Source organism: Eucyclogobius newberryi, unplaced genomic scaffold (genome assembly GCF_026437365.1).
Source record: "Eucyclogobius newberryi isolate DKJ021-1_F unplaced genomic scaffold, fEucNew1.0.hap1 SCAF_15, whole genome shotgun sequence".
Lineage (NCBI taxonomy): Eukaryota > Metazoa > Chordata > Actinopteri > Gobiiformes > Gobiidae > Eucyclogobius > Eucyclogobius newberryi.
This window is the reverse complement of record NW_027315779.1, coordinates 16,257,381-16,329,469: the sequence shown is the minus strand read 5'-3', so window position 1 is coordinate 16,329,469 and position 72,089 is coordinate 16,257,381. Positions and strand designations below refer to the sequence as shown.

General features: G+C 41.4%; 2 protein-coding genes across 4 annotated transcripts; one reads left to right on the top strand and one right to left on the bottom strand.

Moving 5' to 3' along the window:
• Positions 1 to 24,022: 24,022 nt before the first annotated feature.
• Positions 24,023 to 29,465, bottom strand: LOC140360871 (carotenoid-cleaving dioxygenase, mitochondrial-like). Of its 2 annotated transcripts, none has more exons than XM_072446318.1 (12): positions 29,407 to 29,465; positions 27,580 to 27,757; positions 27,297 to 27,508; positions 26,885 to 27,000; positions 26,710 to 26,812; positions 26,503 to 26,631; positions 26,264 to 26,424; positions 26,018 to 26,185; positions 25,411 to 25,548; positions 24,910 to 25,092; positions 24,338 to 24,448; positions 24,023 to 24,244 (listed from the first exon to the last, which is right to left on the bottom strand). In XM_072446318.1, the coding sequence occupies exons 1-12, from the start codon at positions 29,420 to 29,422 to the stop codon at positions 24,128 to 24,130; spliced, it is 1,632 nt and encodes a 543-aa protein (XP_072302419.1). In that variant the 5' UTR covers positions 29,423 to 29,465; the 3' UTR covers positions 24,023 to 24,127. The 2 variants fall into 2 exon arrangements, with proteins under 2 accessions (XP_072302419.1, XP_072302420.1); XM_072446319.1 differs by having other exon boundaries at positions 26,885 to 26,991.
• Positions 29,466 to 30,304: 839 nt separating this feature from the next.
• snx19a (sorting nexin 19a) lies at positions 30,305 to 47,003 on the top strand. 2 transcript variants are annotated; one of them, XM_072446316.1, is made up of 12 exons: positions 30,851 to 30,926; positions 31,040 to 31,763; positions 31,853 to 31,991; positions 32,417 to 32,517; positions 32,589 to 32,699; positions 32,826 to 32,941; positions 33,048 to 33,135; positions 33,218 to 33,371; positions 33,470 to 33,593; positions 41,855 to 42,039; positions 42,497 to 42,584; positions 46,635 to 47,003. In XM_072446316.1, exons 2-12 carry the CDS (start codon positions 31,110 to 31,112, stop codon positions 46,765 to 46,767), a joined length of 1,893 nt encoding a protein of 630 aa, XP_072302417.1. In that variant the 5' UTR covers positions 30,851 to 30,926; positions 31,040 to 31,109; the 3' UTR covers positions 46,768 to 47,003. The 2 variants fall into 2 exon arrangements, with proteins under 2 accessions (XP_072302416.1, XP_072302417.1); XM_072446315.1 differs by having other exon boundaries at positions 30,305 to 31,763.
• Positions 47,004 to 72,089: the final 25,086 nt, after the last annotated feature.

Here is a 72,089-nt window from a genome sequence, read left to right as displayed (position 1 = left end):
TGAAGTAAATGGCTTTGCTCTCTATGTGGCCACTATGGTGCATGGTATTTTACTATAACGTGAGTTGGGCCGGAGCTTGTCCTGAAATGACCTCTGCATTAAGTGAGCCTGAGGTGCCGTGTGATATATGCATTAAAATGGCGTCATGGCCCGTGCATTTACTGGTGGAGAGTGTAGACAGTGGGCCGACATGTCTGTGTGCTGTGCTGGATTAATGGGGAGCACTGGAGAAGGGTGCCGCAGTTGCACGTGAGCAGAATATTTGATGTGCCCAGAGACGGGGAATTAGAGGCAGGAACAGCGAGGGACAGGCAGATGCAAAAGACAGGTGAAAATAGAGGAAAATATACACACACTGAATTGCATATGGCCTAATTGGTGTGTCCGGTCAGACTGTTGAGAAACATAACACTGTTTGCACTTGAATGGATTATTTTAATGTTTGATCTGTGCTGTAAGCTTAAGCTCCGACCTTCTGTACAATATTGTATGTATACGCAATACAGTACATTTTAGTCACAGATTGAGTCACGATTGAATCCTAATTGAGTCACCGTTTTGGTTTTATTTGAATAACTTTACTGTGCTTCAGAATTCCACTATTTTGCATATTATCAGCAAAAATAAACCCAGTGAAAGAAATATCTGCCCTGTCCAACTCTGTTTGTGGTGACTGACACTGGTCCTAGACGAGTCCACTCTCCAGGTCATAGCTGGGGTTTAGTTTAGTCTTTTTTTGATGAGACAATGCACAAAGCTCATAATGTTCTGCCCCAGATTAGAGCTAAATAGCTGATTTCCATCTGCAGGTGGTTCTGGACCAGACCAGTTAGTGATGCAGGAGGCTTTTACTGCAGACGGGTTAGTGTAAAATGATCTATTATTATTCATTTCCTCAGCATACAAGCAACATTTTGATAAACAATGAATCTGTTTTTTAAATGATTATTCTCCATTATTAAAGCACTATGGGAAGTCATTCATCAAACCTTTTCTCCCATCAAAATACAAAAGGTCTTCTTTCATTGCTTTTGAGTTCCAGGCACATTGCAAGAAACATGACTAGGCATAATATGAATTGTTCACAAAAAGTCATTATTTCATCATCAATTTAAATAGTACATTTGTTGTTCCAGCGATAGGTACTGAGAGTGTAAGGTGTTTTATTGTGACGGACTCAGTATGAAGCGTGACCTTTTTTCATCTCAACAACAATCATTTTTTTCATAATTTTCAAGCCACTCAAATAAAAACAGGTTGATATTATTTCAAATATGATTTGATTTGTCGGCTCACTTTGGATCGTCTCGAGCCGCTACTCTTCACGGTGGGTTGCATTTCCATGGCAAGGGCCCGGCTCGCAGGGGTCTTCTACGTGAGCAGCTGCCGTCACTCAAACATAACCAGTGTTTTCTTATAATGAAATCTAAATAAAATTACTACTATTAAATACTCTTTTTCTTTTTTTTTTCATAAGGCCGATCTCAGCTATTCACAAAAAGACGTTCAGTAATTTCACTTGTTGCGCTGAGGGACGTGGCTAAAGCTGGAGTGAATTCTGCTTCCTGTCTATTCTAAGCTTTCTCTGAATTTGTTATACTCCTCTGCACCTCTACTGCTTGTTTTAACGTCTGTTGGATTGTGTTGGATCACTTATGCACTGGAAATATAATGTTTGGTCTTTACACTGTCCTTGTAAACAGAAACAGCTGATGCTAATGTCTGCTAGCTTTGTTTTGCTAAGTCAACCAATAAAGTCAGTGGTAATACAGCTGTTTATCACAATATCCCAAGTCAGCGTTTGGTGATTATTTGTATATCTGCTTTTTGCTTTTTCGTTCTCACCTGAGTCTGCGTTCTCCTTTGTTCTCTCTTGTCCATTCTCGCACGGGCCCCTTCAGTCACCTCAGACTGTGGGGAACACTTCACTTATGACAGCGGAGACAATCTTGGACCGTCACCAAACTGAGACAGCATCATCAAGACAAATGTGGGTCAAAATGTATTAAAATAATTTGCATAAGTCTCAGGGTGTGGTCATAATATTAAGCTCTTAATGAAGCAGCAATTTTGAAAGCAGAAAAATCCTTACTTACTTTTGCAAACGTGCACGTATCTTGACGAACCCACTGAGGCGTTTGTATATTTTGATGAGCTGGACATAATGAAATGTGAATGAAATGTCTTCCTTTGAAAATGACTCTCCAGCGCCCCCTACAAAGTTCAAATTGGGAAACAAATGTACTTTGGTACAAACACTCTTTATGTGATACAGATTTAGAAGGACCCAGTGCAACATTTGTGCATTTTGATAACTTTGACATCATTGATGGGAATTGCAGTTCTATATTTAAAAACGGCTCTCCAGCGCCCCCTGCAAAGTTTTAATGGAACAATCATCTCCAAAGTTATCACTTGCAGTTTCACTTAAATTAGTTTTCAGGCAAGATTTTTTCAAACACTATTTTGATTCAAAGCGCTATGGCCACAATCTGTGTTATTTCAATCTGTGTTATTAGTGTTACTTTGGTCACATTGTGGCAGCCTTCTCCTTGCTTCATCTGGATGCTGTGCCATGCACTGTGCTGGCAGATCTGTGTTTCCCAGGCCAGAGAAGCGGGGGTTACCTTGTCAGAGGTTGGGGTTATGGCTGTGTTGGCCACTGCTGGCATCACCATCTGTTTTGTGGAGGTCTTTTTCAGTGTGCAACGCTTATACTGCTCTTGGCAACAACACACAAGTCAAATGTGTTCATTTAGATTCAAGCCCTGGTTGTGGGGGAGACTGCAGACTGTTGGCGCACAGAGGAAGACCAGGATCCAGGGAACTTGTTAAACTGGATATGAGATCAAGCTAATAAAAACATGTCAGTTTTGTCTTTATTTTAAGATAACATACAAGGGGTTCTTTGTAATCTTGGTTTGTTATTGGGTTTGAAAGTTTAAAAAAAGAAAAGTATTTAAAATGTTAGAATATTGTGCCAATACTGAAATAGAAAGTAGTGAAGCTGCTTGTGAGGCTGATGTTACGGTTTGCACTGACACAGCTGTAGCCCTGCTCTGCTGTGAGAGAGGCTCAGGACAAAGGGCAGAGATGCTGCTTGGATTGGCCAGCCCACCCCAGAGCAGTAGCACCACTGCCTCTGCCGGCCCTCAGCCATTTTGGTGAGAGGAAAAAGCTTTGCCTGCACAAAAGCATTGGTCATTATGTTGTGCATCTGAGAGGATCAAGTCTCATTCTTTGGAGACAACATGTTTGAAGGTAACGTGACAAACCCCAGTCCTGACTTTTGAAATCAAGTTTGGTTGACTTGTGCCTCTGGTGAGCGTCCCTCCTCTGTGCTCACTATTTTCGCTCACGCTGTGCTGTCTGCTTCAAATCTGCAGACGGTTATTTCTCTGATTGGTCTTTTACCAATGTGTCTTTTGAAGTCACATTTTTCTAATATCTCAATTTAATAGTATGCAATTGGTAAACGATTTTTTTAATACGTCCAGAGTTTGGCAGCATTAAGAAGAGACAGGGCAGTAGCCAAGGATCCTGCTGGGATCCAAAAAAGCCACACCGAATGAAGCATTGAAAAAAAGAAAACACCCTTCTTTTGCTTGGTCACAAATTCCACTTTCTCAGTGGCCAGCCCTGCGCCGCCACTCCTCCTCATCCACATCTCACCGCATTCAACCTTTTGCCATGTCTGCCTTTCGTACTGTTTTTTAAAAAAGCGATTAGACATCTTTTTTTTTAATCACGGAAAATAGGAAGCGGATACTGGCTTAGAAACAGGAGCAAAACGACTGGATATTGTAATTTTACAGTTATTTCGTGACATTTGGCAATATTGTAAATAGTTAGATGTTGTATTTCTCATCAGACTGTGTTCTTGTGTTGCCACGTGCTGCTTTGAACATGTGCTTGTTGTGCGTACGGTGTCTCTCGCTGTGCTCTGCTCTTACAGTTTGTGTTGTTCTAGGTGTGCACTGGCCTACTGTCCTGCTCCAGCTACAGGTTTATGCCAGAAGACCCTCAGCGTGCGCTAGTGGTATGTGAACCATTTACCATTTTAAATGGAAATCTTTGACCAAATCATTTATCAAGAACCTGCTTGAATGATTGTGCAATGTTTATTTCATGGTTAATGCGGTATAGATTTGCTCTATATTTTAGCAACATTTCACATTTTCTTTTGCATTTTTGCATCGAGTCGTTGAAACAAATGTTCTAAAATGATTGTACTATATTGTGGGAAATTAGCACACAAAACTCCCAATGTTTTTTTAGATTTAAATTTGTATTATTTTTCGTAGTATTTTTTGAGAATTGGCCGCCGTTTTTGTCCTTTTTGCTTGAGACAAACCGTCCCAAAACTGATCTATGCATCTTAGATAGTGTTTTGAGCTTTTATAGATTCATTTACATATTATGTATTATTTACATTTAGCCATTTTAATTTGCTCTCTTTTTTGAGCGCGTTTTCTGTCAAGTTGTAAACACACCTTGACCTTGAATTCATGTAAGTAGGTGATTCAAAGATGTTCGTCATTGGCCTTTTTCAATTTCGTATTTTTATAACTGTTTAATCTGTTTCCAACATGATTTTTCTCATGCTTAATTCCTTCTACAGTTGTATTGAAAGAGTAGACAGACTGCCTCTGCGAGTGAGTTGAAAGCCAGCTGCCGCAAACCCGTAGATCCGAACTTGTGGTGACTGGCTGCACAAGCTCGTATCTATAGGTATGTGTCTACCTGGCAAACACAACACCTGTCGCTGTAGTAGAAGCTGACCTTATCTGGGTTTTCCTTCAATCATTACATTTCAGTGGTCCGTACTTTAGGTCATCGGGACCCTCCTCGTCATTATGATGCAGGACTCCTCCCATAACAGGAGGGCGGGGCCAGTCTGGGCCAATAAGGAGACTCTTTACTTCTGCGATTTAAAATGACAGTTCGTCTGGCATGGAAACAGTGCAGTGACACATTTTACAACATATTAGGTACTACAAGTCATAGCTAATAGAACATTAATTGTGTTTTTCACCTCACTTGACACACCTCAATGTCACCAGGCATTTATTTGAATTAGCTTTTTGAAAATGGAAATATTTGCACCATATGATAGGATAATACCTTACAAAATTGTGCACTGTTATATGCCGTTCACCAGTGTCTCGCAGGATGAGGTAGTAGGTTGTATAGTTCAGAGTGATATCAAAGGAGATAACTGTACAGCCTCCTAGCTTTCCCTGAGAAACACTTAAGCGCTTTTAACGTGGGATTAAATGGCAAAAAATATGCTAATACAAAATAAATATGTATCTACTCAAGTAACAGATATAAAATGATTCATATTCAATCAGCGTTTGAATGTAATTGTTGAAAATACTATAATATGATCATATTTGTATACTCATACCGAATCCGAAAAGAATAGCATTGAAAGCAAAACATACGACCGTGTGAGATGTTGGGGCTTGTGGTTATTGCGCTAATGAAAGAGATGTCACTGGAGGGAAACGCCATACAGCCACAGGGGAAGAAGTCAGTCACGGCAGCCAATTATGTACAAAGTTCAGTTTCACTTAACCAAAACGCTATGTTTCCTGTGTGCAGCTCTGCGGTCAGGCACCACCGATCAGAGGAGGTCGCAACAACTTTCTCTGTCCTTCGCCACAAAAACCACATCATTGTCCAGCTTTTGTACACTTACTCTGCTTTGTTAATAGCTTGGACAATGTGATACTTTACAGAAACCTTTACTGTACAAGACAGCGGAACTTGAGACATGAACATAAAACTGTATTAAATATCTTCTTCAAAAAGTTAAATTAAGCACATTAATGTCAGGGGATTTTCTGTATCCTTTCACTTTACATTCCAATACATCAAATAATATTCTGTCTGGGTAATTGTGTGGAGTGTCGTTGTACAGTAACTGTTCAATACATTCATTTATGTTTTGTGAAAAGCACGATTAACAAAAGGGATTATAGCCATTGTATTTGATGTGTTTATTTTGGAAATCTCTTATGTTGCATCTGAAAATCATTTAATGTTCATTTTTCTCCAGAAATATAGTTTGTATTTGGTCTAAGTTTTGCGTATCTCGTTGAGTCAGAAAATGTAGGCTGCTAATGCTGTTTGTATGTAGCCTGTTTCAGTCCGTACAGTAATTCAGCCTTGAAGGAGCTGGTATTGTACAGAGACCTGAGTTGCAGGAAGTACTGTGATGAAAGACTGTTTCCACTTACACTTGTCTCTGTTTCCCAAGGCCAGTGGGTGCAATAGAGGTGGGGTAAAGGGCTCGATACCGGGGCCGTCTGTGCAGGGCAGCTACACTGGGACACAGGAACTGTCTACGTCTCTCTTTTTTTCTGAATATCTTCTTAATACCATGTTTATTTCTTCACTTGTCTTAATTTGGTGTAGTTGCCAAAGTAATGTGTTACAGTATACAGCAGGAGGCAGCGAGGAGCCCTGTTGAGCACTGTAACCCTCCAAACGCACACACCGCCTCTTGGTAGAATGGAAAGTGTAACTTTTTGTCTCCATTGACATTTTCTATAAATAGCATTTTAGCTCCAGTTCTAATGTTAGTTCACTGTGTGGGTGAGTTTCAGAGGAAGTGGGAGTGAAGAAAGCCTCCGGGTATTTCTACGATTACAAGAAGGGACCTTTCTCTAAGTGCATGTGATGTGTGATGAGACGGGCAGCATGTGATGCCTGTAACCAAGAGAGACTGCTGTTGAAATGGACTTTCCAATCGCAGTTCATGATCAAATAAATCTAGTGGCTGGGTGAAGTGTACAGAAAGAGCCTCTATTCAGAGTAAGATGGATGGTGGGGAAGTGGGGACCACACGGGGCTCGTCTCTGCTGTCCCTGATCTGAGCCCTCTGCATACTGGCTGTTGCAAAATCCCTGCAGACCCCTTTTGTCCTTGTTTCTACCGTCTTCTCTCTTTCTCATCTGTTTCTTTCCTCCCAAAACTGTTTCTTCAGATTTACAACATTAAAACTAGTCAAATATAAGTCGGCTGCCGCACTAGGATTCCTATAACATTCTCACTTGAACTTGTTGCCTTTTCCCTCACTTACCCCCTCTGTTTTCTTTCTCTGTTCGTCCCACCCTCTGCTTCCTCCGTGCTCGCTCGAACAGCCACTCACTCTTACACACACAGGGAGAGGGAGTCATGAACTGAATACCGGACTTTCCAACTCTTCAAGGATTTAGGCTTTTGGAGCTGTAAACGAGATCGTAAGATAACTGTCTTTTCTTTTCTTTCCTTCCTTTCTTATTCTGTCTCTTCCTCCTGCATTTCTTGTCGAGGTGTTTTGTATTGCAATGTGAGCTGCTGAAGATTATTAATGGATATTCTCAATTGCTTTGCGATGCCATGTGAAGGGGGCAGAGAGAGGTAGTGGACCCCTTGCATTTAGGATTATAGAGCCCGCGAGCTGTGAAGCATGTTAGGCAGCCAGGCAGAGAACGACCACAGAGAGAAACACACAATAAAGGCAAACTAAAGGAGCGTGTTTGATGAAGATATTGGAAACTGTAGTGATGTCATCAGAGGAGAGCAACAGGCGGGATAGGATTTTTCCATCAAACACTGCTGGGAATGTTTATCTTTCAGACACCGTTTCCATGTGTTAAATCATCTGATAAAATACAATAACATTTCTTTTATTATTGTTTTCGCAAAGGGTGGAAAACATTAGGGGATGCCAGGATTCGAGAAGGGGTTTCATGTTTGATCTAACGTAGCATGTGTTGGGCTTTTGTTCTGCCTTCACTGGTACAATTATTCATGCTAACTCTTAACATCTCATTTTAGCCATTTTAGCATACTCTCGTGTGCATGCGGTTTTGTCTATTGGCGTTGCACTTCTCTTGCATTCTCACCACAAATCTCTGCAGTGCTTCCTTAATTTAATCTAATAGTGTTTGATTCCGATGCATGTCTCGGCTCGCTCGTTTTGAAGACTCACTCACAGGGTCCGGCTTACCTGCCCTGCCTTTCATCTGGTGTGTGTATCTGTCTCCCTCTGTCCGCCGGCACATGCTAAAGTCTTGCATGTCTGAGCAGCAGACGGCTAGACACCGCCAATCTGCTGCTGCCGCCTCATGTGCGAGTCTCAGGCATATCCACTCAGCACAAGCCTATGCTAGCACCTCTAAAAACCCTCTCTCCTGTGTCTCTCTGCAGATGAGATATTGTGCTTTCGTGCCGTTTTACCCGTCGCCTCTCCTGTGCCTGCCTGTCTGCTCTGATGCTAGGGTGGCCAATGCATAATGAGAGGGTACTGCGGCAGCCTATCGCCTCTCCACGGACAGTCGGGTGAGTTATCTTTCCTTTCCTAAGCCTCTTATTCCTCCCCCTTGACATTTCTATCACATATTGTCATATTGTCCCCCTCCCGGACCACGTTTTTATCCATAAAGTGATTGACTGCCAAAGACTGGCAGGCTTTGGCATGTGTGTAGACACAATTCCACACACAATTGCCACATAAGAATTTGAAAGTGTTTATAAGCTTCTATTCTTTCTGTTTTTCGCTGAAACAAGACTACAGTAGTCCATTTTTGAGGCTGCGCTTTAGTGCCATCCTTGTCATTGTGCCGGTGAACATGCTTGTACTGGCCATATTAAGAAGCATTAGAAAACAGGATGTTTTTTTGTCAATCTTTCACCCGGGACAGTGAAGCCAAAAAGCCTCTCTTATGAAGATCATGTGATTATAAAGTGCTGTTTGTCTGAATGTGCTTACCCATTCATTTTGAAACTATGGCCCTCTGTACGCTGTGTATGCTTGAGCATTGACTAACACGGAGTTTATATTTTTTGCCGACGCTGCTTATTTTCTGCATGGCATGTATCAGCATCTGTCTTAGGCTGAGATGTACATATTAATTGAGTGAAAGCATTGCACATAAGCCAATGTGTACATGCACGTGGACGTTGTGCATAAACTGATCATGCTGTCTTGTGAAACTGAGGCTACTGCACAGCATACTTACAGTGAGAGAGAAAGCTGCCATTGTCCGCTCCTGTCAGAGCCATAGCAAAGCGTGCAGCTGATGGGCTACTGTATGTCGCATAGGTAAACGGGCCAGAGAAAGTACCTCTTTCTGTACCTCTCTCATTCCCTGAGACCCTAACTTGTGACGTTTTGCTGTGATGTGCACGGGTTGGGTTCTTGGGAGCTGCGAGGGGCACTCTCACATCTTTCTAAGCTATAACGAAAAGAGAAATATGGCGGATTCACACAAAGAATCACATCGAAGAAGAGCCAAAGACATTTTAAACCTGGGGAACACAACAGAGAGCCTTGATTTCATCCGACAGTTTGTGGAAAAACACAAATAGTCCAGCCCGTAACAGGAGACTATTAGGTTCCATTCCGAATTGAGTCCAAGGGATAGAACAACACGTGGGGCGATGGGCGAGGGAAATGGATGGAGGAATGTGGTCATGAAGAGCATGTGACCAGGATGGGCTATCCAGACGGGCTCAGGCGCAGGGGAAACACACAGTCACGCTTAAACTATCAGTGATTTGGGCTCATATTATGAATGAATAAGAAATGTGTGACTAAGAACTCATCAAAAGTGACCTATACCAAACATGCAAAGTTCTGTTTGTACTGCGGAGCAAAGGAGGGGCACAGTTAACCTCAAACAGGCAGAATATTAAATACTACCACTATAATAGTACAACAGAGGATCCTCATTTTGAGAGCAGCACAACGTACTGGTGAGAGCGTGACACTGACAGCTCAGTACACATGTGTCTGACCTCATGCAAATAATCCTCTCGTTTGTCTTAATCAACACCTGGGAATACGAAGACTGCAGTGGTTGTTTTTAATTATTCTTCAATTGGGTTGAGCAAAAAAGAAGCATTGATCTTGATTTAATCACAGTTCATGCATTTAGTATCTTTTGTAATTTGCCATTTCTGAGTTTTTAGAATGTGATTGGTTAAATCCATCTGCCTTTTCCTTACTTCCTTGACCAATAGGGGGAGTGGATGCGGAAAATGGTCTAGCATAGACTGGATCAAACAGAGAAACACTTAATCACAATAAGATTATATCATACTGTAAATATTGTCACTAGGTACAGATCATGGTTAAAATTGTGTTATCATATTGTCCAGATGCTGTATATGATAATGTGCACGCTCCTCCTGATGCTAACATGCGAAATGTGTCTCTTTTGAACCGCTTTTTGCAATGTTCTGCCGCCACTCCTAACCTCTTACACGTCTCGTTCCTTTCCAGGCTCTCTGTTCTCACTGCTCAAGCATTTGAATAATGTTTGATGTTTTTGTCTTTCATTAGTTTGGCATCAGGGTGGAGCTGCAGCGATGAGGCAGAAGTACAGGTAGCGCTTTGAATTCTATTTGTGGCGTTGATTTGAAGCATTTTTAGCTGCGTCAAAGCCGCTGTCTGACCTCGCTTGCACATAGTGGATATTGTTTATTCTTCATTATTAATATAACTCTACAATCACTATTTATAGATCACAGAATTCAATTAAGTCCTAAAGATATTTACACCTTAGATATTACCACTATTTTTAACGCTGGGATCAATGCTATAGCTGTTATCGAGCAAGTGTGACAATAAATAGCAACAGCATTTATTTATTATTTACAGCTCATGCATGTGGGTGTGTGAATGTTTCTCGTTTCCTTTGTGGGAGACTTTTTTTTCTACTGTCATGAGATGTCTCGGCCCTGTTGGGTTTCCTTTTACAGCTACAGGTACCCAGCAGTAAGACAAGGTGACAGCCAAACCTCAGAAACTATTTGACTACCACATATTACACAAAATGTTCATAATATTGTGAATGTTGTTTTGAAGATCAATAAGTCGCACTGAAGTATAAGTCGCATTTTTGGGGGAAATTTATTTGATAAAATCCAAGACCAGGAACAGACATTTAATCTAGAAATGCAACTCCGCAAACTCGGGAGGTAGAGGAACTTCTCCTTCTGCGTCGCTTAGAGCCTAGAGCGCCCTCTTGCGGGTGTCAGTGTGAAAATAATCAACATGTGAAATGCGGTTGCCAGTGTGAAAATAAAGAATAATATCACATATAAGTCGCTCCGGAGTATAAGTCGCCAAACTACGAAAAAATGCGCGACTATAGTCTGGAAAATATGATATATTGTTTATAGTAAATAAGGGTATATAGTAATATTTATGCACTTTTGTGATACATTTAACAGACTTTTCACATTACTGTAATTAAACTTCAGCTAATACATTTCTGTTGGATTGACTTAATATTGTCTGACTATTGTAATCTGGAATTTGCAAGGAAATATTGAGATATTCATCAATATCCTCCAACCTTAGAATTAAAAATACTTCCTTCCATTAAACGATTTTAAGGTTTTTGTTTGTAGTTGCTACATTATCAGGGTGCATTCTGACCAAAGTACTATTATTTTTGATAAGTTGAAAGTCAGAATGTCAGGATTGTTTAAGATTGTTGTAGGTACCATAGTTGTTGCAGCTCTCATGTCTTTGTGTGCGCCTGATTGATGAAGACGGGACCTCCCACAGCCGAACCCCAGCTTCTGCTCATGCAGTGTGCAACATGGCCGACCACTGGCATTGTAATGCAGAGCACGAAATATGACAATATCTTACCTAAGCATTTACACTTGTTGGCACTGTTTGGATGTTTGCCTTGGGGCACAATTAGATTTGAGTGTTGAGTATTTAACAGCATTTAGAGTGATGACTTGGTCTTGTTTTGAATGTTAAATTGGTCTGACTGACCATGTGACCTGAGCACATAAGTCTCTGTAGAGTTGTCATTGGTGGGGTTTTGTTTGTCACTTCCTGCTGTTGCCGGGACTGTGCGCGCTCCTCCTGACGCCCGGGTTTGTCCTCTAGTTTCAGGATTTGAGCCTAAACTCGCACTAGTCTTCAGCTCAGCAGTAGCAGCAGCAGCAGCAGCAGCAGCAGCAGCAGCAGCAGAGGCAGGTGTGTCTACCCCTCCTTCCCCTTCCCTTATCCCTGCATTACGGCAACTCTGTCCACACTACAGGCAGCCATTCCATTGTTCTTCTGGTCCTGTTACCTATCAGCGCTCCAGTGGGCACTGGCTCTCTGCCCACCACCGCTTTATCGGACAGGGGCTAAATATCACTCTGATACTTGGCACCCATGTTCCCAGAAGCAGGTTACGCATTTATGTGGCTCTAAGTTTCTCCTTGGGTACAGCGCAGTACAGTCTCTGCTGCAGACCGCCGCCATGTTGTTCCTGCTTGTGCTGTTAGGATCGCTGCATCTAAAATCATCAAACCCAGCCTCCAGCGTCTGCCAGCCTGTTTCCAGTGCTGCCGCTTTGTTGGTGTTCCACATTAGCCTTGTTTCTGAACCCCTTGGAGTATGTTTTCATGATTTAAGTTTCGTTTGAATCTGCATTTCTGGAGTGTAAGAACACCAAAAATAATGTCTGCAAATTCAATCAGAACAAATTTCTCAGACCATAGCGCATTCTTTCAAAGGTATGTATTAAGGATGTATTAAAGAGCAATACTGAGAACGTTTTGTCTTCCTGTTTGATATAGATTGTGAGCTTATACTACAAGTAAAGCTGCGCAAATGGGGGAACATTTAGATTTGCAATTCATGTTTTCAAATCAAGATGAAGTTCACAACGCACATTTTAAACCTGTCCAGGAGCATTCATATTTGAAAGAAGACAAAATATTGACTGCAAAACCTAAAGAAAAAATTTGCCAATTCAAATTACGATTTTGATTGGATTGCAATATCTTGTGCAGGCCTTAATTTGAAGTAGCATCTCACGCAAATGCACTATTTAGCGTAACTTTGAAAAAACATGTGTGCATTCTGTTTGTTTAAAATGTGTGATATTTTGTAGCTTTCCATTACATGTATAGCTATCACTACTGTATATGTGTTTATTTACATATATGCATGTCTATAATGTACATTGAAAGCATTGACAGAGTATGTTTCAGCATAAGTAAATAATGATGCTTTGTAAAAAACAGGGATGTGTAGGAGGAGTTCACACTTCAGACTTAGTTCACAGTTTAGAACTAATTAAATCAGATGGAAAATGGTGAAAACTAATCTTCTTCTTGGAATAAAAAGACATCTATAGACAGACTTGTTGGTGGCTGTTTAAAACTATGCAAAAATGTGCAAATATTCAATGTTGATGCCCAGATGAGATTCACACATCAACATCAACAGGCCAGTACTGGAGAAGAGGTTATTTAAGGGAGATATTTATGAGCTTTTTACTTTGTTATAACGGTTCATCATATTTCGACTGCACATTTGTGTAATCCTGTATTGTCCTGCATTCGAAGCTTGAGCGTCCAAAAAAGTCTGATTTCACCTACCCCCTTCCCTGCCCTCTGCTTTGTACTTACTTAGGATTATTACACAAATTCAGACTCAAAATAAGGTTCTATTATTAAGCTTATTTTCTTACCAATATTATTGTTTACAATGAACACGATGTAAATATATATTATGTTTTTGGCAGCTATAGTGTACGATAAAAAACTGTCTACTCTGGAAAGATTTTGAATATCAAGTGTCAACAAAAAGAAACCTGTAACTCTCACGAACGAAAACGTATTTTTATTGTATTAATACATGTAGCCTAAGTAAAGTTATTGTTTTCTTGCCGCTTTGGTGCTAAGTGCTATAGGCTCTATGAAGCTGCAGTCCTGTCACTTTGCTACAGTACAGTGAGTTATGTTTGAGCCGCGGCAGACAGCGATTTCATGACATGGTGTAGTTTGCACGTGGAATGTAGAAAGATTTGGGTGCTCGATGATGAAGGCCAGATGTTTGAGTTATGCATAGGAAGTGGATTGTCTGTAGCTGCTTCTGAGAATGACAGTGATGAAGCCAGGGACCAGTCGGCTCCTATCTACTGTGTAATTGCATTATGGAAGCCTCTCGGAGAATATAACACGATACAAACAGTAAATGTACACGCGCTTGGTAAGTAGCCGACAGAAATCAGTCTTGTGAAAATTCAAACTCCGGTAACGTATTTCATTTCAAAACATATCTATCAAATTACCGTTTTTAACATTCAAATTAGACTGAATTGCTGATCATTACAATGTCTGTTTTTAAGCTATTTCCTGTAGTATAACTCAAAATAATGTGTGTCTGCCTGAAATTAGTCTTCAATAAATGCCAGGAGAGGCACGCTAGGCGTGCCTCTGCTAATGCATTGAAAAGTGAAGTAGTTTGTATGCAGCTATAAATAACTCACAGCAAGAAGGTTGTGGGTTCGACTCCCGGCCAGACTGGGCCTTTCTTCTTTTTTTTTTCTTTTTTTTTGCATGTCTCTGTCCATGTCTGCGTGGGTGCCTGGTTCCCCCTATCAACCCAACACATGTTCCATGGTAAACTCCGCCAGCCACTGTAGTCCTGACCAAGCCTAGCACAGATAGCTGGAGATGACGTTGGTGCCCACTGCTGAGGAGAAGCCCCAGCGGCATTGTGGGATGGGTCAAATGCAGAGGATAAAGTTCACTCTGGGCACAATAAAGTGTACCTTACCTTAATTATAATATTCATTCCTAAACTGTGCAGTGGAAGAAATGTAAAATGATTAGTCTGGTGAAAGTGTATGGTCTTTAAAAACATGGAGGAGCTTTGTATAGGATTATTACATGCTATACAAAGCTGATTTTAGCATACTAGAGGTTCGTGCCTCTACAGACTTTAATAAAAACTGAAACTGTGGATTCTCTTGTGTCTGAGATAATATTTCCCCTTGAAGTGTTGAAGAAACCTCTGCATACAGAATGATCAGCCAGTCCTGTAACTCTTTTCCCCTGTTCTCCTCATCTTACATGGGCCAGCACACATCTCACGGCGCTCTGTGCATGTCCCGCGCACACACACCGCCTTTTGTTTGGAGTCAGACGGCATTGAAGGCAGATCCTGTGGCTGTTCTGAGGGGAATGTTAATACGGGCCTCTGCTCTCTCTGGGGACATGCAGAATGGACTCTGGCTGCTAATGCACTGTCACACTAACCTCTCCTATAGCAGCACCAGCGCCTCGGCTAACTCAGGCTATCACTCAACTACACTTAAGAAACGATTCCTTATCTGCTGGATTAGACACGCACCAGTGTTGGTTTCATCTGAAAAACTCGTAAAGTATACTGCAAATCAGATCATAGCGTATTGAGCTGCATAACAATGATTTTGATTCCATCCTAAGAAATAAGCTTTGTAATTGACTTTAAAGGTGCGATTGGTTAAATCCAGTGTTCACTCACTCAGAGCATGACAGAGACTTACCAAGAGCAGGAGTGGGTGGGAAAATAGCCTGTGTCTGAGCATAGATGAACCTGCATTTAACAAAAGGCACCACTGAATCACATTATGCAGTGGTGAAAAGTAAAAGTAACATTTGTAGATATCTGTACTTTACTTTACCTGTTATGATGCGGTAAGCTCAGACTTTTTCTTTCTTTCTGGTCCACATCTGATACAAGGAAACTATCAAGCTGCTGGATATCTTAAATATAAAAACGTATACTCCGGTGCGAATTGTAGTCCGGAAAATAGGGTGCCCTAAAATTCTAAAACAATTGATAGGACTTATATATAGATTCCGCCTGGTCTTTTTTTACTTTATTACAAGTCCCTAAAACTAATTTTAATTCAAATTAGCTTCAGTTTTCAAAAAGGAATTGTCAAAACTCAGCAAATGCCCAAACTAGTGTTAACCAGACCATCCCTCCAGACACCAGCTTTACTGCACAGAGTCCTCTGTGTAGAGCTTGATCACACTTATAATTAATAAATCAGCCATCAGAGGCTAAATGTATTTGCCATTTTCAGAAATCTATTCAGTCACTTCAATCAGTCTTTAATTTATTTCTTTAAAAATGCTTTACTTCACTTAATAAAATGTAGTGTGTCTCACACCGCTGTCTGTATGACAACATCACCAAAATGACATGTAACCACAATAAAGTCAAACAAATCAGTTGTTGCTTTATTAACCCCAACTCTAACTGTCTCTTCACTCTCTGAGGTTCATTATGGACTTGACCCGTTGCATTTGAAAAAAGAAAAAGAAATCCCTGCCACTCTTGAGTTATGGTAAGTCAATTTAAGAGCACAGTTTTAAATATTTTATCTCACATCCATGACCCCCTATAGTGTGGATTAAACTAGTATTTATACATTTTACTTAATGTTTGGCTCCTTTTTTTTTTTTTTTTACACTTTATGGGTGTTGTAAAATACATTTCTACTTTCTTATTTTTTTTGTTACAGACAAATCAATCATTCAACAAAAGCTAGATTTTCTCCATTAATGTTTTTGTTTTGTTTTGTTCTTATAGTGATAGAGTGTTTTATGTTTTGTGTGAATCCTTTTGGTGTTTGACTTACATACAGCCCCTTAAAGCGCCATCGTGCTGTGTGAATGGTGCGGTTTGGTGTGTTTTACTGTACTCGTAAACATGAATGAATTAAAACACATCTCCTTTTCCCTTGTGTTCCCAGCTGTGAGCCGAGAGAAAGCAGCCCACTGTCCTTGCACTGTGCCCTCCTCAACTTGCCCTCCGTCAAGCCAAGCTCCTTTCATAATGAATGGCAAGGTACGATAATAGCCTTCAGGTTGCCATAGAAATCAGACAGAGCCCCAGTATATGATGTGCTTTCCTTTTTTTTCACTGATGACACAAGACTCGCACAGGGGAAAGTTTCAACCCAGTGAACCCTCCAAGGATTTTGAGTTTGTAGACGTAAATGAGGTATTTTAATAAACTCAGATTAGGTAGAGGGCATTAGTTTTGGATAAATATGGAGGACGTGGCTAAGTATGCTTCTGCTTCTGTTTTTTTCATGTATATATCATTTTGTATTTCTTTGCACCAGTTTTTCAGCTTCAGATTTCTAGCTGTTCAGTTATATTGACAAATGTGTGGAAGAATATCTATTAAAAGCTATGTTAAATGTGGGAGATTCTTTTGGGGGTAATGCAAACCTTCACAACCGACTGTATCTGAATAATAAAGACTATGTTATTTTATGACCTTTAAGTGTTTTTGATTAAAAGTTTATTGATTCACTTTTGTATGCATTAGGGCTGCACTCAACTTAATAGATTCTTGGTCAGCTAAAGACATGTCCTGTGCATTGTTTAATCGACCAGAAGGAGGCATGGCACTGGCAAAAGCTCTAAAAATGATTAGAAAAAAACAATGTATACTGAAGTACTAGTAAACTGTATCTTCATAAATGAGAACGCAGATTACCTCGAAAACTCTTCCTTACTCCTTGCTTTCTCCTTTCTGCTCTTTTCTCCCAGTAAAATAATTAGTCAACTAATTCAAATTTGGTTGACTGGCTAATCGACTCAACAACTAAAGATGTACAGCCCGTTATGCAAATAATACACACACGTTTTATACAAGGTCAGAGATAAACGTCATCCACATGTTGATTACTACTTATTCAAACGTATAATAACTTTGAGACTTCCGGTTATGGCCCTGGTGTAGATGGGAGCACTACACTGCGTCTATGACATTTGCCGCTGTGGGAGATGACTGAAGAGGTAAAAAACAAGTAAGGTAATGCTTCGGGAGCGAAACAACCGAAGCTGTAACCTCAACGGAAATCTGACTCTTTTGCAAGCTAATGATGCTACTGCTAACATGTCTCCTGAAGAGACATCCTCAGCAATTAATGCCCCTCAGACAGGCGCCCTCCGTGGTGCAGATTTGCTGGGTTTCTGCAGGCGAACAAAAGAAGCCATAACTTTACTACAGCTGGCCCTCATGTTGCGTGAAATATGGCGTGACATGGCGTCGTTGAGAGCTGAGATGGAGGCTGAGAGCGGTAGTTGCTTTAAGAAAACTGAGGATGTGGCGGGCCTGAAGGCAAGAGGAGATCCCACTGAGGCGGGATAAGTTACGGGAGCAGAGAGCCGAGGTGGTGAAACTGCGGGCAGAGAACAAGATTATGAAGAGCAAGATTCTGGATTTGGAGTCCAGATCCCGCAGAAACAATCTAAGACTGGGGAGACCACACTGAGGGTTTTCTAGAGACGCTGATTCCTGGAGCTTGTATCTAGGACCGGCGTCGTGGTCCCACAAATCACATAGAGAGCACATCGTCTAGGCCTGAAAAGACGAGAAGCTGATATGCTAGGATGCCTGCTAATGAGGTTTCTTACCCACCATGAGAAGTGCCATGTCATAAAGGCTGCAAAAGCTCCAGTACAAAGACAAGAAGGTGTTTTTCTATCTATTAAAGGTGTATGTTCCACCAGGGTGCGATATCTCCTTCTATACTAATATTATAGAACCAATTGCAAACCACTCTGAGGGAATCCTTATCTGTGGCGGCAATCGGAGGGTTCAACCTGCATTAGTTGTGTCAAATTCAAAGAGCACTGGAGGAGCAATAAATGGCAAATGATCTATCTACATTACTGTAGATCTGGAGGAAAACCGAAAAAACACACTTTGGAGGTTAAATGCCATTCTACTCTGTTTAAGAAAAGAATGTCAAACGACATTGAGACTTATGGAGAGGAAAATGATCATGGTCAAACATTGGATGGGCAGTTGTGAGAGGTAAGATTATAGTCATTAAAAAAAACAAAGGCAGAAATAAAGGATCTGCAAGTAAAAGAATAACTGCTGGAGGTAAATCAAGAAGGGGACTCTTCAAGTGCTACAGGAAATAAAAAAGATTAAAGAAGAAATTAATGATCTGACCTTTTTATTTTATTAACATTTTAACCAAACAAGACCAAATTCAATCTTAATTTGAATCCTTCTACTAAAAGAAAATCAAAAATTTCAGGGATAAAGAAGAAAAAATTAATTATTTCCGGGACTCTCACTTTGCCCGTTATGACATATATCATATATCAAAATCAAAAACTTGAGTTGAAATAAGTGTTAGAAATCCAGGGTGCAATCAAGATATTAAACAGTAATATGGCTCTGTGGAGTGATGGGTTCACCTCAGAGTGATATAAAGCTCCTTTAATGACTAAATGATGATGTACTAACTTAAACACTTTACTAATAATGGGGTCACATAAGGTTGCACTTCTACCCACTTCCTTTCCAACTATTTTCTTAGAGATATCTAATGTACAACTAAAATTTACATTTGTATCTATGTTTTTGCAGCATAGATAAGTTTAGTGCCATGCAGACCCTCCAACTGACCTGTCAAATTGTAAATTATATTAAAGCAGAATAATTATATTTTCTTTCATTTTACTATGTGCTCATAATTCTAAATAAACCAAGACATTCTGACAGTGTATGAAAGCTGCAAAGGAGCTCCTTGTTTATACACTAGTTCTAGTATTGATTCATATCTGGTTATTGACTTTCCCCATATTAAAAATAACAGCATTTTATGTTTTTGTGTCTGAATATGATTAATATGATTTTCATGCTGGTTGGATTTTCCTATTATTATTCAAACAATTAACCAATATTAAATCCTTTAATCCAATACGATTAGGCTAAGATTACAAAGTTATGTATTTGGAAGATGTACTTTGATAAAGCTGATTAAATTGCAAAGGCGCTTAAGTTGTGATGGCGGCGAGCTTTGTATTTTCAGGTCACGTTTGGTGCTCAGCTGTTTGCTCTGCACTTCTGACATCTTTTCAAACGGTCTTCAATAGGAAAACGTCTCATTCTGATAATGCACAGGCTGGATATTAAATGGTAATATTGAAGAGCATTTTATACCACTGACACAATAATCCTAAAGCAGGATAATCCCAGTTGTAAACCCTTTTCTAAAGGAACCATAAAAACATGACAAATATGAGTCACTGTAAATAAAGAGCGCAATTAATACATACGTTGTCACGGTATCTAGTATCTATAATAAATCAAGGATAGTCTGTTTCACTACAGCTAAAAAGTTATCATAGTATATAAAAAAGAGGTTTCCATTATGATACTCATAATCATTTTCAATCAATCTTCATCTGTCCTATATGGGTTTCAGAATGATAATGACAATTTCCAAAGCAATAAACAAAATATTATAGCTTTTCAATGGTAAAAAGTCCTCAAAATGTTGCCCATAAATAGGAAGTTAAAACCCATTAATAGAAAAATAAATAGTAATTAACTAGCATGAAAGACTTATAGCCTATACCTATTTTGTATTAAACATTTTCGGAAGTCCGTTGTAGCCGATTATTGTATTGAATTATAGAGGAAATTCATCGTAATTATATTCTATAACTAATTTACAGCTCATCTTCATAATTCGACCTTAATTACAAAAGAAAATAAAAATATGACCATCAAAAATATACTTTAAAAAAAAAAGTGACTATCCATCTTGAGGCACCTAAAAAGTCTCTGTATCACCAATAATGAGTCAGACCTCCGGGAACTGTCTTAGAACTATGGACCTATTTTTCACACGTGGGTTTGGCCTGGGTGCTTTTGGCCCAAGTCCATGTGGCACCCAAAGGCTGCAGCATTCCTGATGTCTGTGGCTAATCTGAGGTGTCAGTCTGTGTTAATGCTGCACGGACACATTCGAGGGCACATAGGGACCGGACGGAGGGGCAACATTAAAAACTCATCCACAACATTCCTGCAGAGGTGGGCGTGTCCGTGTGTGGGTTACCTCAGGTTGAACAGTGGTGCAGGGGATGTGCAGGGGCTGTGCAGGGGCTATGCAGGGGCTCTGCAGGGGCTCTGCAGGGGCTCTGCAGGAGTGCTTTACAGTAACGGTCTGAATCGTGGCACAGGGGGAGGGAACACACTTCAAAGGGAGCTTTTTTTAACCTGCCTCCCCCTTTTTGAAATCGGACTAAATGAGCTTTGTGGGCACTTTTGTTCCAAGTGTTAGACAAATGAGATTGGACGGAAGATGCCAAAAAGGTTCATTGTATGGTTTGGAACGAGCTAGATGGTTTCTACTTGCCACCACAATAGTAAGAGTTCCTTTTACAGTTTGTAAGTTGTCAGATTGTTATTATTATTGAAGACGAGTTTGACAAAGTGACTCACTCTGTCTCACTTTACCTGACCAATCACACCTGTATAAAAAGTAACGTACAGATAACAGCTTCATGTTAATTTGTACAGAAGATTACGTTGCAGACTGTAGCTCACAGTTGAGCCTGAGTGTATGTTCCAGCCCTAAAGTGAACATATTTATCAGAGGCCAGTGTGGTACATGTGACATGTGCTCTTTCCAGCTCCCAGAGGAGCAACGAGAGGAATGCACCCGGGGTCAGAAGTCATCCGCCCGTGTTCACATGCACTGCTGTAGCCGTGCAACAGGTGCTGTACATGAGCCAGGACACAACCACCAAATCTGTTGCTTCTGATTAAATCCACTCCTTTAATGTTTTGAGAATCAATAAGTTGGATGATCTGTTTCAGTTACTATGACCGTATTTTACAGAGTCCAGTCTTCAAAAGCCACATCTGCAAAGAAAGTGTGGCTGGAGTGAGAGGTTGGTGTTGTGTCTTAGCAAAATGATAGCCATTTGCCAAGGTATTCCTGCTGCCTCCTCAAAGAGGCCCCACCATTCAGTTCTGAGAGGTCAACAAGTACAGTCCATTTCCCACAATGCCTCGGGACAATGAAAAAACTTAAATATGCAGCCTGCTCCTTCAAGTTGCTCGCAGACAGATGGGGGAGCAGGAGAGAGACAGAGATGTTTAAGGAACTGTGCTGCAGACAAAGTTCTGCTGCCGAGTTGTTAACTTACCAAGATTCATTTTGTTAAATTATGGCAGTCAGTTTGCTGCCACATCTCTTGGAAAAAGACTTGTGTTGCTAGGAGAGGAGAGCTTCAGGCTTTTCTTATTGGCCACGAAGACGGCCCAATGAGAGCCCTGCCCCCAGCAGCAATCCAACAGTAGAGTTACCCCAACATGCAGAGCTGATTAATATGTCAGGCATGTTTTATGGGTTAACTTGAATCAGAAGGGTTGCATTGAAAAGACTGCAGCGGTGCTCTAGTGTTTCGTGTGTAAGTCTATATGGAGAGTGTGCCGGTGGGAAACACCACTGCCACAAATCGCACTGAGCAGTGGAAGGTCAAAAGATGCTCTCGATCCAGAGTTGGAAATGAGCACAGAACATACACACACACATACTCTGAAGAAGAACTAACTCACAACAGCAGAGTAGAGGCAGAAATATGAAATATTACCCATAACACACTGGTGTATCAGGAGGATGTTAAAGGAGACATACATGAAAATGTTTGTGTCTGAATATGTCAAATAAAGTCAACATCCAATTTCAGGGTTAGCGCCATATCTGTTTCAAGTGTTTAAAGGGAGGGCTTAAAAAGTGTAGTCCAATCACAGAGCAAACACCGATCTGCATATTAAGGACACTTCTTCTCAGTTTATGGAGCTGGACGCACTGACTCGTGTGAGGTTCATCCTGCTTACTGATTGGATAAATGTCTTGAAAACCAAAGCACCAAATTATAACAACTTCAACAGCAACAATTTGTCTATGAAGAGTTTAAAAAAAAAAAAAAAAATTAGTAGATATAGCTACTGGTAATCTATTCTATATTGTTTCATCTTGTGCGGAGTGAATGAATAATACAATGTGAAGCGTCTTTGAGTGTCTCGAAAAGCGCTGTATGAGTGTTATAAGTGGTATAAGCATTATTAACACTGATATGAGCAAGTGTTGCCTAATCAAGAAATAATATAAAACTGACCATTTTGATTTGCCACGTTTGTCTTATTAAAGCATTTTGTGACAGATTTTTAGACATTTGGGACGACCTGGTTTCTGCTGCTTGATCTGATCTTTAGTGAATCTGCCTGCATTTGTTCTTCCTCTGCCTTTTGTTCGTTGTTGTTGTTGTTTTGAGCATCTGCTCTGACCACACACGCAGCACCACGTGGCTCTGTAAGAAGACGTGGTTTCATTTTATTTTTTAAATCCACTTTACAGTTTGTTACGTTGTTTGTATGACCAGTGTCTTTTTGAACACGATGTATGTTTGAAATACAACTATTGAAACACATCAATATCGTCTCTCAGTGTTTCTGAGGCAACTTATCTTATTAGTACATTTAAATTGTTTTTCTTTCATACATGTCTATTTGATATATTTGCTTTAATTTTATTCATTGTTGTATGTATGTATGTATCACCTCAGCAAGTTCTTAGCTTGTAATGTGTTCACTGACAATGAACCTTTTCTGCCTCTGATAAACCAGTGCTGACCTCTTGTGTATCATTTGGGAATTGCAGGTTAATTAGTCACTATTCTTGAAACATTTATATTATTTATTTTACTTTTTGCTTTTTATTTTACTAGTTCATCTTAGGTATTTCCAAAGGGTTTAATCTTGTTACTTATCATCAACACATTTTCTAACAAAGCTCTAAAGCCGTGAGTCAGTTCAGTGTGTGTCGGGGCCTCTCGGCTGCTGGTTTGTTAACCATTGTTGATAATGTGGAACAACCTTTGCCTCAGTTTCAGAAGCACTGATGATCTTTAACTGATGATCTTTAATTTTTAAACATGTAACACTGAGTTACCAAAGAATGGAATCAAGATACTTGCAAAAGAAAGTTTATGGATATAAAAATACAAAAGCTTTAAAAAGTAACAAAGAAGTACAACAAACATTTACTGTAATAACATCATTCACAGGCCATTGATACAAATTGTTATTATAAACAATTACTGCAAAAAGTATTTGGTGAGTAACTTAAATGTCTTTGGGTTAGCAAACATAAAAGAATCCATGTTTTAGTTTGTAGTTGAGTAAATACATTATGTCCACTCAGCATTGCGAGCGCTTGTCAACAAAGTAGAAATTGGTGAACATGTGACATTAGCCCACACAGTACATGCTTGAACGTGTCATACTGTTCACCAATCTACAAATACAAATGTTTAGTATTTTATAAATTGTTACCTGTATCCCTTAATTTGTATAATTGTAACTTTTTCACAAATACTTTGTTATTGAGGCGCTTCATATCAAAAAGAATATGAGGGAATACTGGCTTGGAAATGTGTAAAATATAGTAGCGGTTACGTAAGGCATTAGTGGTTTGTACTGGCGTAACTGGAATGAACAGCATTAGGCGGAGGCACTGAAGGCACCATGAAACCCATATGGAATGTTCACTGGCACGTTGGCTCGTCCCAGCTCTTCAAATGTTTTGGCGTTAAGAACAAGAAGAAATGTCCCTTTATCCTAGACAGAGAGGTACTTTTATCAATCACAGCAGCAGTAGAAACTCATGAAGATTCTCCAATTAAGTAGGGAGGACTGAATTGTATTACTTACTTGTGTGGGAGTGAGAACGACGGACAGTATGACTCCATCGTCCTCCTCAGTGGCATCGGGAGCAGGCACAAACACCGGCTCTGACGGGTAAAAGCCCTGCTGGTACCACGCCTGTGACAAAAGTCAAGTCAGTATTCTCTATCAAAGTTGTTAAATTGTAAAATACTGATATATATTCTATAATCTCTATATGTAACCAGTTCATGTATTATTGTTGTATAATCACACAAAATCTGTATTATTTTTGTTTAATATTGTGTTCAACATGCCTGGTATTTGTTTTATTGTGCTGTCAGTGTCCTCCAGCCCTTGACAATTTTGGCCGCACTCTTTTGCCTTCTGTTTTGTTCGTATGATTGTGTGATTATATCTAAAGTACTTTATTACATTGAGCCCTTTCTATCATATTTCTAGCTATCTAATTAACCTAATTGGATTATTTAAGCACTCTCTTTATCGCTTCCGAGATTAGAAGATTGTCTCTACCTTCGGTTACTGTATACCATTTCCCTTTTTCTCAGTACCAGTATTTCTGTTACAAGCCTTCTTTTTGACCAATGTCTGGACAGTACCTTTAATGTCTTGCTGCTCAGATCCATCTTGATGAGTGAGTCTCCCACCAGATGTCTGAAGCCACAGCCGTAGTAGTATCGATATGGTTTGGTGTTACATCTGCGGTAGTTGATCTGAGGGAACTCCAGGCCACCGTAGTTCTCAAGGTCGGCTCCATGGAGATCCTCATGTTGACAAAACACCTGAGAAAGAGACAAAATATATTTAAGAAAACTGGAAAACATTTGATGTGGCTTTCATCCCCGTGTATCTATTTTTAAATATGTTATGTTATATAAAGTTTCAGGTGTATTTGTCATGTGCTTAAGGTACAAGGTACTGTAATGAAAAGAGGTTTGCCCGAGCACACTCTCCACTGAATAAAATAATCACAATCAACACTGACAGAAAAAGGTACAGTCTTAGTCATCCGTAAAGGTAAATATGCAAAAACATTGGTTAATGTGTCAACTTGAATGTAAATGTAATGTGCTGAAGGGAAGTTTGTAAACTGTAGTTACCTTATCTTTGCTGACTTTCACACATGTTGCCTCACTGTTGGGCCGTGTGTTGAGGTTCTGGTCTGTCGGCGTTTCATTGGTCACATTCAGAGGCAGAACAAAGCGTCTAGGGAAAGGCCTGCCCAGAGTGTTATACACCTGAAAGAAGAGCCACAATACACCTCTTATTATTATGAGCCAAAAGCTGCAAAATGCCTTCTGTGGGTTGTATTCACATCACACTTTCTAATCCCATAGTTGTGTTTTAAACTATGGAGCTGGAGATCAGGTCTGAATTTTTGGTTAGAATTTTAAATACTGTAAATACTGGGCATATCCACATGAAATAACAACCACTGCACATTTAAATGTCTTCTCTGTCTCTGCTGAAACAAATAAAAGTGAAATTATTTTTATTGAGTGGCGGCATCGCTCAAATGTACAATTCTTGTCTGTTCAGAGTTTTACATGGCAAGTTTTCAGAACCAATCTTTTACAAATAATATTCTGGTTTCGCATTTGTGGGTTTCCAGTTTGGTATTTTCTTTCAAACCCATGACAGGCCCCTCATAAGACCTCATAAACTCATGAATGCAACCAAAAGTAAAGCCCCTGTACGTGTGCTAACCTGGTCTAGTGCTTCTCCTGACTTGCGCAGGTTCTGGATGAGATAGTTGTTAATGGCATCTCCATCATCTGCACAGCACAGGTCGACCATCAGGAAGCCATCCTCCTCAAACGCATTGATCTGGTGGAAGGTGGACATGGCTTTGGTGTGATACTTCACAGGACTCACCTATAGGAGATAGAAAGGACATTTACACTGTGGGCACATGTGAAAGAGCTCCCTCTCTGTAACATGAGCAGACTGTACCTCGCCTGTTTTTTTGTTCACTACATGGAGCACTGTATCCAGTTTAGAATCCCAGTAGATGCCTTCACCGAGGGCCCTTCCTCTGAGTTTGCATGTGATGATCTTCAGTAGGTCCATTTTAATCGGTTGTTCAATGAAGGCCACATAATTTTCAGACATGGCTAATAAAGAAAGACCAGAAACAGTTTTTGGGAGCACCAGTGCGTCGCATCACACACGGGGCTGAGCAGTGGACTCACCAAAGCTGTGGTAGTACGAGGGATGGGACTTGTTGGCAGGGACGATGGAGCAGAGGACTTTAGCCCCCTGCAGAGTCTCTGTTGCATCCTTCTTCTCAGGGGGAACACAGATGATGTTGTACAAAGCTCCTGGGGTAAATGAAAGGTTATCTTGTGTTTTATCGTACAACACAAAGCATGTGCAGGTGTGTTGGCAGACAGACTCACCCTTACTGCCGTAGGAGTTGCCCATGTTGTAAGCGGTCCCATCCCGGTCATAGTGTGGATGTGCAGTGGCTCCATTCACTGCGATGAACTTGCTCCAGTCCACCTTCATTCAAAGTATAAACCTTATTCTTTGGGCGTGCCGCCACTCAGTTACAATCTTATCATCTTTTCTTACCTTCTCCACAGTATCAAGGTTTTCTGGGTTTACTCTGTGCATGAAATTGGTCTCTGTGCTGACATAGTAATCTCCTTTGTATGTGACAAAGCTCACGCTGGCGTTGTCTGTGGGTTCTGTAGGAACACATGATTTAGAATGTAGACACTTGATGTTCATGCCACTTGTAAACAAGTTTTGTAAGTCCAAAATTCTTTCAGGATCTGTTTACATTTTTCTCTCTTTCAACACTCACTCACCTCAACCATCTATATATAGTAACTGCTTACCAAAGTCAACACCATGTCAATAATTAAACAACCAGTGTGCAAGCAAGTACACAAGTCAGAGAAAGGCAATGTAAAGGTCCAGTATACAATTCAATAAATATATAAACTATATTGAATTCAAACAGATAAGTAATTGTAAGTACCTATCATTTCAAATCGAGAAAGAAACCTCTGGAAGAAGTTTTTACATGGGTCGGGCATGGCTAGAGTTCCAAACTCGGACATCACGATACGGTCTCGCTCACTGTTCTTCTTGTAGGCGTCACTTTGGAGGAAGCGGCTCATGTAGGTCACCTGACCGTTTTGGATGTTGTATTGGTGCAGCATTGCCATGCCATCAAACCAGTGGTTATAGCTGTGAAGAGAGGAGACGTGGTGAAACCTCAGCTCTTCCAAAGCAGCTTGTTTCAAATGCAACAGACTCACTGAGTGTTTCCAAACTCAAACTTTCCCGGGCCGTTGCGTAACAGCTTGCCATTGACCCATGTGGGTATGGAGCCCTGTACCTCAGTGGAGATGGGCTCAGGGGTCTCCTCTGCTGTACGGACCAACGGGGCAATGGTCTCCAGGCCCTTCCTCTGTATGGTGCTTTCCTTTGGCTCTTCTGCAGGTGCAAAATATGTAGCTATTGGCTATTGTTTGAGTATTTTAAGACAAAAAGAGGAAGTCACAATTTAAATGCACTGTATTTTCATTCTATTATTTTGTGGCTTTGTATTATGTATCGTACATTAATGAGAGAATCAAAGTTTCTCTTTTGCAGCTTAGTTGGCTGACTTCCTCAAAAGTGTTTATAGACACCCTGTATCCATCATTGGTACAGTGACAGAAAAGTCTAAACAACATGTTTGGTGCTTACGCTAACGGAGATGGTTTCGGGATTGTCAACTGACTTGAATTATATAGTAGTCTACAAGTGCCCTGAGAGCAGAGAGCACAATGATTTTTAGCATACCAAACATAACACACATGCATAACACATTTCACCTTCAAAGGAAACAACAACAATTTGACACACAATTTTTCCCATTTCACAATTATTATTTCACCATAATTTCAAACATTTCACAATATTTACCTTACTATAAAGACATTCAAACACTCTACACTGTGGCTTCTGATACATCTTGTCACTGTCAGTAGGGCTTTCCATGGGTATTAAGTCAGTTAAATTATTTCCTCCCAGAACAGTGCAATTGGGTATCTATTCTAGTTTATTTTACGTTCAATAATAGACAGAAAATAGAAAATCTTCTGATTCTTGTCAGAAAATGTATAAAACTTTACTAAATCCTGGCCTTCTCAGGGCATGGGACGTTGGACATTTTGTTCACCATCTTATAAAAGGGAACTCTCAAGCATAAAAAATAACCCTCTTATTTCCAGTCAACCATTCTGGGAAGCATCAGGGTCAGTTTGTATTCCAAACCCATAGATAAAAAATTACCCTAAAATAAAATGAAAAGTGAACATATATGTATTCCGCCTGGATATGTTACGATATACGTAATTACAAGTCCCTAAAACAATTTTTTACTGAATTTACCTTCAGCTTTTAAAAGACAATTGTCAAAACCCAACAAATGCTCATTATAGTGTCAATCAGCTGATCCCTCCAGAAACCAGCTTTACAAATGTATATATCTAACATTTAAGAAAATCGAGGCAGGATTTAACATTTGAATTCCTCTGTGCAGTGTTTTTACTTGTAATCAGAGTAGAACAGACGTCATAATACAAAACTGCAGAGTCTCAGCTTCACAAAGGCTCCAGCAGCTGTTTGTGCTCCAGAGGGTTCAGGAACAACCTCAGTTTAAAAGGGGGCTCATTTTTTTCAGGCGTTTAAGGGAAAAAATAGGCCCCTAAGAGCAAGTTTAAACGTGGCCTATGTGCAAAATTGAGTTTCCCATTTAAGTTTTAGAACGAGAAGAAACATTTTTTAAATATTGGATTAAAAATGCATATGTAATGTGTAGTATAATGTGTAATAACATATGCACGCACGCTGTAGCCTTTGCCGCGGTTATTACTAATGCATAACGTTGACAGCTCAAATGACAAAGGAACAGTAAACAGTGCGTTGAAAGTGCATTTGCGGGACAGAAGCACCACAAGTTCAACCCAAACACGCGTTGTATCAGTTATTTCTACATCCTCCTGATCCAGCCTCACATGGCGCAAGGATCTCTTACCTTTACATCAACACAGCACGCGAGGGTTCAATAAAGCTTCAAATACATGAACGGATCATACCTGTTCCTGGAGACATGGTGGCTTTGGGCAGATGAGGCTGTTTGCTCCGCACAGACTCACGCGCTTACGTAAAGCAGAAGGTTATATAACTGCTCTGCTCCGGGAGGGGTGAGAGAGAGAGACCTATAGCTTCCTTCCTGCATCGTTACTTAGGCATAGATAACATTATATATAACAGCGGATATAACGGATGGAAATGATATTATATTTACATAATGGGCAAATGGGAATTGGCCATTTCACTGTTTAGTGTTTGATTTCCATAAAGACGTGAACTTGAGCCTCAAATGTACCACTGGATGGCGCTGCAATCACATGAATACCAGAGAGGTCATGGCCTTTAGTGTGTGGTTCAAGTGTAACTGGAACTGATTGAAACAAGGCTTATCAAAACCTCACTAATTATAGTGATACTACATAAACATGAATACACTTTTTCATGCATCATTTTTTTTTTTTTTTTTTTTAGATATTGAGCAGCCTGTATGGATCTGCATGAAAAAATGTATGCAAATTGAGAAATACTCCTGGGTGTCCAGCCTGGGTTGGTAAAGTCACTGGTTCAAGACAAGTCAAGTGCCGTATAGACTGTCCATATGGGCCGTATGAAGGCGTGTGGATCAGGATAATCCAGATTACACCCAGCCTGGAACGGGAGGATATCTACCACCTGTGTATGGAGGTAAGCGACGCTATTTCATAGTTACACAGATGATTCTGCTGAGTAGGCCTAATGATAATTGTTATTCATTATAGTTTAATTGGCTCATCTTTCTTACGAAGTAGTTGTGTGGCTTAGACTAATGTATAATTACCCACAACACAGTGGATCACATGGGCTCGTATAATATTAATTGAAAAAGGTTTGGGTTTGGTCATGTCTTGCAGGAGACTGTGTGTAATGCTTCTCCCTGATGGCTCTCCTCACCACTCTGTCCGAGTATTTGGGCCAACCACGTCTGTTAGGATGTGTGGCTCTCATGGCGTGGCTCGTCCTCTTCCATCTCCTGGTGAACGTGTGGCTTCTGTGCGTCTTCACCAGTTTCTTGGTCGTCCTGGGTGGCTGGCTCGGCTCTCGAGCTTTACTGGACGCTAACAGTCTGCTACATTTAGAGCACTTCCTCCCACTGGGTAAGCTGAACCCCCCTGTGTATTCTCCTGAGCACGAGTGGAGGTTGAACCATGAGATCCACAGCGCTGCACATAAAGCAGTTCGGGATTTTGTGTCGTCATGGTACCGCACTGTCCTCCCCGAGGTGGAGGGTGAGTTTGAGCGAGCCGTGCTGAATTCAATGCTGGAGTCTGTGATGGAGTTGAAGGAGCGTGCACAGAGAGTTGACAGAAAGGAGTTGATTCAGAGGTTGCTGGAGGTATATGGATGTCACCTGCAGAGCTACATAACAGCAAAACAAATACAATCTTCACACAGGAAAGACATCAGCCTGTGGGAGATCTACAGTGAAGTTGACACTCCCCATCCGGCTGTGGGCTCTGACGAGAGGAGCTACTCCAAAGCTCTGGTGAGCCTGGTCTTACATGTTCTTGTCCCGTACCCTCAGATGGAGACGAGAACTGGTGGCTACATGGTTACTGAACTCATCACCTGTAATGTTCTGCTGCCACTTCTTCACAGAGTGGCCGATCCCGATTGGCTCAACCAAACCATAGTGGAAATCTTCACCAGGTCCAAAGCTCCCCCAGAAATGACACCCCTCCCGACTGATACGTTATACAGGTGTCCCATCCCGCACGAGTCCTGGACCACCTGTCACTCATTCTCCTCCTCTGACCCGTCAGGCTCGGTCACTTCAAGTTTGTCTGATTTGGAAGAGCAGATAAGTCCTACATCATTTTATGACGATTCACCCCAAAACTCCATGATTAGCATAGTGTCCAGTGACAAATCAGACAGTCACCTGGAACGTACAATCCCACAATACAAAATAACCTACTGTTCACTAAGTACAGTTAAATGCTCTGAATTACCCACATGCAAAGTGCCCTCAATGGCCTCCCTTGTTCAAACTGATTCGGATTATGATGTAAAAGGGCGTTTCTGTGATTGCGCTCCATCTACCAACTTCTGTAAAGCCATTTGTTTGGAAGACGATGAACCATTTGGATGTTTTGCATCTCTAAAAAATCTCGGGCCTAAACAGGTTGTTCCAGAGGACTTCTTGTGGCCAGAAGGCATGCCTCAGGACAAGTCACCAGCAAGAAAGTTTGATCTAACGTTTGGAAGTCCAAATCACTCCCCTGCACCTGTGAATATCCAAAACGTGCATATTAGTGGCACTATCACGGCTAATGAGCAGCGTGGCACAAGCACTCATCTCTTTACTGTCTATACTATAAAGGTGATGTATTCATTACGTAAGTCTACAGCGCAGTATTTGTATTTGTATAGTTCCTTTATGAATTCACACATCTTTGCTTTGTTTTATAGTTTGATACAATAAATGAATCTGAAAATGGTGCCACTCAGCAAACTTTCACCAGTCACACAGTCAACCGCAGATACAGTGAGTTCCTCAACCTGCAAACACGTCTGGAGGAGAAGCCCGAAATGAAGAAACTGCTGAAAAGTAAAGAATTGTCCTTGATAAATGTATGATTTAAAACTGTGATTGTACTTTTATTCCTATGTACTTCGTCTTAATATATATTCATATATTCATATTCATGTGCAATACTCTGACATAATGTCAATCATGTTGGTGCAATATTCTCCGTTCATATAACGGCTGTAAATAAGAGGGTTACTTTTGTTACTATTATTATTATTTTTATTATTATTATTATTTTTACTTTTTTATTATGAATATAAGAGGTTTTTTCTATAAGAGTTCTTTTTTATATAAGAGCTTTTCTATTAAGAGTGTTTTTCCTTAAAGCTTTCTATAAGTTACCTCTTCTTTTACTTCTGTACCTACTTGTGTTGCAACACCAAAATTTCCCCAAAATTAAGGCTTATCTTATCTTTTCTTATCTTATATATTGTCTTTTTTAGATATCAAGGGTCCAAAGAAGATCTTTCCAGACATTTATTTTGGTAATTCAGACAGTGAGAAGGTGGAAGCTCGTAAATGCCAACTTGATAATTTTCTCAAAGTAAGGTTCACAGATCTTAAAAACGATTTAAAAAGATCTGTGCGGTTGTATAACTTGTGCTTTTTATCCAGCAACTGAGCAGTATTCCTGAGATGGTAAACAGTGAAGACATGCAAGAGTTCAGCTCTGATCTCTGCACACATTTTGGAAGGAGGCCCGTCGGCAAATCGAGGATTGATAAGGTGACAAAGAACACTTTTATTGCATACAATGGCCTTTCCAACAACGTGAATTATGTTTAAGGTAAGGTTAAGGTATTGCTTTCATGTTTAGTCTGATAGTCTTTATGTTTTATATTCTTGATAAAGATGATGGAAAATGCCTTGGACACTCTGAAGACTGCTTTTCCCTATCCAGACCTGAGTCCAACTGAGGACTCTGATATAGATGCGGATGGGAGAATGCCCGAGATCAGCAAGTACAGGTGAGGACCCTGACCCTAACTCATATAGGGTCTCTATTTATCCCCTTCATGCTTCGGCCTGGGAGCTGGAGGGTTCTGCACAGTATCTCTGCTTTGTCCACAACAGGAGGATGTTCCAAAATAGGATGTCTACCACACTGAATATCTTAGAGCTGCCTCCTAAAGTCACATACTGCTATAGTGCCAGCAGCCCCGTAAGTGACTACATCTATATAAAGATCCATTTGATTTGTGTCAAAAGAATACATTTAGTTCAAACATGTATTTTGTTTTCAGATGCTTAATGGAATGACTCTACCAAACTTGGTCAACTTTGTCAAGGAGCAAGAGCATCGCATTTGCAGTTCATCAGAGAAAGAGACCCAGGAATCATGGTTGAGCAGTGAACTGTACTGCAAAAACACAAAGGCTTCTGGGAAAACCAGCACAGGTTTGTTTTCTAACAACAAATGTAGTAACATGAACCAGCCACTTGCGGGCAGCAAATATCTCCTTTCATTTCGTTCAAGTGTCTTTTGTTCACTTCAGATACAGCTGTGGCAGATGTGGCTTTGAGCATTTTGTGTCTGTTGATAAGGGACCAGTGGAGCTGGCTCTGCACTGAGAACATCCAGAAGACCATGCGCCTGCTCTTTGGCACCTTCATAGAGAGGTACAGGGGCTTAGTCCAGTAAATGCTTCTCCCACTGTTTGGGTGGCTCTTTTGTCCAGTGAGAACAAAGGAGTTATGGTTTGTGGTGACCTACAGTTACATGGGCTTTTTGAGAACTTTTTCCCCACAACACAATTTCCAAATCACATTCAAAGACCTCCCTTGTGTCACGCGTTGGTGGTCCATGGGAACATTTTGTGGCAGTAGGCCCTCATAACCCCTGACAGCCTATGGCCTGTGACCTGGGCCTTTAAAAGGAGGCTTCCTCACCTGCGCTGGCCCTTCTCGCCTCTGACGTCACCCGCCACCTGGGAGCAGTGCAAGCGGCACGAGGACCGGAGCATTCGCTCTGATCGCCCCAAAAACACCCCAAAGTTTAGGCTTAAAGCCAGCGATCACACCAGCGTGTTAACCAGGTTGGTTTGCGCATCGTGCGCTCACCAAACCCTGCTCAAACCTTGTATGACTCGTGCCGCACGCTCCCCAGGTTTAACGCCCCGTGCGTGACGTTACGTGCAGGCTTTGTGCGCCGGGATTCCTCCCAGCCGCGGCGCGCATAGTGCACAGATTCGAGCACCGGATTGGTAACCCCGCGGGTCTCTCCTCCGACCCAGAACGTCTCTCCTCCGACCCAGAACGTCTCTCCTCCGACCCAGAACGTCTCTCCTCCGACCCAGAACGTTTCTCCTCCGACCCAGAACGTTTCTCCTCCGACCCAGAACGTTTCTCCTCCGACCCAGAACGTCTCTCCTCCGACCCAGAACGTTTCTCCTCCGACCCAGAACGTTTCTCCTCCGACCCAGAACGTCTCTCCTCCGACCCAGAACGTCTCTCCTCCGACCCAGAACGTCTCTCCTCCGACCCTAAACCCAGAACTTCCCTCCAAGTGCCCTTGGTGGGTTTGGGCACGTTCGCACCGGCCCCTTTCTACATTGACAGACTGTAACATATCAACGTTTGGAGTTTTCGAGTGTCGGCTCTGGCCCCCAGCTGGACTGTGGGACTGTACCGGGTCCCAGGCCTGCTGCTAAGGACCAGCGCCACCTCCTGGTAGGGTAATTGGGCTAAGTACCTTAAGGGACAATCTGGGCTGCTGTTTTATTTTACTTTTGTTATTTCGGTGAATTGTTTAAATGTGTCTACTGTTTTAGAGGTGTGAATGTGTGAATGAGAGTAGTAGTAGTTTTATTATTAAAAATACCAATGTTTCATTTATCCTGTCTTTAGCTTTAATAAATTGTGAACTGCTTTCCTATATCTGAGTCTCCTGGTCCACTCAAAGAATTTGCGCTTGCCTTACTTGTGTATGTGTCCCTGGCACCAATCCAGGGTGGCGTTGTTGGAAACTAATACAGTCAATAATTATTCATTTAACCCATAAATTGGAATTCATGTGGAAGACATCCACCTAAACATCATAGCCCTATCCTAGCCACGACATTTTGGCGTTCGTTGGCAGGATGCGATTGAGTTGGACCGAGACTTAGAATTGGGTGATTTAACTTTAGGTTGGGTTATTTAGTGCATCCATTTAGCTTTTGGTGGTTGCTGTTATTCCAGTGATTGGGGGTGCCTAATGTGTGTGGTTTAAAGGTCATTTTGATGTTTACTCGCATGTTATTTGTTTGCAGTGTTCAGTTATAAATTGTGAGTTTTGTTTTCATCTGTTTCTCCTGTGCCTTTTAAACTATTAACACTTGGAGCTATTCTTGTCCTGTGTTGATAACATATTGCCGTTAACGCTAATATTGTGCCTAAATTGTTCCTCCTGTCTTTGGTACATTGTGTTTAGGGTATTGTGAATAATACAGCAACAGCATTGTCCCCATTTTGGTTGTAAATTGCCCCTTGTAAAATATGGAAGAACAAATGCGCGAGTTACAGGAATTAGTTAAACAATTGAAAGCAGACAATGAAAGACTGCGCCAAGAGCGCTCTGATGCTTCAGGTGCTGGTCCCGGACCGTCTGCTCCGGCTACGGAACCACCCATGGTGCGTGGCAATCCGGGTCCCGATAGACTAGTTTTCATCCCACGTGACCGTAAATGCCCTATGTTTCGAGGCCGAAGCGGTATCTGTTTGAGTGAGTGGTTAGAAGAAGCCCAAGCATGTATGAGAGCTCGGCATTTGTCCACAGGTGATCAGGCGTTTTTCTTATTCGACCATTTAGAAGGAGAGGCCTGCGAGGAGATAAAGTATCGCCCCGCTGAAGAACGGAGTGACCCAATGAAAATTACTGCCATTTTGCAGGACCTGTATGGATGTTCAGAATCGTATGTAGCATTGCAAGAGGCATTTTTCTCACGTAGACAGCATGAAGGCGAAGGGCTGTTGGAGTATTCGCTTGTTCTAATGTCCTTGATGGAGAGAGTTAAACAGCGTGCTCCAAGCAATATTGTAAATTCTGAAATCCTCTTGCGCGATCAATTCGTTGAACAGGTTCTCGATGGTGCTCTTAGGCGTGACCTTAAGCAATATGTTCGTCAGTCTCCTGGGGCAACACTAATTGACGTCAGGGGTGAGGCTATCCGGTGGGAGCGTGAGGGGCTGACTGTGGCCATGCGGGGCCGGAGCAATTCTGTTCCCTCAGCCTGTGGAATTCAATATGCGGTGCAGGGTGGCTACCAGCGGTCGGGCCAAAATCCGCCATCCGAGGTAGCAGAGGTGAAGGAACTCCTGAGACGTCAGCAGGCCCAGTTAGATGCACTGACAGAGTATTGCCCGCTTACAGACTTCTCAGCCTCGTCATCGTGGTCGTTCACCACGAACAGGTCCAATAATTTGCCTACGCTGTCAACAGCCAGGCCACATTGCAAGGGAATGTGATGGGCCACCGGTCCAATCCCATCTACGGTCCTCTGCGCGCGGTTACCCACAACCGCGCCAGCTGTCGGAAAACTAGTGCCCACCGCGTTGCAGAGTCACAGCTCGGGTGGGGCATCTATTGGCTCGAATAATCCTTGGGTAGGGCTAGAAGACGCTGATAAGTTAATTTCCTCGTGTCCACATATCGACGTTGGGATGGGTGGCGCCACCGTACCATGTCTTGTTGACACAGGCTCGATGGTCTCAACTGTGACCGAGAGTTTCTTTCAGAAGAACTTCGAGCCTTGGGGTGAGGAGCGTCTTAAGGCCTGCCATTGGCTGGAACTTAAGGCCGCCAATGGTTTGGCCATCCCATATGTTGGCTATCTTGAGGTCGAAGTCAGCCTTTGTGGTAAATTAATGCCCCATTGTGGCGTCTTGGTAGATCCACCTGGACAGACTTCAACTCAGGTCCCCGGTGTGCTCGGGATGAACATTATCCGGAAATGTTACCTCGAGCTCTTCGGCCACTATGGATCGGCCTTGTTTGGAGAATCGTCCAGCTCACTCCCTACCGTCCTTGTGGAAGCTATGCAGAAGTGTCATGTCGCCAGTGTGCAGTCAGCACCTAAGCTGGGCCGCGTTCGGGTCCGAGGAAAGCGGGCCTGTCGCGTTCCGGGTGGTGCAATAAAGTTGGTTACTGCCACTTGTTCACAACAGCTCTCGGAGGGGACTGTATTGTTTGAGCCACCAGAGGCTGGGTTACCTGCAGGCCTTATGGCATCGCCAGCTCTGGTACGTGTGGAACGGGGCACAGCGTACATTCCAATAGTGAACGTAGGCGAAGCAGATGTGTTTTTGTATCCCCGCACTGTTATCGGTACTCTGGACAGTGCTCGGGTTGTCAGCTTGCCGTCGGGTGTTGTCGAGGTGTCGTCCATGGCCGCTCAAGTAGCAGGCCAAAGTATAAGCTCTCCGGTCCTCGACCAGATTGAGCTACTTGACCTGTCTCATTTACCTCCTGAAGAACAAGTTGGTGCCCGTTTACTCCTTCAGCAACATGCCTCGGTCTTCTCCGCCCACGATCAAGACCTTGGCTGCACAAACTTAATTTCCCATGAGATTCCTTTGTCCGACAATATCCCTATTCGACAGCGGCATCGACGTATTCCACCCTCAGAATATGAGGTTGTGAAGGATCATATTAACAAACTGCTGGAGGCACAAGTGATCCGAGAGAGCTCGAGTCCTTATGCCTCACCAATCGTACTGGTTCGTAAAAAGGATGGCACCTTGAGACTCTGCGTAGATTACCGACAATTAAATTGTAAGACCAGGAAGGATGCGTTCCCGCTCCCACGTATTGAGGAGTCTCTTGACTCTCACCGGTGCACGTTGGTTCTCCACTTTAGATCTGGCAAGCGGATATAATCAAGTGCCAGTTTCTGAAAAGGACCGGCTGAAAACGGCTTTCTGCACTCCATTTGGCTTGTTCGAATGGAATCGAATGCCCTTTGGCCTGTGTAACGCTCCGAGCACCTTTCAAAGGTTAATGCAGCGAATCTTTGGGAGTCAGCAGGGGCAGTCGCTGCTTCTCTATCTCGACGACATCATAGTCTTCTCATCCGATGTGGGGCAGCATTTGGGGAGGCTAGATGGCGTTCTGAGTAGGTTACATCAAGAAGGTCTTAAAGTGAAACTAAGTAAATGTAGTTTCTTTCGTCGGGAAGTAAGCTATCTGGGGCACATAATTTCAGATAAGGGAGTTGCCACTGACCCCGGGAAGATCCAGGCAGTGGCTGATTGGCCGGTTCCCACTACAGTGTCCGAGCTCCGCTCATTTATTGGATTTGCGAGTTACTATCGCCGGTTTGTAGAAGGGTTCGCCAACCTTGCCGCGCCGTTGCATCGGAGAGTGGCAGAATTGGTAGGTAAATTTAAGCGAAAGTCTTCCAGGTGTAGCCTGGAGGGATGGGACCAGGAGTGTCAGGCAAGCTTTGATGGCTTAAAGGAGTGACTCACCAGCGCCCCAATGCTTGCCTACGCAGATTTTACCTTACCGTTTATCCTCGAAGTAGATGCAAGTCACAGTGGCCTGGGCGCTGTGCTTTCGCAAGAGCATGGAGGCAAAGTGAGACCCATAGCTTATGCCAGTCGAGGGCTACGAGTGACAGAACGGAACATGTCAAACTACAGTTCAATGAAGCTTGAACTCTTGGCCCTAAAGTGGGCCATGACTGAAAAATTCAGGGAATATTTGTTGGGACATAGGTGCGTCGTGTACACCGACAATAACCCGTTAAGGCACCTTTCAACGGCAAAACTCGGGGCTGTCGAGCAGCGTTGGGCGTCGCAGCTCGCATCCTTCGATTTTGAGTTGAGATATAGATCAGGTCGAAGCAACCGTAACGCAGACACTTTGTCTCGCCAACAAGACTGTGACCCACTAAACATGGCCGCTCTTGTTCCGGGTATCACGGTGCTACCTTCCTTACAATTGTTGTACCCACGGCCTGTGGAAGTAACGCAGGCTGTGGTGTCTGCGCTGCCGGGTCGCTCGTCGGTTGACGTTCGAGCCCTTCAGAGTTTAGATCCTGTGATTCAGGAAGTAGCAGTCTTTTGGAGACAAAACCGAGAACCAGGCCCTGAGGAGAGAAAACGCTTATCACCTCCCGCCATGGTACTGCTTCGGCAGTGGGACAGGTTAGTGGAAAGGGAGGGTATACTTTATCGAAAGATCTTTCGCCCTGATGGTGGCGAGGCTGTGTTTCAGCTGTTGTTGCCAGTCACCATGATCGAGGAAGTACTGACCCAAGTACATAATGATCACGGCCATCAAGGGGTGGAGAGGACCTTGGCACTCTTGCGAGTACGGTGCTACTGGCCGGGGATGTCGAAGGCAGTTAGCCAGTGGTGCCGGCAGTGCATCCGTTGTCAGACAGCTAAGGACTCTAGGCCCCCAGCTCGGGCACCGATGGGTCACCTTTTGGCCTCACGGCCCAATGAAATTATTGCCCTTGATTTCACTCTGTTGGAACCGTCCACGAGAGGTGTCGAAAATGTATTGGTCATTACAGACGTGTTCAGTAAATATACGCAGGCGTTTCCAACTCGCGACCAGCGGGCGTTGACTGTCGCGCAGATCTTGGTCTCAGAGTGGTTTTCAAAGTTCGGGGTGCCAGCAAGAATTCATTCTGACCAGGGGCGCAGCTTTGAGAATTTGGTCATGCAACAGCTTTGTGGGCTATACAATATTGCTAAAACACGGACAACCCCTTACCATCCGTCCGGGAATGGGCAGTGTGAGCGATTTAATCGCACGTTGCACAATTTGCTTCGCACCCTGCCCACTTCCCGTAAGCGCGATTGGTGCTCTTGCCTGCCTCAAGTCCTTTATGCGTATAACACCACACCGCACCAGTCTACTGGGGAATCCCCATTTTTCCTGATGTTCGGCCAGGAGCCTAGGCTCCCAGTTGACTTCCTGCTGGGTCAGGTGTTCGATCCTGTGGCGGGGCATCATCATGAGTGGATCTTGGAACATCAAACCCGCCTACAGCTTGCTTTTGAAGGGACGAAGGAACGCTTGAGAACTGCAGCAGGACGTAGGAAGGCTCACCATGACCGGGACATTCGTGATGAACCGTTGAAGGATGGAGATAGAGTTCTACTGCGTAATACAGGCGTTCGTGGCCGCTGTAAAACGCAGGACTTGTGGTCTTCCATTCCTTATGTTGTTGTGAGAGCTCATGAAGGGGGAGCGGTGTACACCATTGCACCTACCCATGACCAGACAAAAGTCAAAACTGTCCACCGGTCTTTGCTGAAGGCCCTGGTTGGTACCGACCTAACTGGGGTGACCCAGGAGGACGACCAACCAGGAGCTACTCGCCAACTATCTGAAGAGCCGTTTAGTGATGTAGACTTGTGGATTGTCTCTGAACACCAATTACCTTCGCTTCTAAACCAAACCGCGGGTAGTCAACCTCCTTTGACTCCGGTCTCTACTGAGCCGGAGATACCTACAGTGGACACACCCACGTGGGAACCAGAGCCTTCATCACCGGTCGACTCTGGCGCGCGTCGGTCTAGGCGCCCCACCGCTGGTTGCCACCCGAATCCGCATAACTTGCCACGATCAACATTGGACATGTAAAACGTAGTCTCCTGTTGCTTGGTAGAACAGGTTGGAAAGTTCATCGTCGGGGCGACGATGCAAGAAGGAGGGGTAGAATGTGGCAGTAGGCCCTCATAACCCCTGACAGCCTATGGCCTGTGACCTGGGCCTTTAAAAGGAGGCTTCCTCACCTGCGCTGGCCCTTCTCGCCTCTGACGTCACCCGCCACCTGGGAGCAGTGCAAGCGGCACGAGAACCGGAGCATTCGCTCTGATCGCCCCAAAAACACCCCAAAGTTTAGGCTTAAAGCCAGCGATCACACCAGCGTGTTAACCAGGTTGGTTTGCGCATCGTGCGCTCACCAAACCCTGCTCAAACCTTGTATGACTCGTGCCGCACGCTCCCCAGGTTTAACGCCCCGTGCGTGACGTTACGTGCAGGCTTTGTGCGCCGGGATTCCTCCCAGCCGCGGCGCGCATAGTGCACAGATTCGAGCACCGGATTGGTAACCCCGCGGGTCTCTCCTCCGACCCAGAACGTCTCTCCTCCGACCCAGAACGTCTCTCCTCCGACCCAGAACGTCTCTCCTCCGACCCTGAACCCAGAACTTCCCTCCAAGTGCCCTTGGTGGGTTTGGGCATGTTCGCACCGGCCCCTTTCTACATTGACTGACTGTAACATATCAACGTTTGGAGTTTTCGAGTGTCGGCTCTGGCCCCCAGCTGGACTGTGGGACTGTACCGGGTCCCAGGCCTGCTGCTAAGGACCAGCGCCACCTCCTGGTAGGGTAATTGGGCTAAGTACCTTAAGGGACAATCTGGGCTGCTGTTTTATTTTACTTTTGTTATTTCGGTGAATTGTTTAAATGTGTCTACTGTTTTAGAGGTGTGAATGTGTGAATGAGAGTAGTAGTAGTTTTATTATTAAAAATACCAATGTTTCATTTATCCTGTCTTTAGATTTAATAAATTGTGAACTGCTTTCCTATATCTGAGTCTCCTGGTCCACTCAATCAAAGAATTTGCGCTTGCCTTACTTGTGTATGTGTCCCTGGCACCAATCCAGGGTGGCGTTGTTGGAAACTAATACAGTCAATAATTATTCATTTAACCCATAAATTGGAATTCATGTGGAAGACATCCACCTAAACATCATAGCCCTATCCTAGCCACGACATACTGTTACATGGGCTTTTTGAGAACTTTTTCCCCACAACACAATTTCCAAATCACATTCAAAGACCTCCCTTGTGTCACGCGTTGGTGGTCCATGGGAACATTTGGAAACAACCCTCAATCCCCCCTCTCAGTTCTGAATACATTTGGTTACTCTGTTTCAGGTGGCTGGATGTGGGGGTGGCTCACCTGACCAGCGCCCCCTGCTGGGTGATTTATCTCCAGGTTTTGCAGGAGGCGGTGTGGCCGGGCGGGACATTACCTGCTCAGCCCCGCTCTGAGCGCAGTGCCGCACAGAGAGGGGAGACCAAGGAAAGATGCTTGGAGTGTCTGATGCAGCTCATTCCACGTATGTGATTTACTACTTGTTTTTTCTATCTTATGTGTCTATTTGTATTCCTCAAAAATGTACAACCACCAAAAATAGCTTGTCCCTTTGCCCCTAATAACAAATCACTCTTACATTCACCCAGCAATAGCACATTTAGAGTCATTATCAACATTTGAACAAAGGAGAACGAGCCGAGACGGTAATAGAGATCGTGTGATACTCAGTCCAAGAGTTGAACAACTCTCTTGCTGACTTGCACTTTTTAGTCAAACTTGTCAACCACATTGAATATCTCAGAGCAAACTTGCACTTTTTATGCCTTGACAAGAGAATTTCTCCACCGGACGATGAAAAAAGTGATATTGAACTTCTAAAGAATGGCCATCTGAGCCTATATTCTCTCAAGTGTCTCACAGCTTTAGAAGGACTGTCATGTGTCATTTACTGTATGTTTTGTCCTGTATTTCCTTCACAGCGCTGGTGACGGACATGCTGGGCACAGAGAAGTTTCGTCTGAGTTTGGAAACAGTGCTGGAGTCGTTACAAGACTATCAGATAAACAAGTGAGTCAACAATGAAACCACACAGACAACTATTAAACTATTATACCAAACACGAGGAGGTTCACATGTCACACACACAATACTACTACAACTACTGGTCCGAGGTTATGAGAAGTCGAATCAAGCTTTCTCAGCAGTGTCCCACTTCCTCAGTCTGTGTACTTGTACAGTTGGGAGGCCTGAGCTCACTGACCATCACAAAACATTTCCAAACATTCATCACAGTCACTCCAAAGCTCTGCCAAGAAGCCCACTCTCCCTCTGGAAAAACAGCAAATTCATCCATTCAGCATTTGTTTCTGCTCTGGTAACTACGCTGTTAACTTTAGTAATTGAAAAAAATATTGTCTAAGACATTCATTACTGTAATTTCTGAACCAGAATTTCCAGCTATTATATATATATATATATATATATATATATATATATATATATATATATATATATATATATATCTATCTATCTATCTATCTATCTATCTATCTATCTATCTATCTATCTATCTATCTATCTATCTATCTATCTATCTATCTATCTATCTATCTATCTATCTATCTATCTATCTATCTATCTATCTATCTATCTATCTATCTATCTATCTATCTATCTATCTATCTATCTATCTATCTATCTATCTATCTATCTATCTATCTATCTATCTATCTATCTATCTATCTATCTATCTATCTATCTATCTATCTATCTATCTATCTATCTATCTATCTATCTATCTATCTATCTATCTATCTATCTATCTATCTATCTATCTATCTATCTATCTATCTATCTATCTATCTATCTATCTATCTATCTATCTATCTATCTATCTATCTATCTATCTATCTATCTATCTATCTATCTATCTATCTATCTATCTATCTATCTATCTATCTATCTATCTATCTATCTATCTATCTATCTATCTATCTATCTATCTATCTATCTATCTATCTATCTATCTATCTATCTATCTATCTATCTATCTATCTATCTATCTATCTATCTATCTATCTATCTATCTATCTATCTATCTATCTATCTATCTATCTATCTATCTATCTATCTATCTATCTATCTATCTATCTATCTATCTATCTATCTATCTATCTATCTATCTATCTATCTATCTATCTATCTATCTATCTATCTATCTATCTATCTATCTATCTATCTATCTATCTATCTATCTATCTATCTATCTATCTATCTATCTATCTATCTATCTATCTATCTATCTATCTATCTATCTATCTATCTATCTATCTATCTATCTATCTATCTATCTATCTATCTATCTATCTATCTATCTATCTATCTATCTATCTATCTATCTATCTATCTATCTATCTATCTATCTATCTATCTATCTATCTATCTATCTATCTATCTATCTATCTATCTATCTATCTATCTATCTATCTATCTATCTATCTATCTATCTATCTATCTATCTATCTATCTATCTATCTATCTATCTATCTATCTATCTATCTATCTATCTATCTATCTATCTATCTATCTATCTATCTATCTATCTATCTATCTATCTATCTATCTATCTATCTATCTATCTATCTATCTATCTATCTATCTATCTATCTATCTATCTATCTATCTATCTATCTATCTATCTATCTATCTATCTATCTATCTATCTATCTATCTATCTATCTATCTATCTATCTATCTATCTATCTATCTATCTATCTATCTATCTATCTATCTATCTATCTATCTATCTATCTATCTATCTATCTATCTATCTATCTATCTATCTATCTATCTATCTATCTATCTATCTATCTATCTATCTATCTATCTATCTATCTATCTATCTATCTATCTATCTATCTATCTATCTATCTATCTATCTATCTATCTATCTATCTATCTATCTATCTATCTATCTATCTATCTATCTATCTATCTATCTATCTATCTATCTATCTATCTATCTATCTATCTATCTATCTATCTATCTATCTATCTATCTATCTATCTATCTATCTATCTATCTATCTATCTATCTATCTATCTATCTATCTATCTATCTATCTATCTATCTATCTATCTATCTATCTATCTATCTATCTATCTATCTATCTATCTATCTATCTATCTATCTATCTATCTATCTATCTATCTATCTATCTATCTATCTATCTATCTATCTATCTATCTATCTATCTATCTATCTATCTATCTATCTATCTATCTATCTATCTATCTATCTATCTATCTATCTATCTATCTATCTATCTATCTATCTATCTATCTATCTATCTATCTATCTATCTATCTATCTATCTATCTATCTATCTATCTATCTATCTATCTATCTATCTATCTATCTATCTATCTATCTATCTATCTATCTATCTATCTATCTATCTATCTATCTATCTATCTATCTATCTATCTATCTATCTATCTATCTATCTATCTATCTATCTATCTATCTATCTATCTATCTATCTATCTATCTATCTATCTATCTATCTATCTATCTATCTATCTATCTATCTATCTATCTATCTATCTATCTATCTATCTATCTATCTATCTATCTATCTATCTATCTATCTATCTATCTATCTATCTATCTATCTATCTATCTATCTATCTATCTATCTATCTATCTATCTATCTATCTATCTATCTATCTATCTATCTATCTATCTATCTATCTATCTATCTATCTATCTATCTATCTATCTATCTATCTATCTATCTATCTATCTATCTATCTATCTATCTATCTATCTATCTATCTATCTATCTATCTATCTATCTATCTATCTATCTATCTATCTATCTATCTATCTATCTATCTATCTATCTATCTATCTATCTATCTATCTATCTATCTATCTATCTATCTATCTATCTATCTATCTATCTATCTATCTATCTATCTATCTATCTATCTATCTATCTATCTATCTATCTATCTATCTATCTATCTATCTATCTATCTATCTATCTATCTATCTATCTATCTATCTATCTATCTATCTATCTATCTATCTATCTATCTATCTATCTATCTATCTATCTATCTATCTATCTATCTATCTATCTATCTATCTATCTATCTATCTATCTATCTATCTATCTATCTATCTATCTATCTATCTATCTATCTATCTATCTATCTATCTATCTATCTATCTATCTATCTATCTATCTATCTATCTATCTATCTATCTATCTATCTATCTATCTATCTATCTATCTATCTATCTATCTATCTATCTATCTATCTATCTATCTATCTATCTATCTATCTATCTATCTATCTATCTATCTATCTATCTATCTATCTATCTATCTATCTATCTATCTATCTATCTATCTATCTATCTATCTATCTATCTATCTATCTATCTATCTATCTATCTATCTATCTATCTATCTATCTATCTATCTATCTATCTATCTATCTATCTATCTATCTATCTATCTATCTATCTATCTATCTATCTATCTATCTATCTATCTATCTATCTATCTATCTATCTATCTATCTATCTATCTATCTATCTATCTATCTATCTATCTATCTATCTATCTATCTATCTATCTATCTATCTATCTATCTATCTATCTATCTATCTATCTATCTATCTATCTATCTATCTATCTATCTATCTATCTATCTATCTATCTATCTATCTATCTATCTATCTATCTATCTATCTATCTATCTATCTATCTATCTATCTATCTATCTATCTATCTATCTATCTATCTATCTATCTATCTATCTATCTATCTATCTATCTATCTATCTATCTATCTATCTATCTATCTATCTATCTATCTATCTATCTATCTATCTATCTATCTATCTATCTATCTATCTATCTATCTATCTATCTATCTATCTATCTATCTATCTATCTATCTATCTATCTATCTATCTATCTATCTATCTATCTATCTATCTATCTATCTATCTATCTATCTATCTATCTATCTATCTATCTATCTATCTATCTATCTATCTATCTATCTATCTATCTATCTTTGTCTTGTGATTGTGTGCAGGCATCTGCTCTACTGCATTTGTGACCTGCTGCTGGAGCTACTCGTTCCTGAATCGTGTGACAAGTCCTTTCAGACGCTGTTGTTTCAGAAACTTGGAAAAGACACTGAGAAGGACAAAAATCACCACATATGACCAAGCTGTCAAATTTGAAACAGTCAATTCCAAGTGGCCTTTTTGCCTTCAAGAAACATGTCTTCTATGCCTACAGCTGTGTTTTATCTGCACTGGCCACAGCAGAGGGACAATGGTGGGACTTACTGCACATGATTTGCAGCTCTGAGAACAAATCTCAGCTCAGCCCACAGTCACGTTATCTGTATTTATTTCACTTAAGAAATATCTGCCTTAAAAGCCACAGGCAATTTCAACATGTGTTTCTCCTCTGCTGTGCGATTGCAGGACACAAATCATAAAACCTACACTTTTACTCAGCGTAAGATTTGGGCCAATGTTAGACATGAATATAAACTGAACTGGGATCATAAAAAGAACCTGGCTTCCTTCTCTTTCTACGGCTTCTTACAAACAACCACAAGGCTCGAAGAAATGAAGACAAGTTTGACCTCAACTTTACATGGTTTTGTGAAAATGTTTACTGTAATATATGACCCATATATTTCCCAGAGTCAGAAAATGATTTAATTGCTGACTGTAAACATTTAGTCTAACTGAGCCTCTTTGATCATCATAATTTTTAGCAAAATTAAAGCTTAACTGCATGATTTATGGAGATTGGCCTCTTTTATTTGACATATGTGGTAATTAAGAAAAAAGAACGCAATGATTACAACTCTAAGATAAAACTGTTGGTTATTTATTATGGTTTTAATGGCCCATCCCACCTCACAGTTTACATCCCTAATGATAGAATCTGTATTACTATGTCTTCGTTCCATTATCTTTAGTAGTAACAATAGTCTCATCTTGCAAAAAAAAAACAATCCTATTTAAAATTCTTAAAAGTTTTGTTCTTAATCCAGTGAAACCCAGTGACCAAATTGGTTTTGAATGTGAACCAGAACCGCTTGTGTCATTGTCTTTGTCCCTGTACAACAGCTTCCTCAGATCTTGGGCCATGATCTTGGTTGAAGTACTTGGAGAGGTGTGTATGTTTTAGGCAGGCTTCATTGACACACTAGGGTGTGGGAGTTAGTAAACTTACATGCTTTTGCAGCTGGAATCCCAGGCATTTGGAGACTGCCACAGCTGCTGATGTACTGTAAATAAAAGCCTTATATTTTATCTGTGATAGTTCCGTAGAGACAGCAGCATGACCCGTGATCACAGATGTTCCTATCATGGACTCATCACACCTTGGGGCTTTAAGAAGAGAGGATTAAGGAGTTTTTTGGTGGATTGAACCAAAGTGCTAGAGCAGCTGTGTGTTTGAGTTGAGTGGAGCATTCTCACTGCATGAGTCTCTCTGGGACCTCCTGCTCATCACTTAACAGATAAATCACTATGGAAATACTGGCATTATTAATAAGACGAATAGGCTCGTGGCTCACTACAGCTGTGTAAAGAGGGACAGAGCACCAAAAACTGTAGTGAGAGACCACAGTGAAACCACAGCACAGACTGAGGAATCAACAAACTAACACAACGAGGCCAGTTTTCAGAGGAAACGCCACAATTTTCATGAACTGATGACGTACACGTGGTTAGTGCATAGTACACACTCATATGAGGGATCTCATTTTTCAACTTTAGAGTGTATGTTGGTTTGACAGTCTGTAACCAAGACAACCATAAATTATATGTATACAGAGGTCTGTGTTTAAGGTCATTGGGCTCTACGGTAACCAAAAAAAGTGTTTACTTTCTGGATCATGTCAGAATGTATTGAGATTTTACCACTGAACTACAATAATAGAACATTTATAAGATGGACAATAAATTGTGTTTACATTCTAAAAATGTCTGTTATAATGTCAGATGGAGGGCAAGGACCAATATAACGCAATGGAATTAAAAGGATTTTGAGTTAAACCTAGAAATAAAAAATTCACAATGTTGAACCAAATTATATAATTTGTTTCTACCACCAATATTATAAGTCAATGCTACCACCATAATGCCACCGCTTTTTACTCCACCTAAAGTCATAACTCCACCTAAATTCATTTGAAGATTCTGTACTTGACTTGTTTCATGTGGATTAACCTCGTACATAGATATCAACCATAAACCAGGAGAAAATATTAGCAACTTTCCTTATTTTTTTTTTATCTGATGCCTGAGTAGACAAGAACTGATGATTAGGGGTTTTGAAGTTTTTGGGTTTTATTTTTCTCATAGATTTAAATAAAAAAAACGAGGCCTCTAGGCAGTCATTAGTTCCAGATTGATATTTTTGAATAAAGGTTTTACTTTGTAGACCTTTACATTATGGTGTGTGGTTTGTGTCCTTGGGTGCACGCTGCAGATGTGGTAGAATTAGCCCTCCTCCTTCTCTGCTCCACTTCCATTGACACAGACTGGAAAAACTCACGGGAGCAGGATTTTTTGGAAAATAATCGACATATTTCAAACACAATATGGCTTGGTCCAGCTCTTGCAGTCCTCCCTTTTCAGTTCTTGGACTGCTCCACCACTGAAGCTCTGGTTTGTCTGGCTGCCTCAGTTCACGTCAGGAGAGGAACTGGTGGCACAGGGGATAGACACAGAGAACGTGGCAGTGAGTACTTAAGGGATAAATGATCTTTCTTTACAGTTAGAAGATCACAAGACTTTCATACAATGTTGGGATAGCAATTCTCATACATATGTGCTCCAGTGAAATGTGTGTACAGGTAATGACATACTGTTCACATTAACTTTGGCCATTTTAACTTAAAAGCCTCACTGAGGAAATGAGTTTTTGTATGGATGAAAATGCACTGCTCTTTTTGTGTGTGGAGTTAAAGCTACAGCTTGCACCTTTGTCCTGGCCTGTCACTCCCAGGTCAAGGTGCTCTGTTTGGTATGTTGCCCTCTCTTTGGCTGTGTTTACAATTGTCTTCACCACAAATGACTATGTCACTGCACTCAGAATAGTGAGTTTCGACGAAATATTTACAGATTTCTCTTTTTTGACCAGTGTAATTACTGCAAGCTGTGATTTGTGGCCCACTCTAAGTACATCCTGGGACCAGAGTCTAGAGTGGCCATAGCTGTTTAGGATGTCATTATTTAAAGAAGAGGTTCATCAGACAGTTTGAATATAGAATACAGAACCGGTCAATTAGATTTTACACAGTTGTAGCATCCATTTAACCAAAAGCAGATGAGCTTTTCAGCCTTCGTTCTTCTTCATGTCATGCATCATGTCGTCTTCAGTCTTTCTATTGTAAATCAAAGCCCTTGTGAGCAGATGTCTGTCTTTTGCACTGCTCTAAAGTTGCTGTGTCTCTTAATATGTCCCGTGTTATATGTGAACACACGTGAAGAAGTGGATAACAGGACGGTGGTATATCCTCGTTCTCTGTGGGAGTTCTGGACAGCAGCTGTCTATGAAACAAGGCGCAGCCATGCCAACTGTTTTTACCTGTGAAATGATCCCATTGATAGACGCCTCTTAAAAGCCTACATTATGCAACATGCTAGTACATTTTTTTTCACTCCTAAGGATATTATTTCTAACATGGAGATAGTTACAGACTGCACTCTGCCTATGTGTAAGAAGTGACATGGCATGTTATTTTAATGAGAGACTATGTAAGCCCCAGGCAAAGAGGGAAGTGGAAGTTGTCTATGTTCAAACATAACAGTAATGGTTCAATCATTTCAATGTCATTTTACACAAAAATAAGCTATTTACACATTCACATTCACATGACCAAAAACGTACATCAACCCAGCGATGTCAATTACCATTATTTATTATTTATCATAACAGTGTATCTATGTATATAGTCTATGTATGTATATAGCGCTACTGTAGTTCTCCAATACACATCCATCAATCATTTTTAGTCTGATGTACAAATTGCACCCAGTCCTGATGCTAAAAACACATACAGCACAAAAATAAGATTTCACATTCAATGACCCAATAAGCACAGATTAGTATAAATGAACCGTTATAGTATCAATTAGTACAAGCAGCACACATTCAGTTGTAGTATTCTAAGGTCACAATACTCTTCTGGTGGAGGGTTTGTCACCACCTTGTTTCCAGGGAGATGTTATCACTTTGCTTGGAATGTTCCACAGTATATCATTAAACACATCTCTCCCCATGGAAACAACAGGCCAGGTCAACAATAGGTTAGATCTGTGGAGAGGAAACCCTTCTCACAGAATGAATGTTTTTCATTGTAATTAAATAAATGGATTGATCCGTTTAAAGCGAAACAATAACATCTCCATGGTGATGGATCCACCATCAGAAAAGTTACATAGTGCACCTTTAACTGATCATGCTGTTGATATGAGAAATGATTTACAGGTTGGTCTTGTTGAGGCTCAGTATTTCTGATATCAGTGGACCGTCGGTGAGTTGGACTGACCCACACTGAGCGGTTATTCTGACCTCCTTAACTACACAGAGAGCCTCAGATATGTGGAGTTTGATGTGCTGCACTGCAGCAGAATGTTCATCACAGAATGTTCTTCACTGTGAACAAGTAGAGTTTTGATCTCACCAGTATGTAATCCAAATATTTCAGATCTGTAAAATAGGTCAATGGCGCAAGTGTCAAACATGCATCACACAGTGGAGACAGCATACTGCATTTTAAAATGCATTCAGCTCATGACCATGACTGTTGGGGTGCATTATGAGATGTTTGTCTGCACACACATATGAAGCATGATCCTGTAATTAGGATGATGAGAGGAACAGGAAGTTTAAGCCACTAAGTGTTTTTTCTTAGAAATTTAGCTTTATCTCACAGGCTAGTTTGCAACATCTGGCTTTGGCTCACATGCATGTAATTCACAATTATTACCAGTGGACATGAATGTCTGGGCTCTCACAGCTGCAGTGTGCTGTTACAGTGGATATGGAGCCCCCTCACTCTGTTTGTGAGGTGACCCCAGCGAGGTCACATGGCTTTATGGCTCATTTGGGACATGAGTGTAATTGGATGTAGGTATTAAGTTGTCCTCTGGGATGTGAGACCAAACCTGTAAACAAGAAGTACATTTACAATACTTTTACATATACTTATAGGTTGCTTTTACTTCACCGTGAAACTTTTCTTCTTTATAAAGGAGGTTCTAGTGTTTAAAGTGATGAATCCAAACAATGTATTATAGTAAAGTCATTCATTATAAGGATCAGTCAACTCAAATCTACAAATTATGGTCCTTTTAATACTTTCAGATCCTCAGTTAATGCAACCATTACATTGTGACGAGACGAGGTGCAACTTGAGACTAACAATGCAACATACAATCTAAAAACCAAGCGGTATAATATTTCTCCAACATAATATTTAGCTAGAGTTTCATGTTTATTGTTAGTGTAGAATTCAATGGAGCAGCTGTGACTGTCGCCTGTGTCACTGCGTTTGAGCGTTTACGTGTGTTCATTACACAGGCGCTTTGTTCTCTCTATACTGTTTGTATCTTGTGTTCTGCTTTGTCAGCCTCATTTTATTGGCTCACACAACCAGGAAGTCAACAGTAAAAACTAGAAAGAGACACTTGGTACATCTGTATCAAGACTGTTCTGTTGTGTTTTGCTGAGTGCTGTGAATGTAACTTATGCAGTGATGTTGAGCAGTGAAGTCATCTGTGGTCCAAAAGGTTTGCATTAAAACTTGGCTCCAGTCAGAGGGGCTTTCTTGTGTTGGTGGTTTACCATGATTCAGACATGGAGGACTGGAAGTAGTTACAATGGGTAAAATCTTTTGCTTGAACACAGCTTTGCACTTGGGTTACCATATTTAAAAGAAACATATTCTGCTCTTTTAGCATTGAACTATAACAGCAGTAGCTTATTATTTTACATTTTGTTCATTGTAAACTACAATGTAAAGTGGCAGGCTGCAGAACATCACAGGATTTCCCAAAGACGACTCAATAAAAATACAACTTTGCGTAAAGTAATAATGAGAAACCAAAACTTATGATGAGGAAACACTTTAACATAAAATGTCCCCAGTGACATCTGGAAAGGGATCGGAAAGAACGGCCCCCTCGTTCTGAACCCCAGCGGTGTTGTCACTGTTTGTCCATAACGAGCACCCTGTTCGAGCACTAGGGTGTCCATCAGTGCACGTGGCACCAGGGCACCCTAGGTCAGAAGTCAATGGTTGACTTTGTTGTGTCATCTGACCTTTGTCAGAGTCTTGTCCCATCCACAAGGTGGGTTCACTTACAATGGCAATAAACCTTTTCTGATTCTGTTTATGGGTGAGGTAAGGATGGAGATTGACAGGCGGATCGGTGCAGCGTCTGCAGTGATGCAGTCGCTGCATCGGACTGTTGTGGTGAAGAAGGAGCTGAGTCGAAAAGCAAAGCTCTCGATTTACCGGTCAATCTACGTTCCTACCCTCACCTATGGTCATGAGCTTTGGGTAATGACCAAAGGAACAAGATTGCAGGTAGAAAATGAATTTCCCTCGCAGGGTGGTGGGCGCTCATTTAGAGATAGGGGGAGGAGCTCAGGCACAAGGGAGGAGCTCGGGGTAGAGCCGCTGATCAAGAGGAGTTCGCTGAGGAGGCTTGTGCATCGGTTTCGGATGCCTCCTGGGCGCATCCCTGGGGAGGTGTTCCAGGCATGTCCCACCGGGAAGAGGCCCATGGTAAGACCCAGGACACGCTGGAGGGACTATGTCTCTCGGCTGATCTGGGAACGCCTCGGGATCCTCTTGGAAGACTTGGAGGAAGTGAACATGGAAATTGAAGTCTGGGTCTCCCTGCTCAGACTGCTGCCTCCATGACCTGGTTCCGTATAAAGCGAAGCGGAAGAAAATGGATGGATGGATGTTCCCTCAGTGAAAACAGCGCTCTGATTGGCTGCATTTGAGTGGTCAACCAGCTTCCCTTCGCTGTCTAAAAAGAGCTGTTCTAGGGGAACATGTTGGATAGATTTAAATAGATACTTTCTTGCTTTGCTGTAGCAATCCCCTTTAATCTGTAACGAGGTAATTTTGGCAAGACACTTCATGAAGGAATGTGACAGGTGAATGAGCGCGGATTGGGGGCCACTTCTCTGTCACCAGCCTCAGGGCAAATGTTGCTGCTCTGAAAGATTATCACCACTAAGTGTCAGGAGTGAATGACTATTGTTATTTAAAGTATCTTTGAGTGTAAATTCGACACCATACCTCCTGTGCATTCTTGTTATTATAGGTAAAGAAAATGTCTGACTATTACTAGTTTAAATGAGATCATATCATCACCTCACAAGTCACACTTGGAGCGTATGATTTATTTATTTAACATTAAGTTTACATCACTCCTTCCCCTTTATATGTGTCGGCTCTGTGTTTGGTTCATATGGAAACTGCTGCTGGTCTGGAATGAGCCACAGATGTGTAATCGCACCAAACATGAGCCTTTCCATATCTGGGGCACTTTATTTCATATGAGCTTTATATAGAAACCAACAACTGTTTGTTTTGGTTATGCTTTACAACAGCACTTATATTATATATTCTATACAGCATCTTATATTTATCCAATACAGTGACATGCAAGGCCTAATATAAGGTATAATCAGTCAAAGCGATAGCCGTAACTCCCCTCACTCGAATGGTTTCTTCTGTTAAAGATGAACTCTATGCAGTGCCCGTACCGAGCCCTTCCTCGGACCGCTGTAAGCCCAGTGTGGTGTAAGTAAACGCTTATGTAACACCAACAGGCAGCATGCTGGTGATTTACGGTACAGGTGTTGGGAAGCTCCGTGCGGTGGCCATAAAATAGTGCTACGGGCATGTTCAGTGATGCAGAGGTCACACATGTGGATGAGACCAGCCACACTTTAGTTTTATCCACATCCAGGACCAGTCTCTTTCAATGTCGAACCAGATGTCGACACGATACGTCAAATATGTTTGATAAAAGACAAGGCTCGAGGCTTCTTTGTCTGTCTTCAAATCTCACAGAAGCACTCACAGCTTTAGTGAGTTCTTACTCTTTATTGTCGTTTTCTGAGGCAACAGCAGCAAGAATCAGTGTTACTGCAAGTTCAAAGTCACTTTAGCAGAAGCCTCAGATCTCAATGGGGAAGTAACGCATTGCAATACTTTGTAAAATATTACTTTCAGTCTTATTGCATGATGTTACAGATAAAACTATTGTTTAAGTGACAGAAACCCAGGGGTCTAATCTCAACAGGCTGCTCTTTTTTTCCTTTTAACATTTCTAGTTTCTAGTCTTCCTATGGATTTGTGTATTTTAAGTTGTTTTAACACAAAAAGGAACCGAAATAGAAATATGTTTTGTTTCTTTGTTTGTTTCTTTGTTTTTGCATGTTACACAGATTTTTTTATAAAACCTTACTGTGAGCAGGCTTTCTTCTCCACAAACCTGACTATTACTTGGTCTGCAGGAGGGCGAAGCAAGAGAGGGCATCTGACTTTTAGAGTTTAAGTCAGATGTCCTTTTATCAAAGTAGTGGTGGTGTTGTTATCCTTAAACTTACAGCATGTAACTTTCTAGAGGTGGAAAGTCACCTGCCTGTTTATCAGGCTCTCATTGGCATTTCGCCTGATTGTTGGAGTATTTTGAACACCAGACCAAGTATTCATCAACTAAGATCTCAGGACATTCTTATATTACAGTCGCACTGTGTCTGCCGCTGTCTGTGGAACTAAATGTCTCAACAGACAAAATGTTTAAATGTTTAAATTCAAAGCTCTGGTTAAAAATGTGCTCTTGCTTTGTTTTTTTGTGTTCATTTTATCTATAGTTTTAGTTTCATTGTCATTTGATCTGGTTATTCTATATTTGTTTGTTTTTGGGGTTTCCCTAGTATGAAAAAAACAAAAAAACATTGCCATGGAAACAGGTGATGAGTGGCTCCTCCAGGTCAGGTTTGTGCGGAGGCAAGCCTCAGGGTCAAGACACAAGTTATTTTTCAGTGAAATAAAAACTTTCAAAATTTAAAAAATAAATAAAAAGGTAGCATTATTTTAGGCTATTTTTTGGCTAAAAGGTTACGTACTGGGGCTTTTAAGCAACTCACGCTTTGTGTGATTAAGTGTTTTTTACGCTTGAATGCATTTTCAATACCTAAACTAAAAACAATTATAGCCTAAAAATGTATTTCTTTATTTTGCCTTTATTTTAGAAGTAAATTAAATACAATCTCTTTTTCGAGGGAGACCTGGGCAAGAGGCACCTCTGCAGTCATGCCACATATTACACTGTGGTTAAAAGCTTATACAGGTACATATTGTAATTGCTTTTCCAACTGTTCAAAAAAGTAAAATGCGTAGTTGTTGCAATCTCAACTTCCTGGTTAGCCATACATGTCCAGGTCCATTTTACCAAGGTCCTGAAATGATGCATTATGGGTGACCTGGGATGTGAATCACACTTAACACTTATTTATTTCTGTCTGCAAGTCTATTTGATTGAGAAACAGATAAGCCTTATCAGAAAGTTGCATTTGTTGTGAGGCCAGACACATGCAGATTATATAAAGAAGATGAAAAGTCTTCCATTGATGGCAAAAAAATACAAATGTTCATGTAGAGAAAACAAAAAAACATTGCCAAAAAGTTCTGAAGATTTGAAAGTAGGAATAAAACGTAGGAGTCAAGAACCTAATAGTTCAACTTGTTGCATAAGATGTTGTGAGGAAAAAACAGATGGAAGATGAACTGCAAAATAGTCATTTATTATAACTGACTTGGACTGAAGATACATTTCGGACACATTTTGCTTTTAACATTCAAAGCAGATAAAACTTTTTAACATACAACAACAAAAGCTTAAAAATAAAGGCAGCATCCAAAGGAAAGAGGGGTTAACGCATCTTATGGCAGGAAGGATGAGTCCCATTTTGTCCATTGTTTGTTCAAGAGTCTGGCGTTTATTTTTTTCCCATGGTGCATATGTCAGTTATGATGTCATTCAGTTCTCAATCGTCGGAGCAGCCTGTGTCACTTTTTGCTCCAAACATATCCATCCGTTATATCTATGGTGGTAGTTTTGAGGCCTAAATACACTGTTCCAAATTTGAGTGGAATAGCAATGTCAAAATTAGTCTGCATTACCTTGTTAATTAGTGCCCGATATTTCTGTGCAACATTCGGCAACAGCTTTTCCGACATATATGCATATGCGTGTGTGGGATGTGAGGAGGCTAGAGCTTGGCACATCTTTGACAACCTGTTCCCCGCACTCAAACTCAGGTGCTTTCAATCAGCCTGCCTCACACTCACATCTCCTTATATAGTCACGATCTGCACCGCTTTGACCCAAAAACACAAAATTACAACTCACTTTTCATCAACATTTGCTTCGTTTATGAGAACTGGCTGACTTCTTTAGAGAGCTGATCAAACAAGAAGATATGCTCTTTTTCCATGTGACTGGAAATGACTGATGTCTATGTCTTAGCATGTGTGGTTTCTTATAAACAAGAACCTGAAATCAAGACAGATACATTTTACATGATTTATGGATTATATCTTAAAAGAGCATCTGCCTCAGAAGACATTGACTAGAATACATGGTCTAGTAGTGGAAAGTGGCTATCCACATGTTTACAAAATTACAAAATGTCTTTCAATAATCTTTTGTGTATGGTGCTGCGTGCATGTTGAATTGCTCTCCCTGTTCAATTAGTCATGTAAAAATCTAAGTATTAGCATAGTATTAGTCGTATTGCATAAGTTACATTTTGTGTGAATAAAATAAATGCTACGGGGAATGAATTGTCTATTAACGATTCAAATTGCAAGTTGGTTTATTCATTTGTCAAGAGAGAGTAGTTTGAGTAGTTTATTACTCTGTCTGGTCACATTGTTGATGAGCTCAGACAGATCCTTTTCCTGTCTGTAGCAGGTAACCTTTTTCTCACGTGCATTGTCCACACCTTAGTGACGACACCCGCTTCTTCCTGCTGTCCATGACTCCTCACTGCACATCCAGAGGAAAAGGATGTGGTCGGACGTGTGAACATTTCATCACTCAAATGAATGTGTTGGTAAAGTGCCTGTGGCTTTGGGTTCATTAAACACAGACTGTTAAAGACATTGCAAACAGAAGCTAGAATGCTCTTAATGTGTGGTTAGTGTCCACAGGCTGCTCCTTATGTTCTGTTATAAGTGATCGGTTTGTGGTTGGACTGAGGTTTGTATCAGTTTTCAGTTCAGGATGTGTCTGGGTGAGGCTGGTACTGTCGGACAGGAGACATCCTGCTGGTGCTCAGTGATGTCATGAACAATGAAAGATGAAATTAACACAGAATAAGATTTCCCGATCAACTTGACCTTAAAAGGTCAAACAATACCTTATGGGGAATATTTAAGTGTTGTCAGAGTTATCCTGGCTATTGTGTTTTTTGCTGTTTTATTTTTTTGTGTTGGAGCTGGAGAAAGTGTAGTGCGATTGATAGAAACATAATCATATGAATCCAGTGTGAAAATGTCACAATGTCAAATTTTAGTGTCACGATTATTGTGACGAGAAAAAAAGCTTCTTTTACATTCAGGATTATTTTTTAAGATCGATTTTTTAGATTTTACAAAAGTAACGTATTTTTGCTTCTAATATGGTCACAATTACTATTTCACCCTGGAGAGACTCCGACACAGAAAGGACTGTTTAGCAAGCTTTATTGCGTGGGTTATTTGACGCTCAGACCCCGGCGGAAGACATTGCGATCACGGGCACTCCATGATCTATTTGTATTAGATGTCTCCCCCCAGGGCCTGGAGACTGGTGGTGGTAGATATGGAGAGAGGGTAGAGAGGATGATTAGGATGAGAGGGATGCAGAGGAGGAGGAGGGGAGGTGGTGGGTCGCAGTACGGTCTGAAGCGGCCGAGCCAACTGAGTGAGGGTTAATATTGGACCGGCTGTGCGCTGATTGGGAGCAGAGGTTATGATAAAATGTGAATATATGATTATATTTCTGTGATGTATTTTATCTGCATAATAGTGATATATTATCTGCATCATTAGTCTCAGAGGAAAATGGGTGTGTGACAGCATTTGTTTGTGAAGGGGTCGTAAAGATGGGCCAAAGGATGTTTACCCTAGGGGGTGTGACAGCCCAGAGGAGTTTGGGTAATGTTTACCCAAGGCTTGATCTCTTGGAAAAATACCAGCTGTAAAACAAGTGCCTTGATGTGAAGCTGACCAATGAGAAATGTGACCCGCCTATTCCAGAATATCTAATAAAACCAACCAGCATGGGAAAAAACGGGGTGAGACTCAGGAGGGTCAGCCAGGCTGCTTACAACGGCCTGGCTGACGCAGCCCCGCGTTTTCTCCCAAGCTTGCCATACAAATGTCTGATATTTCTGTGTCGTTTCATATTCTAAGTTGAATTGTGTTTTCTATGTGATAAGGAATAGCATCGGTGTATTGTCTCATTTCTTGACAGAGGTGCGACATGCCACGGGGTAACTTGGGTGCGTTGGTTGAAGATGGGGAGCAGGTGCGAGGGGCGATGTCCTGGGAATCCCCTATCCTTAGGACTCTCCTTTTCGGCCAGGAAAAACTACAAAAACCTCCATGGGAAAAAGTAGAAACCTGGAGGAGTTCCGCGGTGAAGGAGAGATCTGAGCTCCCACAGTGCGTTGGTTGAGCTGGGGAGCAGGTGGCCTTGACGTAGATTGATGGAGTTAGGTCTTCCAGGCTGATTTTACGCAGGCTTCATTTCTTAGTTTGTATGATTATATTGTGATCTGAATAATCATGTTTTTCTAAATTAACTGAATAATGTGGTGACATTTCACACCTTCTAAGGATCTTGCAGATTTAAATTCTTGCTGGTCAAATACAGCAGTGCTTCCCGAAGTGAGGGTCACAAGATGATTTGAAGATATGTTAAAATTATCCATTTAATTAATTTTTTTGTTGAACATTCAGATTTAGTGAAATTGTGTTGGATTGTAACACAAAACACTTCTGAACTAAATACAATCAACCCTAATTTTACATGATTTAAAACTTGATATTATTACATAAATCTATTTCAAGGTTATTTTGGGGGTCCCTGTTTGAAAAGTTTAGGACCCGTGATATATAATATATAGAGTACAGAAAAATAAATAACTGTATTAGAAGGAGATAAGTTACTTACCATGCAGCGGCCTCTTTGTCCACAATCCAAACGTGCAAAATGATTTACCATAAGTGTTACTCCAGATGCTGATTTTGACACAAATTGTTTCTTGTTGTTTGGACCAAGGATTTGCCCTGATTTGTTTTCCTCTTTGGGTGGATTAGTTACTTACCATCTAATGCACATTTCATTACGCAGTCATCATTTTGCCTCTGACCAAAAACCTACTTATTTCAAAAAACTGATTTGTTACAGAGCAAACAAAAAATCAAGACCTCTTTCTTTACACAAAGACTTCAAACATTTTAATCTAATATTTCATTGAATCATTTTGAGCCAAGTCGACAACAAACATCACTTATTAATTTAAAATCAGGATTAGAGTTACCAATAGCAGACGGCTGTCAGAGGAGGGCTGAATCTGTCAATTCTCATGTCTTACCCAGGTCACCCACTATGCACCACTTTAGGGCTTTAGTAAAACAGACCAGGACATCTAAGTCTGACCAGAAGGCTGCGACTGGCTGAGGGCTGAGTCTACTACTTTTAATATATTTACATTTCTGAATTGGCTCATAGAGGGTTGTTTGAAGTTATTCACACACAGACGCTACAGATGACTTCATCACAACTCAGATGCCAAAATATCCCCAAATTCATGCATGGGTTGTAAACATCAAACATTAGCCATCATCCACACTTTAGAACGACACCACAATCTATCATAATATCCTATGCACCATATGGATGGAAGAGTGTTATACGCCCATTCACATACATGTAATCCATCTGGACTATGCATCTGGACTAGCCTCAAATGTCCTAGAATATGTCCTCAAATGACACAATAAAACATCTCTTCTGAGTTTTATAAAGTTCTACTCAAATAATATAGCGAATCAGTCGAACATGTCAGATGTTATCTAGTTTATTTAGATGCATGATCACGTCTATTTATTTTATTTATCTATCTTTATTGAAAAAAAAAAAGTCTTTTACCCCTTTTGCTACAGATCAGGACTTCCATTGTTTTGGCACTTTCAGTTGAGGAGGAATTCTGTTCAGTGGAAAGTGAAAGAAAATCTGGCAAAAATGTAAAGTAGATTGATTTGTGTAAAATGTTCAATGTTCATGTGACCAACAAGTCAACATCGCCCTGGTTCTCTGGACGGCTTGAAAACAGCGTTGTAGTCTGTTGTTGTCTGTTGTAGCCTGTTGTTGTCTGTTGTAGTCTGTTGTAGCCTGTTGTTGTCTGTTGTTGTCTGTTGTAGTCTGTTGTAGTCTGTTGTGGTCTGTTGTGGTCTGTTGTGGTCTGTTGTAGTCTGTTGTAGTCTGTTGTAGTCTGTTGTAGTCTGTTGTGGTCTGTTGTAGTCTGTTGTAGTCTGTTGTAGTCTGTTGTAGTCTGTTGTAGTCTGTTGTGGTCTGTTGTGGTCTGTTGTAGTCTGTTGTAGTCTGTTGTAGTCTGTTGTAGTCTGTTGTTGTCTGTTGTTGTCTGTTGTAGCCTGTTGTAGTCTGTTGTAGCCTGTTGTAGTCTGTTGTGGTCTGTTGTGGTCTGCTGTAGTCTGTTGTTGTCTGTTGTAGTCTGTTGTGGTCTGTTGTGGTCTATTGTGGTCTGCTGTAGTCTGCTGTAGTCTGTTGTAGTCTGTTGTAGTCAGTTGTAGTCAGTTGTAGTATGTTGTAGTCTGTTGTAGTATGTTGTAGTATGTTGTAGTCTGTTGTAGTATGTTGTAGTCTGTTGTGGTCTGTTGTAGTCTGTTGTGGTCTGTAGTGGTCTGTTGTGGTCTGTTGTTGTCTGTTGTAGTCTGTTGTTGTCTGTTGTTGTCTGTTGTAGTCTGTTGTAGTCTGTTGTAGTCTGTTGTAGTCTGTTGTTATCTGTTGTAGTCTGTTGTAGTCTGTTGTGGTCTGTTGTGGTCTGTTGTAGTCTGTTGTGGTCTATAGTGGTCTGTTGTGGTCTGTTGTAGTCCGTTGTTGTCCGTTGTAGTCTATTGTGGTCTATTGTAGTCTGTTGTAGTCTGTTGTAGTCTGCTGTAGTCTGCTGTAGTCTGTTGTTGTCTGTTGTAGTCTGTTGTAGTCTGTTGTAGTCTGTTGTAGTCTTTTGTTGTCTGTTGTAGTCTGTTGTAGTCTGTTGTAGTCTGTTGTAGTCTGTTGTAGTCTGTTGTAGTCTGTTGTAGTCTGCTGTAGTCTGTTGTTGTCTGTTGTAGTCTGTTGTAGTCTGCTGTAGTCTGTTGTTGTCTGTTGTAGTCTGTTGTTGTCTGTTGTAGTCTGCTGTAGTCTGTTGTTGTCTGTTGTTGTCTGTTGTAGTCTGTTGTTGTCTGTTGTGGTCTGTTGTGGTCTGTTGTGGTCTGCTGTAGTCTGCTGTAGTCTGTTGTAGTCAGTTGTAGTAAGTTGTAGTCTGTTGTTGTCTGTTGTAGTCTGCTGTAGTCTGCTGTAGTTATTGTCTGTTGTAGTCTGTTGTCTGTTGTAGTCTGTTGTAGTCTGTTGTAGTCTGTTGTTGTCTGTTGTAGTCTGTTGTAGTCTGTTGTAGTCTGTTGTTGTCTGTTGTTGTCTGTTGTTGTCTGTTGTAGTCTGTTGTTGTCTGTTGTAGTCTGTTGTTGTCTGTTGTTGTCTGTTGTTGTCTGTTGTAGTCTGTTGTTGTCTGTTGTAGTCTGTTGTAGTCTGTTGTAGTCTGTTGTAGTCTTTTGTTGTCTGTTGTAGTCTGTTGTAGTCTTTTGTTGTCTGTTATTGTCTGTTGTAGTCTGTTGTAGTCTGCTGTAGTCTGTTGTTGTCTGTTGTAGTCTGTTGTAGTCTGCTGTAGTCTGTTGTTGTCTGTTGTAGTCTGTTGTTGTCTGTTGTAGTCTGTTGTAGTCTGTTGTAGTCTGCTGTAGTCTGCTGTAGTCTGTTGTAGTCTGTTGTAGTCTGCTGTAGTCAGTTGTAGTCTGTTGTGGTCTGTTGTTGTCTGTTGTAGTCTGTTGTTGTCTGTTGTTGTCTATTGTTGTCTGTTGTTGTCTGTTGTAGTCTGTTGTTGTCTGTTGTAGTCTGTTGTTGTCTGTTGTTGTCTGTTGTAGTCTATTGTGGTCTGTTGTTGTCTGTTGTAGTCTGTTGTAGTCTGCTGTAGTCAGTTGTAGTCTGTTGTGGTCTGTTGTTGTCTGTTGTAGTCCGTTGTTGTCCGTTGTAGTCTGTTGTGGTCTGTTGTAGTCTGTTGTAGTCTGCTGTAGTCTGTTGTTGTCTGTTGTAGTCTGTTGTAGTCTATTGTGGTCTGTTGTTGTCTGTTGTAGTCTGTTGTAGTCTGTTGTAGTCTGTTGTTGTCTGTTGTTGTCTGTTGTAGTCTGTTGTAGTCTGTTGTTGTCCGTTGTAGTCTGTTGTGGTCTGTTGTGGTCTGTTGTAGTCTGCTGTAGTCTGCTGTAGTCTGTTGTAGTCTGTTGTAGTCTGTTGTTGTCTGTTGTAGTCTGTTGTAGTCTGCTGTAGTCAGTTGTAGTCTGTTGTGGTCTGTTGTTGTCTGTTGTAGTCTGTTGTTGTCTGTTGTTGTCTGTTGTAGTCTATTGTGGTCTGTTGTAGTCTGTTGTAGTCTGTTGTAGTCTGTTGTAGTCTGCTGTAGTCTGTTGTTGTCTATTGTGGTCTGTTGTTGTCTGTTGTAGTCTGTTGTTGTCTGTTGTAGTCTGTTGTAGTCTGTTGTAGTCTGTTGTAGTCTGTTGTTGTCTGTTGTTGTCTGTTGTTGTCTGTTGTTGTCTGTTGTTGTCTGTTGTTGTCCGTTGTGGTCTATTGTGGTCTGTTGTAGTCTGTTGTAGTCTGTTGTAGTCTGTTGTAGTCTGTTGTAGTCTGTTGTAGTCTGCTGTAGTCTGTTGTTGTCTATTGTGGTCTGTTGTTGTCTGTTGTTGTCTGTTGTAGTCTGTTGTAGTCTGTTGTTGTCTGTTGTTGTCTGTTGTTGTCTGTTGTTGTCTGTTGTAGTCTGTTGTAGTCTGTTGTAGTCTGTTGTAGTCTGTTGTAGTCTGCTGTAGTCTGCTGTAGTCTGCTGTAGTCAGTTGTTGTCTGTTGTAGTCTATTGTGGTCTGTTGTTGTCTGTAGAACTTACTCCGTTGAGATCAACAGCCGTAAACTAATACAAGCAGAAGTGCCTCTTCTGGAATAGGCCTTGTGTGTGTTGGAGAAACAAGGATGTTGATGAACACTGGGATTCGTTTCTCTCCAGATTCAGTTCTGCACAAGTTGTGAAAATGATCATTTACTGTTTTACCAGTGCTTTGTGAGTTTGAGATGTCGAGTGCAGGCTGTATGTGGAGGTTAAAGTCCCATTGATCATCTCAGGTGTTCAAATACTTATTTGCAGCAATAACTCAATAACCAGCAAATAAGTTAATAAAAGAATCATACACTGTGATTTCCAGATTATTATGTTTTTAAGATTCTGTCCCTCACAGTGGAAATGCACACACAAGGATGGCTGTGGCTTGGTGAAAAGACGACTTTGAATGCAATTGCCGGCCCCAAGTTCTTTTATATTGGTTCATTTCATGCAGAGGATGGCTTTTGACCGCATTTAAACCAGCCATGTTTGGATCATCCCTCTTTTCATGTGTTTTCAAGACTTTTACAGCCCATCATTTATTTTTATTGATCCAATGTGTTACTGCAGATGAAACACAAATTGCTGGCACTGCAGAGACATTGTGAACTACTCTCACAGCTTTTCTTCTAGCATTAGTATTATAGTTGTCGTTCCTGATGTGAGCGTTTTCATTAATTACCCTCAATGTTTACGCACTTCCTCCATGGACCCGCCTCTCGCTGTTCCAGCCTGTAAAATGAGTTGTTTGCATCCCTGAAACTAACATCAGGTGTTTCTACTTAAAGCTGTGGTTTAGTGTTGGTGGTCTATGTACGGTCCATCTGCAGTCCAGAGTCCCGTGGGATTCTGTGCTTTCCAGGATGGAGGTTACTACATTTGACTCTATATCTCTTTCTACAAAATCTAAAGAACAATCTGTCATGATTCAACAGACAACAGCATAATTTAAGAGCGCTGTATCGAACGTCAAGAACAAATAGATAGTAAAACAAAAGAGCTGCTGCCTCCTCATATCTTTAGCAACTACTTTGTCAAGAAATCACAAGTTAATTTTCAAACTAGACAAGCACAAAGTCTCTGAGGCCAGACACATGCAGATTATATAAAGAAGATGAAAAGTCTTCCATTGATGGAAAAAAATACAAATGTTCATGTAGAGAAAACAAAAAAACATTGCCAAAAAGTTCTGAAGATTTGAAAGTAGGAATAAAACGTAGGAGTCAAGAATCTCCCGTTAGGCAAAAAATCCAAAGTGCAGTTTTCTTTTCGACATTGTGGAGCAAAATCATGGAATGCGTATATTGACTTGAATAGTTCAATACCAAACATTAAAAAGTATCTGAAAGAAATATTGCTCAATTAATATAAATAATGATTATTAAGTAAAAATAAAATATGAGCCCATTCAGGTCTCTGCATCACTCCATCACACATAATCTTTATTGGTCATTTTATTTTATATAAACTGTAAACAAGATTGCGTTCGCAAGAATGAGACAACACGACATTTTGACATCATTTATAGTAAATTGTGTGTTTCACATCTCAATTAAGGCCTCAAAATGTTGGGTTTATTTTATTTGTAAAACTTAGATTTCCTTAGTAAACTATTTAAGGCATTCAAATGTACTAGTTATTCGTTCATACACTTATAAGGCATCTCGCATTTGTATAAATACTGTATAAATGTTAATAAGCAATTAACCAAAAATATGTATGTGTTATTTAACCATGTATAAAAAGGTTTATCAGAGCATCAATATGATTATTTGATTATTACGATTCAATTACGATAATTCTGAATAAAGAGATAAATGCTTGTTAAATGCCTATAAACAAATAGATTGTGCTTATTAACATCTTATAAATGGTTTACTAAGAAACTTCATTTTTAAGTGTTATTTTGGCAATGCTCTTTGAACAACGGCTTCTCAAAAGGTGTAACTCACTTTTGTCCGAGCCAAATATAAACACAATAAAATATTTTTCAAATCAAAGAAGATTTTGCGGCACAAGATTTGTTCCATCCCTAGTAAATACATTAAAGTTGCAATAACATACTTTTTTTCACGTCTATCGTAGTCTAAGTGTATAATTGATAATAATAAGGGTTGTGCAACACCCTTAACATAATAGTTAAGAAATATCACCCAGACCTTGGACCCCCTCACCAACCCGGAAATGCAGACGGTTTGGTTTGATATTCGCCCCCATGACGCGTGCTTGCCCTTATGACGCGGTCTTGCCCCACCGCCCGTCAGTTTGGAGATTCGAGGAAAGGAGATAGTCTGTAATATAGCTAAACACTGCGGGAATCAATCAAATTGGGTACATATATGAAGCACAAATAGCAATGTAAGAAGGTTAAAAGCTCTGAAAAGTCGATTTTGCATGTTATGGGACCTTTAATCACACTATCAGAATACTTGAATTAATGCTATTATTATTATTTAACATCTTAAACTCTCCTTGGTTTAACTTCAGACAAAACTGAAACAAATCTATTTTTATACTAGAAAATGGTCATAATATATCTGTGATTTCAATAAATTTCCCCTATTTTGAACTGTATCATATATATATATATATATATATATATATATATATATATATATATATATATATATATATATATATATATATATATATATATATATATATATATATATATATATATATATATATATATATTACACATACTATAGTAACTTAAGTTCATGTTCCAGCCTTTATGCAAAGTCGGACCATTATAGCTTTTTTGGCATTATAGCTTTAAAAACAAAACTTTCTGTTCAGATTATGTCAGCCTTTTCATAATATAAGTTATGTTAAATATACATACAGTGCCATTCACTACTTGTTGTTTTATGTTTGTCATATTGCTCCAAGTATTATTCAGCGTTTGAACTGACTGTGCCTTCACCTCAGAGGAAAACGTGGGCTCTTAAATCAAACGATTAAATCACAGCTGTAGCACAATGCCACATCTTGTCACCATATTTTCAAAAGCTCACGTTTTATAACACCGTTTAATAACATTTGTGCTCTGGTCTATGTTCCAAAATAACGCCTGTTACGTAAGTCCAAGACACTTCTACTACAAAACGTGACCCGTTATCTAAACACTTAAAACGAGACACACCATCATGTCTGCATCATCTTAACAATCTTATCCACTGAAATAGATTTGTTTTATTGACGGAGAGAATACAACTTCATAATAAAATGAGTCCCATGAAGCATAAACATTTTATCTCCAGAAAGCCATTAATAAGTTTTGGCTCGTGATTTGATCTTATGTAACTCCACGTTGGTGCTTCGAGTCTCTCCAGGTATTTGTGAAACCTTGTCCAAAAGGAACTTTATTTTCAAAGCTTTAGGACACTTTATTGTTCTGGGGCTCTCACAGATCCCTGTTGGCTTAGAAAACTTTTCCATGATGCCTTTTGTGAAAACAAAACCGCTTTTATGAGACAAGAGAGGACGTCTTGTTTGGGACATTTAGTTTCTTTGCAGCTAAAATTTATGAACAGCAATCCACCAAACACCTTGAAGGGCCCCAAACTGTGCATTTTTCTGACATTTCATACTATTATGGGACACGTCAGCCTTGGTCTTTCACAGGTTTCATAAATAGAAATAAATATTCTGTACAGCATGTGTGACAAACAGCTCAAATGAACTGTCTGAATAATGAATCACTTACTATTGAAATTAAATCTAGTATTTTGTTGTATTGTCACCCCAACAATTGAAGACACTTTTTCTTCCCTGCGTTGTCCTCTGTAGTAAAAACAAATGTGATTTTTGGTTCTTCTTGCATTTTTCTCACCTGATTAGACATGAACGTTCCCCTTCTCACAATGTGTTTTTATTCACAGTTTTGGGTGCAGTGTCTTTAATTACAACAAAGCCTGAGGAACACTGACAAAACACAATAAACAGGGAACATAATAAACTTAATTGTGAATCACTTTGACTATAAAATTGTCCATAAAACTAATCACAGGGAAATGTTTCAAAGCCATGTAAAGAGCTTAAGGATCTTACAAATGTTTAAGCCTCTAAGTAAGCTAATGATTGAGTGAAAACCATTAAAACATGTGTAAAATAACCCATTACAGAAGACATCAATATCTTACAACAGTTTGAATCAGCCGTCACCGAAGGCATTGATTTCACATCTGGTGTTAAAATGTCAGAGGTAAAACTTCCCCAGACCAAAGACTTGTTCAGTAACTATGAGGCGTCTTAACCTCCCCAATGATTAAAGGTCCTGTGCAGCACCACGAACGGGGCTTAATTATCATTGGTGGGCAAGTAAAAAAAAAAAAAAACCCTCTCCTTGAACCGACACCTTAACGTGGTGGAGGGGTTTGAGTGCCCGAATGATCCCGGGAGCTATGTTGTCGGGGGCTTCATGCCCCTGGTAGGGTCTCCCAAGGCAAACAGGTCCTAGGTGACGGGTCAGACAAAGATCGGTTCAGAAGCCTCTTATGACGACGACACGAACAAGGCCGTTTACGTCGCCCGGATCGGCGTCACCGGGGCCCCATCCTGGAGCCAGGCCTGGGATGGGTGCTCCATGGCGAGCGCCTGGTGGCCGGGTCTTACCCCACGGGGCCCGGCCGGGCACAGCCCGAAAGAGCGACGTGGGGCCGCCCTCCCGTGGGCCCACCACCCGCAGGAGGATCCATAAGGGGCCGGTGCAGAGAGATCTGGGCGGCAGTCGACGGCAGGGGCCTCGGCGACCAGATCTCCAGACACAGAGACTAACTCTGGGGACATGGAATGTCACCTCGCTGGGGGGGAAAGAGCCTGAGCTTGTGCGGGAGGTTGAGCGATACCGACTAGATATATTCGGCCTCACCTCCACGCACAGTTTGGGCTCTGGAACCCATCTCCTCGAGAGGGGCTGGACGCTCCACTTCTCTGGTGTTGCCTGCGGGGAGAGGCGGCGGGCTGGTGTGGGCTTGCTGATAGCCCCTCAGCTCAGCCGCCACGTGTTGGAGTTTACCCCGGTGAACGAGAGGGTGGCGTCCCTCCGCCTTCGGGTGGGGGACAGGTCTCTCACTGTTGTGGCGGCCTACGGGCCGAACAGCAGTGCAGAGTACCCGGCCTTCTTGGAGTCCTTGGGAGGGGTACTGGACAGTGCACCGACCGGGGACTCCGTTGTTCTACTGGGGGACTTCAACGCCCACGTGGGCAATGACAGTGACACCTGGAGAGGGGTGATCGGGAAGAACGGCTTCCCCGATCTGAACCCGAGCGGTGTTCAGTTATTGGACTTCTGTGCTAGCCACGGATTGTCCATAACGAACACCATGTTCAAGCACAAGGGTGTCCATCAGTGCACATGGCACCAGGACACCCTAGGCCGGAGGTCAATGATCGACTTTGTTGTCGTGTCATCAGACCTCCGGCCGCGTGTCTTGGACACTCGGGTGAAGAGAGGGGCAGAGTTGTCAACCGATCACCTAGTGGTGAGTTGGATCCGCTGGCGGAGGAGGAAGCCGGACAGACTTGGCAGACCCAAGCGCATTGTGAGGGTCTGTTGGGAACGTCTAGTGGAGCCCTCTGTCAGTAGGGTATTCAACTCGCACCTCCGGGAGAGCTTCTCCCATGTCCCGGGGGAGGTTGGGGACATTGAGTCCGAGTGGACCATGTTCTCCGCCTCCATTGTTGATGCGGCTGCTCGGAGTTGTGGTCGCAAGGTCTCCGGTGCCTGTCGTGGCGGCAACCCCCGAACCCGGTGGTGGACACCGGAAGTAAGGGATGCCGTCAGACTGAAGAAGGAGGCCTATCAGGCCTCCTTCTGGCTTGTAGGTCTCCGGAGGTCATCGACGGGTATCGGCAGGCCAAGCGAGCCGCGGCTCGTGCTGTCGCAGAGGCAAAAACCCGGGCCTGGGAGGAGTTCGGGGAGGCCATGGAGGAGGACTATCGGTCGGCACCAAAGAAATTCTGGCAAACCGTCCGGCGCCTCAGGAGGGGGAAGACACTGCTGACCTCAACTGGGGATGTCGTCGGACGGTGGAAGGAATACTTTGAGGATCTCCTTAATCCCTCAGTCACGTCTTCCGAAGAGGAAGTAGAGACCGGGGACTCGGAGGCTGGCTCATCCATCACCCAAGCTGAAGTCACTGAGGTTGTTCGCAAACTCCTCGGTGGCAGGGCTCCGGGGGTGGATGAGATCCGCCCTGAGTACCTAAAGTATCTGGATGTTGTAGGACTGTCTTGGTTGACACGTCTCTGCAACATCGCGTGGCGTTCGGGGACCGTGCCTCTGGACTGGCAGACCGGGGTGGTGGTCCCTCTGTTCAAGAAGGGGGACCGGAGGGTGTGTTCCAACTACAGAGGGATCACACTCCTCAGCCTCCCGGGTAAGGTCTATTCCAAGGTACTGGAGAGGAGAATCCGACCGATAGTCGAACCTCGGATTCAGGAGGAGCAGAGTGGTTTTCGTCCCGGTCGTGGAACACTGGACCAGCTCTATACCCTCCATCGGGTGCTCGAGGGCTCATGGGAGTTTGCCCAACCAGTCCACATGTGCTTTGTGGATCTGGAGAAGGCTTTCGACCGTGTCCCTCGGGGTGTCCTTTGGGGGGTGCTCCGGGAGTACGGGGTCCGGGGCCCTTTGCTCAGGGCTGTCCGGTCCCTGTATGACCGGAGCAGGAGCTGTGTTCGCATTGCCGGCAGTAAGTCAGACCTGTTCCCAGTGCATGTTGGACTCCGCCAGGGCTGCCCTTTGTCACCGGTTCTGTTCATAATTTTTATGGACAGAATTTCTAGGCGCAGTCAGGGGTCGGAGGGTGTCCGGTTTGGGGACCACAGGATCTCATATCTGCTGTTTGCAGACGATGTTGTCCTGATGGCTCCATCAAAACCGGACCTGCAACATGCACTGGGACGGTTTGCAGCCGAGTGTGAAGCGGCTGGGATGAGAATCAGCACCTCCAAATCCGAGGCCATGGTTCTCGACCGGAAAAAGGTGGCTTGCCCTCTCCAGGTGGGTGGGGTGTCCTTGCCCCAAGTGGAGGAGTTCAAGTATCTCGGGGTCTTGTTCACGAGTGAGGGAAGGATGGAGCGTGAGATCGACAGGCGGATCGGTGCAGCGGCTGCAGTGATGCAGTCGCTGCATCGGACCGTTGTGGTAAAGAGGGAGCTGAGCCGAAAGGCAAAGCTCTCTATTTACCGGTCGGTCTACGTTCCTACCCTCACCTATGGTCATGAGCTTTGGGTAGTGACCGAAAGAACAAGATCGCGGATACAAGCGGTCAAAATGAGTTTCCTCCGCCGTGTGGCTGGGCGCTCCCTTAGAGATAAGGTGAGGAGCTCGGCCACACGGGGGGAGCTCGGAGTAGAGCCGCTGCTCCTCCACGTCGAGAGGAGCCAGCTGAGGTGGCTCGGGCGTCTGTTTCGGATGCCTCCTGGGCGCCTCCCTCGGGAGGTGTTTCAGGCATGTCCCACCGGGAAGAGGCCCCGGGGAAGACCCAGGACACGCTGGAGAGACTATGTCTCTCGGCTGGCCTGGGAACGCCTCGGGATCCCCCCGGAGGAGTTAGAGGAAGTGTCTGGGGAGGAGGAAGTCTGGGAGTCCCTGCTCAGACTGCTGCCCCCGCGACCCGGCCCCGGATAAAGCGGCAGAAGATGGATGGATGGATGGGCGAGTAAAATACAACAGAGAGGGTGGTTGACATTGAAACACTTTAATGAAACACTTTATAGTCACATGTCACACATATACACTTACAATACATGAGCTAATGGCCCATTGTTCATGAAAGCGTTTGCGTTCATTGTGACGCCCTTTTGTGGAAATGAGACCAGTTCTCTGTGTGCTAATGGCTTCAGCAGGTTACACGCACTGGAGCATACGCTGAAATAAATGGACTAGATATAGGTTGACCCAATTTCTTGTGTGTTGACTTTTAGAGCTGATATATTTGACATGTACAGTGTGAAGCAGAGGCAGAGTGTAGAGTGGAACCTCTGGAAAAAGCACTAAAGTTTTATTATTCTAGCAAGTTTGCTCACACAGATGAAGCTCAGAATATGCTATAGTGGCTGCTGCTCCGTCTCCATGTTACAATGAGTTAACGAGGGCTCCAAAGGCTCCTGTTTCTGTGCACATTGATTGAATTTGTGAGTGAGAACAGTGCAGGAGGCGAAAGGTCAAAGTCATATGTAAATACGATGACAATAATATATAATTAGCAAGTAGGCTATAGCATTT

Excerpts from the sequence above, each read along its gene's own strand:
- LOC140360871 (XM_072446318.1), bottom strand. Across the intron at positions 25,549-26,017 it reads CAGGAGAAGCACTAGACCAG|GTGTATAACACTCTGGGCAG; the intron begins GTTAGCACACGT and ends CTCTTCTTTCAG. Across the intron at positions 25,093-25,410 it reads TGAAAGTCAGCAAAGATAAG|GTGTTTTGTCAACATGAGGA; the intron begins GTAACTACAGTT and ends TCTCTTTCTCAG.
- snx19a (XM_072446315.1), top strand. The coding sequence starts at position 30,321 with ATGGCTCTCCTCACCACTCTGTCCGAGTATTTGGGCCAACCACGTCTG. Across the intron at positions 33,136-33,217 it reads GCTATAGTGCCAGCAGCCCC|ATGCTTAATGGAATGACTCT; the intron begins GTAAGTGACTAC and ends TTTTGTTTTCAG. Across the intron at positions 33,372-33,469 it reads TTCTGGGAAAACCAGCACAG|ATACAGCTGTGGCAGATGTG; the intron begins GTTTGTTTTCTA and ends TGTTCACTTCAG.